Here is a 57,500-nt window from a genome sequence, read left to right as displayed (position 1 = left end):
CTGAAAGAGTTAACACATTCCTTGCCATTGACGGAGATCTCGAAACATGCTATTTTCAACAGCGTAGAACAAGCGAACGGGAGGTCGCGATGATATTATTATTTTTTCACAGAAGCACAGTGAAACCCTCCGTCATTAGCAACCATCAGGGATCAGGAGATAAATATTCTGTGGTTCTTAAAGATTAGTCAGAATGCTTAAAAAATGCTGGCAGAAGCTACAGTCTGTTTTAGAAAACCCCTGGCTGTGAATGTATTAATTATGCAATAAACAATCAAACAAATATAAAATACACACATGATCTGAACTTAATTTTATTTAACCACTTAAGCCCTATTCAAAAGGTTTTTATTGTTTTATTGTTATTCTTAATAATGACCTGTTCTGCTCATCTAATGGTCTGTCTGTCTGTCTGCATGTCTGCCCGCAGCGAAAGAATGACTGCCGAGGAGTGTCTTCGTCACCCCTGGATCAAGGTGAGAATTTTACATAACATGAAGGAGTGACGTCAATTGTCCAATGCGTGGCCCTTCGCTCACTTTAGTCAGTATGGCCCTCTGGACAAAACAAATAAAAACACTGCCCACCCCATGATCTACATCTCCATGCAAACGAGCAGTGGTGGAAAGTTACTAAGTACATTTACTCAAGTACTGTACTTAAGTACAATTTTGAGTTACTTTTACTTTAATGGAGTATTTCCAATGTTCAATATTTTTACTTCTACTCCACTACATCTCAGTTGAAAATATTGTACTTTTACTCCACTACAATTATTTGAAAACTTTAGTTACTAGTTACTTGTTTTATACCCAGGCTATTTGAAAATAGCAGATCTACAAGCTCACAACGCGTCGCGACGCGTTGTGAGCTTGTAGATCGGCTATTTTCAAACATTTTAGTACTTTTACTTTTGGTACTTTAAGTACATTTTGATACCAATACTTTTGTACTTTTACTCAAGTAAATTTTGAATTCCGGACTTTCACTTGTAACAGAGTACTTCTACGTAAAACATTTGAGTACTTTTTCCACCACTGTAAACGAGCGCAGTCCAGTACATTTTGCAGACTCTCATTTACATATTTTCCATTCCACCTACGAGGAGCTGCACAGGGCTGTGACTCAGTGAAATGCTAATGTACCAACTCCCTGGTCAAATTGTTCTCATTTTCCTCCCAGTTGTCAGTGATGGAAGAAGTACTCCGATTTTTTTCCCTTTAAAGTACCTGTAAGCACTCTGTTACGAGTAAAAGTCCTGTATTCAAAACTTTACTTGAGTAAAAGTGGAAAGGTATTGTCATCAAGATATGCTGTAATTACAATACCTAAGTAAAAGTATTCATTATGAAGAAGGGATTGTTTGAATCCTATTATTGGACTATTTAGTAACTATTTACTACTGATACATCATCATTTATCACTTAATGTACTGTATGTTTTTGTATTAATACTCAATAACTAGTAATTAAAGCTGTCAAATAATTGTAGTAGAGTAAAAAGTACAACATTTTGTCTCTGAGATGTAGCGGTGTAAAAGTATTGATAAAGTAAATACCTCAAAATTGTCCTCAAGCACAGCACTTGAGTAAATGTACTTGCCTGCACATAACTAAAATGATGCATTTTTGTATACTCAGTTGACCGGAGTCCCCCAGGGCCCTTTACTAAGCCCCCTCCTGTTTTACCTCTATACATCAAAGCTCTTCGAAAATAGCTGACCTACAAGCTCACAACACGTCGCGTTGCGACGTGTTGTGAGCTTGTAGGTCAGCTATTTTCGCCCAATGTTCAGCACTGAATGAAGCAGATTGGAGCAGTAATAATGTTCGAATACTGACACGAGGCGTTCTCTTTCAGCCAATCACGCGGCAGCAAGCGGCCAAAAGAAACCGCTCCTCCATCAACATGAAGAGCTTCAAGAAGTTCAACGCCCGACGCAAATGGAAGGCGAGTGTCAGTCGTATTCCTGCAAACAAACTAACACAGGCTTGTTATCTTGAACAAACCGATGTGATGGTGATAGAGCGACATGCAGTAAACAGTAAAGTTAGCCATCGACGTCAGTTTCGGGTCAGCTGGTCCAAAGCGACAATATGACGTCATTCAGAGATTCGAGTGGGCGGGATCAGAATTAGATGTCGGGCGTTTGTGTTTCCTCCGAAATGTCGTGATTGCCCAAACTATTTTGGCTACACTGTGATTGGTCATACGTTGGTCAGATGTATATGACTGGTCGAAGTGTCCTTGAGCAAGACTCCTAAGTAACCCCTAATTGCACCGCGTCCCTTGTGGGCAGCGATCCAGCTGGGTTGAGCTGAAAAAACGAATTTCCTCCGCAGGAGCATGTAGATCAATGTTATTATTATTATTATTATTATTACATTAACGGTAGGGTAAGTGATTTACTTTGGTTAAAATAAGTGTTAAATAGCTCTATATTCTGATAGTACTCATTGCTATAGAGTGTGTGTTCAGTAAAAGGAGTCTCCCGTGTCTCTCCAGCTCTTTATTAAACAGAAAATGCATTTTCAGTGCTCTCTCCATATTGGCTTAAATGTTGTCACCTACCTGAAAATGTATTTATATTCTGTTTACTAAAGAGCTGGAGAGACCCCTGTGACCGAACAAACGCTCTGTAGCAATGATTACTATCAGAATATAGTACTTTAACCTTTTTAAACAAAAAACAAAAAAATCACTTACCCTACATTTAATTCATATTATTAATATTAATTGATGAAAATAAAGTGCTGAGTAATGTTTAATAATGTGACAAACATGGAGAAAGTGCTGAGTAATGTTTACTAATGTGACAAACCTAGAGAAAGTGCTGAGTAATGTTTAATAATGGAACAAATCTAGAGAAAGTGCAGAGTAATGTTTAATAATGGAACAAACCTAGAGAAAGTGCTGAGTAATGCTGAAGTCAGTCACTTCAAACTACAGGGTACAGACTTCTGTTATGAAACAAACAATACTGACTCACTAGGAAAACTAACTGCTACTCTGCTGCCACCTGCTGGCCTTATGTAAGCATTACTCTTGAGTCCAGCCTTTCTGATGCACTTTAGAATTGAACTTTATTGTCACATCACATGAAATACAAGTAAAACAGTGAGTGAAAAACATTTTAGTGCAGCTTAAAAACAACACCACAGCAGCCATACATACGGCGCTAATGTACGTTCCCTCATATCAAGAATTGGGTGGGGGGGGGGGGGGTGGGATGGAATGGAATGGAACGGGCAAAAAAAGCACTACTCTCACGCTCTGCCCCCAGAGGGGGGCAGTGCGTGGGAGGAGCGAAAAAAAAGGAGCCCAGGGGGGGAGGGGGGAGGGGGGAGAGGAGCAGGGACGCGAAGGCGTGTGGTGCAGGTTATGTTACGACCGCCTTCGTGAGCAGCTGAGGGAGCTTTCATGTGGGAAGATCTATTGTTTGTATTTTACAGTGTTTACAGGTTTCTGGGGCCCCTAAACCAGTGATTCTCAACCTAATCAGGCCCCAACTCCCAAAATAATCATATTTGACCCCCCCCCCCCACCACCCTGATAAGCACTTGGAATTGTAGGACTTGAGACATTCAATTCTGTCCGACTCGGTTCCAAAGATAAATATTGTTGCCAGGCATTGTGAGCTTGTAGATCGGCTATTTATTTATTTTTTGCATCTTTCTTATATTATTTCACAATTTGGCCAATGTTTGACCATTTTTATAGTATAGTTTGTTGATTACTTTTGATGCAGTAATGGCGCTGTTTCTTAAAAAGGTCTTAAAAGTCCTTAAATTGTCACTTCACTGCCATCTGGGGACCCCCCAAAAATCATGTGGGGACCCCCCTAGGGGTCCTGGCCCACAGATTGAGAACCACTGCCCTAAACCAAGATGGTGCCTCATAGTGTCTTGCTCGAAAACTAACAGTGGTGGACAAAATACTCAACTCCAGTATTTGAGTCAAAGTATAGATATTACTCCACTACAAGTGAAAGTTGCTCTGTCAAATGTGTAGCTACTTGGGTTAAGTAGTGAAATAGTAGTAAATAGTGAAAATTACAAATCTACAAGCTCACAACACTATTTTCGATATATTACTAAAATGTTAAGTTGTCAAATATTTGCCTTTGACATGTATTGGAGTGAAAGTCATAAGTATCCAAAAATGAAAACCCCCGAAATGCATAGAAAACTATGCATTATACCTCCCGTCACCACAGGAGGGGGGGGGGGGGCATAGTTGTGGGGGGCAATGTTAAGTCAACCTGTTTATACCCCTCAAAGATGTCCGCCGCTACCAAATGACACTTGTTGACGCCCCCTTCAGGATTTTTGGCACGCACCATAACACAATACAAACACAATGATCTTACACCTGCATTAGGCTACTATTCATGACTTCTTTTATAAAAAAAAACTGCCATACCTTGCCATACCCAATTGACGCCCCTGAACAGTACTCAAGTAAATGTACTTTCGTTATTGTCCACCACTGATAATGCTGTATTTCTGTATGATTACAGATGTCTTATAACATGGTGAGGGTGTGTAATCGCCTGTGTCGTTTGAAGTTGCTGGGTAAGAGCCGTGAAGAGGCTGATGATGAGGTAAGACAGCCTCTCTCTTTGAAAAACATTCCTGTGTTTGAAATGTATAAATGAAGGCTGCAGCATACGCCAAACCAACAAGATTATTTCAAGCACTTCGGCAGTGCCTTGCCAACGTTCCGGTTCAACAGTTCTTGCAACTCCAAACGTACTCTTTTTGTTATTCAGGAAGATAAGGATGCACAAAGCAAAAAGGCAGAACAATTTTGTCAATTTGTTTTAAGCCAAGTGGTCATTAAATGTAAGTGGAGATATAGTGATGGGCTTGCTTGCTAGGTCTTTGCTTTGGAAGGAAAAAAGAAAGATTTTCTGTCACATTGACTGCAATCATTACATTTCATAGCAGTACGTTAATGTTGTTCTTGTAGGTGTTCATTTACATACATTAAAGCTATTTTTTCATTTTGGGCGGGAACCCCTATTTGTAACTATACCTTTCAAGATGGGAACCCCTTTTGGGGTTCTTGTTGCTATGTACAGTATATAGCAACATACATTTGTTGTCATTTTTGAATACATATTTGAAGTTTTTCAGGATTTAGAAGGTGTTTTTAGAATCAGCCTCAGGTCTAAATGGGTTAATATTGACAAGACAAAACACACTTTGCTGCCAATAACATGAGACATGCAATGTACAGCATTTCTGGTGTGAAGTTACTATAACATAACTGTAAAGGCCCCCCAAAATCTCCAAAAGGCCCCAACAAAAGGTGCGCGTTGCGTATGCACACAGATAATGTAGTATTTTGCTAGCTTTGAAATCACTGGGACCAGTGGTGGAAAGTAAATAAGTAACTAATTGACTTAAGTACAATTTTGAGGTATTTGTACTTTACTTGAGTATTTCCAATTTCCAATACTTTTACTTCTACTCCACTACATCTCGGAGGCAAAATATTGTACCTTTACTCCACTACAATTATTTGAAAACTTTAGTTACTAGTTAATTTGTAGAATTCGATTATTATTATTACAAAACATACATTAACCGCTTCAGCCCTATATACATTTCGGCCATTTGAAAATAGCCAATCTACAAGCTCACAATGCGTCGTGATGCAACACATTGTGAGCTTGTAGATCTGCTATTTTCAAGAGACGTTTACTATTTTGCAGTATCGATACTTTTACTTAAGTAAAAAACATGAGTACTTTTTCCACCACTGACTGGGACGCCCCCTGGAGTTGACTCATACACTGATCCCATGTTTCCTTGTGGTCTTTTTTTAAAATCAGAGACAATGTGAGAGCGACCTGGAGGACAGCGAAGCCAAGCCCGCCTCTCTCATCCGACGGAGACTCAGCAGCAGTTCATAGAAGTGAGCGGCAGGGCGGCGCTGAAGAGCTCACACGTCGGCTGTGCTGAGAGAACGGCTGTGGCCCTTTTTATTAGTGGTGGATTAGTCAGGTTGTTTACCCCCACCACCACTACCAGCCAGGGTGTTTATGAACCGGGTGAGTCGGGATCCGAAAAGCCGAAAAGCAAGAAGTTCTGTCCGAGGAAAGGTCGCAGACGATGAAGAAAAAGAGGACCGTTATATTATTTATTATATTACACCAGCTCTCAGACTTAATGGGCAGTCGTGGGCTGTCTGGCGGAAACCTTGTATGACCAAAACTGTTACTTTTCAGGAAACGGAAAAGGGAAACCGTTTTCCAATGGATCAAATGCAGTTACTATTTAGTCACAATCTCATGTTAATACTTGTCATTGGTTCAATTATAAACCAACAGACAGACGTAACTACTTTTACTTTTACTTATTATTTGTTGTATTTAAAAAAAATTGCAGATCTCTAAGCTCACAAGACGTCGCGGTGCAACGCGTTGTGCGAGCTTGTACATCGGCTAGTTTTACTACTTTTTTGAGACACTGTAGTATGGCAAAGTATGCCACTAATTTACAAAACAAAAAAGTTAAAACGCGGAGATGTGAGGTTTCTGGTCAGACTGCGATGCAAAAGTGTAGGTCCTCGTGCAAGACCTGACGGCGCCCTCTAGAGGTGGTATGAGGACACACAACAATGGCCTCCACCTGCGTTGGGCTCCACTGTAATGAAGACTGGACTCTGAGCCTAACAGTTTTGGGACTCACAAACTGTTGAAGTGGAATGGACTACAGCGTTGTGTTGACATCTAATAGTATGTCAGAGTGTCTGACTACATGCTCGGTGCACTTCTAGTAAACAGGATGGGGTGGTGGTGGTGTTATGATGAGGGATTATGGCACATTACGTAAAGGACCATACCGGTCTTTTTTTTATTAAGGGTGGGGTACGTTTTTTTCTTCCTTTGAAGTGTTAAATAGCTCTGTATTGTGATAGCAGTCATTGCTGTGTAGCGTTTGTTCAGTAACAGGGGTCTCCCCGTCTCTCCGGTCACTCAGAAAATACATGTCCAGGTCCTGATAAGAATGTCATCCAATCATACAGGATACAGAACAAACAAGTGAAATAAGAAGTGATGAAAAAAAAGGAACTGTATAAAATTGAAGCTGATGAATCGGTTCTTTCTCCTGACTAGATGAAATTTGTAACCTGCCTGAAAATGTATTTTCTGTTTATTAGACAGCTGGGGAGACCCCTGTTACTGAACACACACATAATGATTACCATCAGAATATAGAATATAAAGATAATAATAAAACAGAGATTTCCCCGTCTTAAAAAAAGAAAGAAAAAGAAGAACAAAGAGAACGTGTACATTGGTGTATGCAGTGTATAATTTAGTAGTAGATTTCAGCGCACATTTTTAAACGTCATTCACTGCCATTCATGTTGAAACGGTGTTGGGAAACACTCCATGAGGCCTACTGTATACTGTAGGTAATGCACCTTTTTGAAAACCACTACGCCGTTTATTTTTATATGAAATGACTGTATTACTCTAATACAAACTATTTTAAAGTTGCACATAGATATCAATACGCCTGGAAAAAAATAGTTCCGTGCACAAAGGTAAAGATACAATTTCGATAAAAAGACACAAATTTGAGGCTTTTAACGATACAGTGGGTTTTAATGAAAGAATTGTAAAAAAAAAATGCACCCGTTTATTGAATATGGACAACATATAAACAGGACATCTCCAAAAAAATACTCTAAAGCAACTTTGTGGGAAATTGGGAAGGTTTTATGTGTCCGGTGTTAACAGTGGACATTTTAGGGACAGTGGTATGGTCCTTTAATGCAGCTAATAGAAGAATGCAATGAAACAGTGTTGGTGTGTTCTATGGTGCTAGACGGGTTGAACAGGCGGAGGTTATTGGAGTGATCCATGTTGTTGATAGGGTTGGGATCCTTAAGGGTTTTGGTTCCTTATCGGTTCCCTCATAGCGGTCAAATTCCTGTTGCTATGTACAGTATAGAGTACAGAAGTACTGACGAGTCACTCATTCATCCCCTGGGTCGTAGAAGTAATTTCTCTATGGAGAATAATATTGGGTCGTCTTAGAATCGTCTCATATAAGAATTGTGGTCCAAAAATAAACAAACTGTCTCGCCAATATTGTCAGGGGGGTGGCTCTGTATCGTTTATGATAGTCAGTCACTCATATTTGATACAGTCTGTTTCTGGCGAAAATGTTTCTAATTCTGCGGAAGTAACATTAGCGTTTTCTCACCGTCAGTTGATGTTTCGCATCCATAAGAGTCAAACCGCCGGGATCATTTGTTTATTTTTGGAACACAGTTCTTATTTGATGCGATATTAAACACATCTATGGGAATTCAGAATGGGGGGAAAAAAACAACCTGGTAGGATGTGTAAATTACATCAGACTTCGGTGCTCTATATAGCAACATACATTTTTTGCCTTTTTTGGAAAAATATTTAAAGTTTTTCAGAAAACTTCAGGTCAGGATTTAGAAGGCGTTTTTTAGAATCGGCCTCAGGTCTAAATGGGTTAACGGTTCCTAGCTCTGAGAGTGTACAAATACGGGTCCATTTGGTTCCATTTGTACACTCTCAGAGTTATGGTGGTCCTTGAAAAGTTTGAGAACCACCAATATTGAATTGTAGAGCAGACGTGAAATCCACATACCAGCTCTGACAGTTTGATAACCCCGGTTCCGGAAACAGTTCCAAATGTGGATGGAACCCATTCCGGTTCCTCAATGCTGGTTCCGGTTCCTCCGGTTCCTCCTGTTCCGGATACCAACCCTAGTTGTTGATGATGAGAACCTGATGTGCACTACAGGTAGACCAAAGCTCAAGAGCACAACTGGAAAAAGAAGTCAAAGTCATTCACTGCCTCAGTCTTCCATCATATTCAAAAGATAGCGACAGTATATATTACAAAGGGTTAAAAAAGAAAAAGCTCAATGGCAAATTGTACAGTTTGTAAATTGTCCAGGAGATGGGTGGCAGCTTCCAGGATTCCTTTATTCAAATTGGACAAGGCAGTATAATTAACCACATGAACCCTATTAGCCTCCCTATTCTAGGGCGAACATTTGGCAAAAATAGCAGATCTACAAGCTTGTACCGAGACTAGTTTCGGCAAAGAGATATGGTGTACAGGTGAAAAAAGTATGGGGTCCTAGTATAGACCCCTGGGGGGCCCCGCTTATCTAAGTATAATTTAAGTGCTTTAAACGGTGAATCCTTAAATACTGTATGTCAAACCTGAAAACAATCAATATAAAAAAAAAACATAAAAAAAGAACACTGAAATAACTAAGTAATTTATAATACAATTGAACACCAATTAAGCCCTATACTATACTTAGTTGACCGGGGTCGACTGGGTCCTCTTGTATTTCACTCAAATCTCATAGGCGAAAATAGCAGATCTACAAGCTCCCAACGCCTAAGCACGTTGTGAGCTTGAAGATCGGCTATTTTTGCAGAATGTTTGCCCCAGAATAGGGAAGGTTTTTGTGGGTGTTGGAGCATGCGATCTTGCATCCCGCATGCATTGTGTAATCTGCTGCATGATCTATATGGCTAAATGATGCATAGAATTAATGTTTATATTATCTTGATAAACATGTTTTGTTTGTTTGTTTTTACAAAATTGCAATCCCTGCATTGTAAGCCAGGTCACAGTGGCATGATGTACACTGTATGGAATGTGACTAAGATATATATTTCTGATATGCAACGGAACGTTTCTGATGAATATGTTTCATTTTGAAAGGAGGGATATTTTCTGCTTCCCCTTTCAGTTTTATCAAATCAAATAAAACCGAGAACCAGAGAAAATAAAAATCAAAAATTCAAGCTGCAACAGGTGTCTGGAGTCTTGTGGTCTGTGGGTGTCTCATTACATGACATGTTGTGTTGTTTGTGAGGAAGACATGTGGCTGTGCCGGAGTCTAAACGTCGAGAAGAGGGTCTATTACTCCAATTACTGTCACCTCCCCTACAAGGCCACACTCTCGGATAAGCCCGAGAGGTGTAAAACAAAGTGTGGCGGACCGTCAAGTGAGGTCAGAGGTCAGAAAAGTGCCGTTTTCAGACAACAGTGGACACTGGACAGGCGCCGGCGGACACTGCCGACACTTCTGACATACGCACGCGTGCGGGGACACCTCCCCTACAACACCACACTCTCGGATAAGCCCGAGAGGTGTAAAAAAAAGGGTGGCGGACCGTCCAGTGAGGTCAGAGGTCAGAAAAGTGCCGTTTTCAGACAACAGTGGACACTGGACAGGCGCCGGCGGACACTGCCGACACTTCTGACATACGCACGCGTGCGGGGACACCTCCCCTACAACGCCACACTCTCGGATAAGCCCGAGAGGTGTAAAAAAAAGGGTGGCGGACCGTCCAGTGAGGTCAGAGGTCAGAAAAGTGCCATTTTCAGACAACAGTGGACACTGGACAGGCGCCGGCGGACACTGCCGACACTTCTGACATACGCACGCGTGCGGGGACACCTCCCCTACAACGCCACACTCTCGGATAAGCCCGAGAGGTGTAAAACAAAGTGTGGCGGACCGTCCAGTGAGGTCAGAGGTCAGAAAAGTGCCGTTTTCAGACAACAGTGGACACTGGACAGGCGCCGGCGGACACTGCCGACACTTCTGACATACGCACGCGTGCGGGGACACCTCCCCTACAACGCCACACTCTCGGATAAGCCCGAGAGGTGTAATTTGAAAAGTGGCGGGCCGTCCAATGAGGTCAGGGGTCAGAAAAGGGCAATTTTCAGTGCATAGCCTTTACTGGACACGAGACAGCTATTTGTCGTGGCACTTGTGACATACGCACAAGGTTTATCATACCTGCCATTCCATCTGTACTTTAATTTTATTTCTGTTATCTATAATTTTATTTCTACTTCATTACATCAGTATTGTTACTTGTTACTGACATATTTTGTTTGGTTGTGTTAAGCACAGTCTCTGTAGAAACAGGTCTCAACATTTCACTGCTAATTTATATGACACTGTGGTTGATGATATATTTGACTTGACTGCTGATGTTTGTGAAGGTACATCTCCCTTCAAAGACTATTTTGAACAAGGGCTACAGCCAATAATACAATTAAAACCAGCAATGACACAGGTGAAAATCAATACCATGGAGAAACTATTTTAAACAAACTGTTCTCAAACTTCCTCCCAACTATTCCAATATGGTCAGATCTACTCTCAGGTGATTTGCAGCGATTCTCTGGAGCCTATGCAGCACAAATAAACCAGAGTAAGAAAAGCACAGCTATTAGTGAGGCCATGTTCAAAAACACAAAATTGTTGCTTTTACGAAATGAGAAATACAGACTTGACGAATGTATTAAGCACATACGCTCACTATACAAGCAGTCAGCCATAGATTTCATTGACAAAGTAGGCTACAGGATACCACAGGCATCACAGCGTCCACACCCACCACCTGTAGAAACGTGGAACAAAAAAAAAACTATGCCGCCACAGCTGAGACGCTCTTATCAACATCGGCCACCAGCAAATTCAAAGATTTTCTCATAAAATGACAGCTCAGCAAGTGTGCCAGACAAAACAAAGGCACAAAACAGAGGCACAAATGAGGAAATATGCAATAGTATATGCAATAGTATATGCAGGTTTGCAATTAACGAGAGTAATTGTTGGCTAAAAGCAACCCTACAATCGATACTGCATCTGCAATCATTTGTCATGCAGGCTCAATAGAGCACCGAAGTCCTGACGTGACTCGTTCATCCCCAGGTTTGCGGAAGTAATTTCTCTATGGAGAATAACATTGGGTCATCTTAGAATCGTCTCATATAAGAATTGTGGTCCAAAAATAAACACCGCGTGTCGGCGTTATTGTCAGGGAGGGGGTTCTGTATCGTTTATGATAGTCAGTCACTTATATTTGATACAGTCTGTTTCTGGCGAAAATGTAACTAATTCGGCGGAAGTAACATTAGCGTTTTCTCACCGTCAGTTGATGCTTCATATCCATAAGAGTCAACACGCCGGGGTCATTTGTTTATTTTTGGAACACAGTTCTTATTTGACGCGATATTAAATACGTCTATGGGATTCAGAACGGGGGTGGAAAACTGCGAACCAGGTAGACAAACAAAGGATGTGTAAATGACGTCAGACTTCGGCGGTCTATGGCCAAAGCCGGACACTTCTGGGCACATTTGCTTTATGACAATGTTGTAATTAAAGCAGATTATACAATTATAAACATCCTCCAACCAGCAAATGCATTGCAAGTGGCGAAACCACGTGGGTACATTTATTTCTATGTGAAATGTAATGATGCACCACTTAATGCTGGCATCACAATAGAGGACAATTTGGAAGATATTGGCCATGATGTGGATGTGTTTTTTTGCAATGAAAGACCAAATCACAATATGTGTGAAGCCATACCATTACCAATACTAACATTTCTAAAACAGACATCTGCTTTCCAAAAATGTCACACACGGCTAGCAGCAGCAGCAGCGAAGTCCCCAGCATTGTTTAAAAAAGCGCTTGAGAAACTCAATGTTGCCAACACTCAGGTGGTGTCATTAATGTCTCTGCAATTTTCTATGACAGAAGTGTGCCACATATTAAACAGCTTTGTGGGACTCCTTTCCTTGGAAATGACCTGCTTTGCCTTAAAAGTCTTGGTCGCTATATTTGTACTCAATGTGGTGACCAGGCCGTACCATCTAGAAAGAACATGTCACAACTCATAGTGCAGCCACTTGAAGTGTCACAAAAAGGCATCTTGGACACAGTTGCAAAAATATGTTCTGCTCAACTTGACCAATGTGAAACATGTAAGCAGGACTTAAGCTTATCAACCTATCAAGTAATTCACAGCCCACAGACTTTACTTCTCCTGCTAAGATCTGGTGCAGAAATTCCCAAAACGTTCACTCTCTCCGGTCTGTACCACCAAAATGATTATGCTGTGTCCAGCATTTGTGCATTTTTTGACAAGTCACCATATGTGTCATTGTACACCTGTAAAGACCAGCAATGGCATATTATGACAAATGCATCCAATGACACAGCAGGCTATACCTTTGAGCTGATGCTAAAAATACTGACCACAGCTAGTTTCTCTGTCGTGTCATACGAGAAAACTAATAGTGTGAAACTAATCAACCTTCAGCAGGTCGAACAAAAACATAAATGCACAGACAGATGCAAACAACACAAGCAGACAAGGGATACAAAAGTGAGATCCATTCCAAAGCCAGCTGTGGAGAATAACGGGTGGCTGAGTGATAAGATGAACGATGAGTACCATGAGCTCTTGCTTTCGAGTGTTGAAAAAAATGCACATATTGTCCCAGCACTTTTGTAAGCCAACAGTTACAGAGTTTTTGATGTGCTGACATCAGTGTCCTCCCAGATGATCACGCAATTGGTGGAATTGGCACTTTTCTGACCTCTGACCTCACTGGACGGTCCGCCACACTTTTTTTTACACCTCTCGGGCTTATCCGAGAGTGTGGCGTTGTAGGGGAGGTGTCCCCGCACGCGTGCGTATGTCAGAAGTGTCGGCAGTGTCCGCCGGTGCCTGTCCAGTGTCCACTGTTGTCTGAAAACTGCACTTTTCTGACCTCTGATCTCACTGGACGGTCCGCCACACTTTTTTTTACACCTCTCGGGCTTATCCGAGAGTGTGGCGTTGTAGGGGAGGTGTCCCCTCACGCGTGGTATGTCAGAAGTGTTGGCAGTGTCCGCCGGCGCCTGTCCAGTGTCCACTGTTGTCTGAAAACGCCACTTTCTTTTCTTACCTCTGGCCGCACTGGACGGCCTGCCACTTTTTTTTTTTTTTTTCAAATTATCTCTCAATGTTCACCAACATTCTGTACTACTGGTCTATATCAATTTTTTATCAAGTTCAGGGGCGCTCAGTTATGGAACAGTTCTCACTCACACACACCCACCCACCCACCCACACCCACACCCACCCACCCCCACACACACACACACACACACACACACACTGTATTGTATTGTTATTGTTAAATATGTTATAAACCCCCCACATGTTACACCTGTACAAGCTACTATTATTATTTATAGAAAGGGGATTACCATCTTTGGCATTCCAATTTAAAACTGAAACCTGTTTACAGTCTAATCACAGTGGTTAAAGATGGGTGTATGGAAAATGTGCTAAGTGCCCATTGAATGTGGATCAAAGGCCAATTTCAATAACGACCTGTTAGGGCGTAGGCTAATTCTTATAAATACATCCATCAATGCAGTGGTGGAAAAAGTACTAAAATGTTTTACTTAAGTAAAAGTATCAATACTGCAATGTAGAAATACTCTGCAAAAGTAAAAGTCCTGAATTCTAAATGTAATTGAGTAAAAGTACTGGTATCAAAATGTAATTAAATATACAAATATTTTGCTTGTAGATCGGCTATTTTCAAATTGCCAAAGTTTAAATAGGGCTGAAGTGGTCTTGTATAAATATAAAAATCTTTTGCTTGTAGATCGGCTATTTTCAAATTTCCAAAGTTTAAATAGGGCTGAAGTGGTCTTGTAATTATAATCAAAAATATACAAAGTAACAAGTAACTAGTATAATATCTGCCTCTGAAATGTAGGGGAGTAGTACTTAGTTACTTTCCACCACTGTATACGTGTATTTTTCAAAATGCATAGTACAGTAATTGATTACATGTACTTAGTTACTTTCCACCACTGTATAAATGTCTTTTTCGAAATGCATGTATGTCTTTCATAAAACATTAAATGCGGTGCTCTTACTTTGAAGGCAACCGGAAACCTTAGAGTTGCTAGCTCAAAAAACGGATGTGTTATATTTGCTACCGGAACGGAGCTTTCACCTGTTTCCTAGGCTTTTCACTTCCTGTGTGTGTTCCACTTCCTGTCGATTTGATCCAATGAAATCCAATGAAACTGGTCAGATGACTAATGATATCCAATGAAATCCGACAGGAAGTGGAAAACACACAGCCTAGAAAACAGGTGAATAGGTGTGAGATCAGAGTAGGATGAGCCGTACCCTAGTCATCAACAATGTAGACTAAATAGTTAAATAGGAGGAGTGCAAAGAGAAGTCTGTACAGTAGTGCCTCAAAGACAATGTACCGGTAAGTGTCTGTGACACTTTATTCCTTTTAACTTCAATTGTTTCTTTAGTTTGAAGTTGATTTGTTATTTACTTTGCGTATTTTGGGATACCTTTATTTTGACACTTCCTGTTCCTGTGCATTTTGGGGTACCTTTATTTTTGACACTTCCTGTCACCAGACCAGACTTTGATTAGTCTCGCGTTACCAGACTGTTGCCTCCCACAATTTTCAAATATTTCCGGCATACAGTCTGGGACTCGGAAGCTCTGATCATGATTAGAATATAAACCGGATGTGGAGCCTCCTCTCCATTTCCGTTTCGTCTTTACAGTCGCGCAAATTTATCCTAATATCAATACAAATCATCTAAGTATACATAGCTTGCTGCTTAGCAGAAATGGAAATTAAAAAGTAAATATGTTCGTGAACGGAAGTGCCAGTTTCCTCTCTCGGATTTTGGGAGTTGTAGTTCCAGACTCTATATAGCATTCAGAGATTGTGGAATAGTTGTCTGGCTACGCGAGACTAGACTTTGATTGATTGATTGATTGAAATTTGTATTAGGCAAAAGAATGTAAAACGACACAGTTACATTTATAATACTTTTGTCTAAAAGGTCCGACCAAAAAAGTCCTTGCGGACTTGTTTCCGTTGGGGTCCTAACTTAACTGAGGCATGCTAGCTTCACAGACAGATCCATTCACTCAGTGACGGTCAGAGCAGAGAGACGCACGTTTGCACACCAACGTAGCGCGACACGGTACGGAATGTTTGTTTGTTCTGTAGCCTATTTGTTACCTGTAACCCTGTATTCTGCACTTTAAGTGCGCAGTTTGAGTAAGGTTGTTTATATATTGTTCAGTGTCTGTTGTGACTTGGTGCAACGAAATGATTCTTTGAGTTACCTGATGCCAAGGTGGTTTTGTATGCAGCCCATAGCACCCCTGGATAGCGGAGCGAGTTACAGGAGTGTTCTTTTGTTTGTTTGGTTTTCTTTCTGATTTAATTTGGATCTATTAATTGTTTGTCTGGTATTTCGATTTGGTTATGGTACATTTTCGTTTGGCTTTGCATTTGAAATGGGTTATTAATTCACTGAATTATATCAACTATAAATTAACTATTTTATTGTTGAATTGTACTTAATTGTACCGAAAGTGATGCTTTGAAATGCACTGATTTTATTGTTGAGTGAAACTATGAAATGATTTAATATGATTGTAACAGTATTTATTTCTATTTTTTATAGTTTTCACGGTGTTCGAATACAGCTTCATTCAGTGTTGAAGAAGAGAATAAATACACCCGTTGAAACCATCCACCTTCGTCATCATTCATATCCAAGGGCCGCTACAGACAATATGACACCAGGTAAATATCAAGCACTAACATCTTCTTTTGTCTACTTTCCCTATATATACACAAGTGTCTTGAGCATTTAGAACAGTAAGAGAGAGCAACAGAAACGCATTATAAAAGGATATTTGTATACAATTAAAACATGACTCCCCCAATAATTACCAACCCTTCTCAAACCTCCCATTTCTGTCAGAAATCCTGGAATCCAAGAATCCCTTGCTGTCGCAACCCAAATTACTACATACCTAGAAACAAATGACCTCTACGAACAATTTCAATCCGGCTTCTGCACCAAACACGGCACAGACTACCCTCATCACCTCCTGCTATCCTCTGACACTGGCTCACTCAACATCCTCATCGACCTCAGTGCTGCTTTTGATTGATTCCAGCGGGACTCCGGGGGCGTGGCTTGCCAAGCACTCCCGTACGCTCCCAAATCACGCGCTTTTGATACCATACTACACCATTTCAAACTCATCTCACGCCTCAAATCCACCCTTGAAATCCCTGACACTGCCCTCTCCTGGTTCAAATCATACCTCACTGGCAGACATAATTTCAACTTCATTAACAACTGCCAATCATTCAAATCTCCTGTCACCTACGTCTTCCCCCAAGGTTCAGTACTTGGTCCTCTCCTCTTCATCCTGTACATGCTCCCCCTTGGACAGATACTTCACAGACATGGCCTCCGTTTCCACTATTATGAACATGATACACAACTCTACCTCCCCTCCAGAACCATCACTGCCATCACCCACACCTCTAATGAGTGAAACTAATGAGTTAATACTAATACAATAAAATGATTAAATTAAGTTCAGAATCAATAACCTCAGTGAAAGGCTGTGACAAACAGAAAGGTCTTCCATTTCTTTTTAATTCAAAGAGCATTAATACAGATTTCTCATTTAATTAGGATTTCTTTTTTTATGCCAGCTGCTGAAATCCGTAGAGATGAAGATACCAGCATTCATGTTTGAGACATATTTTAGACAAATACTGTCTGTCCCTGCAGGTGATACCACAAGTCCTGTTACAGAGACCACAATGTGCGCAATTAATGGTGATAATTAACATAATTAATCACGATTAACAGTAGTTAATGGGTTACCTTTGACCAAATCATTAGCCACACAAACTGCAACTAAACGTTTTTTTTATTAACGTGTATGAGTCTTCATGTGCATCTTCAGATTGTGAGTACGGCTAAAGCTTTTGCTACAAACTGAACAAGCAAAAGGCTTCCTTGTATGTATCCGCAGGTGTGATTTAAGATGGTGAGATTGGCTAAAGCTTTTGCTACAAACTGAACAAGCAAATGGCTTTTCCCCGGTATGAATCCTCATGTGTATTTTCAGATTTTGAGTATTGTTAAAGCTTTTGCTACAAACTGAACAAGCAAATGGCTTTTCCCCTGTGTGAGTCCTCATGTGTGATTTCAGATGGTGAGATAGGTTATAGCTTTTGCTACAAACTGAACAAGCAAAGGGCTTGTCCCCTGCATGTGTCCTCATGTGTGTTGTCAGATGTTGAGATTGGTTAAATCTTTTGCTACAAACTGAACAAGCAAAGGGCTTGTCCCCTGTATGAATCCTCATGTGTTTTATCAGATCAGCCTTGTAACCACATACCTTTCCACACTCTTTACAACAAAAGCTTTTCTTTCCTGTTCGACTCCTCATGGATGGTGTTTGTTTTGATGATTTCATGCTCGGGGACAACTTGTTTCTCAAAGACAACCTTCTTCCTTCCACACGTGTCGTGTGTGATTTCAGTGTGTTTAAAACAGACTGACCACCACTGGTCTCCCACCCATCACCATCTTCAGTAGCAGATTCAGAACACTGTGAAGCCCAGTCAGCACTGTCCTCAGTAATGTCAGATTCAGAACACTGTGAAGCCCAGTCAGCACTGTCCTCAGTAATGTCAGATTCAGAACAGTATGAAGAGAGGTGCTGGTCATCACTAGTTGGTTGTGATGTTCCACAGTGCTCTACATAGGCTTGTGATTTCATGTGTTCAGCTGAGGTGCTGGCCAGAGGCTCTGGCTCTCTGTTTTTTTTTTCTTCATCATCTTCACTTTTAACTGCTAGTAATGTCAACAATGACCCTGCAGCCTCCTCTGGTCTTTGAAGTAACTCCTCCTCCTGTTCCTCTTTAATCTGTGGAGGTTCTAATTTCACCTGGACCAGACTGGGACTCCTCTCCTCCTGTTCCTCTTTAATCTGTGGAGGTTCTAGTTTCACCTGGACCAGACTAAGACTGCTCTCCTCCCGTTCCTCTTTAATCTGTGAAGGTTCTAGTTTCACCTGGACCAGACTAAGACTGCTCTCCTCCTGTTCCTCTTTAATCTGTGGAGGTTCTAGTTTCACCTGGACCAGACTGGGACTCCTCTCCTCCTGTTCCTCTATAATCTGTGAAGGTTCTAGTTTCACCTGGACCAGACTAAGACTGCTCTCCTCCTGTTCCTCTTTAATCTGTGGAGGTTCTAGTTTCACCTGGACCAGACTGGGACTCCTCTCCTTCTGTTCCTCTATAATCTGTGAAGGTTCTAGTTTCACCTCGACCAGACTGGGACTCCTCTCCTCCTGTTCCTCTTTAATCTGTGAAGGTTCTAGTTTCACCTGGACCAGACTGGGACTCCTCTCCTCCTGTTCCTCTTTAATCTGTGAAGGTTCTAGTTTCACCTGGACCAGACTGGGACTGCTCTCCTCCTGTTCCTCTATAATCTGTGAAGGTTCTAGTTTCACCTGGACCAGACTGGGACTCCTCTCCTTCTGTTCCTCTATAATCTGTGAAGGTTCTAGTTTCACCTGGACCAGACTGGGACTCCTCTCCTCCTGTTCCTCTTTAATCTGTGAAGGTTCTAGTTTCCCCTGGACCAGACTGGGGCTGCTCTCCTGTTGTCCAGGGGAAACCTCTTTAAACACGGGAAGGAGTGTGAGATCTATAATGAGGACAATCAGCAGAGAACAAATCAATGAGCTTGTGACTAAATAATAACTATAGTGGATCTATTGGAACACAGGTTTCCACCCCCCCCCCCCCCCCCCGTTTTGTACATATGTTATTTGTTTCTGCATTTTTGTCTTGTTTGTGCATAGTGTTATTTTTTTCTGTATTTTCTGTTGATATTTGAACTGTTTGGTTGCTACTATATATATGTCTATGAATTAAATACCAATAAAATATTCCATCAATCAATCAATCATCTGAACAGATATTCCACATTGAAATATAGATTTGAATATTAAAAATAAAACAGAGAACATTGGCAGTGGCTCAGGAGGTAGAGCGGCCACTTGGGAAACGGAAGGTTCTCAGTTCGAACCCCGGCTCTCGCAGAGTTAATGTTCCAATTGTCCTTGAGCAAGACACTAAACCCCTAAGTGCAGTGGTGTGTTCTAGATTTTTTTGGAGGGTATACTATGATTATTCCCTGCAAAAAAAATGCACACGTGTGTGGCCCACAAAAACAATAAATGTCAAAAGCGTGGGTGGCCCACACGCAATATGCTTTTATTACCATGTAAGAGCGCAAGGATTGTTATAAATAGATGCTGATTAGGCTTATCAGATATAATAGCAGTGTTAACAGCAAGCATTCATGTATCTATTACAGAATAGTATTAATTTGGCATTGAAGACAAAAAAAAGTATTGATGATTCAAGATTGTTTTTATTGTAAGTCTTGCATACAACCACATAAGAGTTAACATTCTTTTGTTTTGGTTTAGCAGCAATAATAAAGAAATACAAATAACTGAAGAAAAAAATGTGCAAAAAAAGTGGCCCATATGTACAGTAAAAAAAAATCAGTCTTTGTATCTTTTGTTTGGGCTCCTCACACATTTCAGCAGCAATAACAAGGAGTAAGAAAAATGTTTGCATTTGCAAAAAAAAAAGTGCCTTAGCATAATTATGCATACTTGTGCATAGTGTTTTAACCCACAAGCCTGATGGAATACTGTACTACAACATGCCCATAGCTTTCCAAATTTTTCTTTCTATAGGTTTCTTTGGTGTGCATGGCTTCCTTACTTGTGTGGCAGAACGATGCCTCGTCACCCATGTTTTGACAAACTTTGTTGGGTTGAAAATATTTGCAGGGACGCCATTTTCACTGATCATCATCAAATTATTTACATTGGACAACAACAATCTAGATCTCTTGTCAGTGCATATACTGTTCATAAGACTGAAAGCTCTTTCACACTCTGCAGTGCTGCAAGGGATGGTCTGCATGCATTGTATGAGTGCGGTTTTAAGCTTTCAGGCTCACTGTGTGGTTCCTCAATGAAATCTCTCATTCCATGTATTGCTTCATCTTCACAAGACTAATGAAGTACTCTAATCACTGCCTGATTAGAGTACTTCATTAGTATTCGCGTCGTTGAGTTAATGTGTGAATTCCGTCGCAGCCATTACTTATCACCTCAAGAACAATAGCTACACACATGATAAGCCATCAACTCAGAGTTAGCCCACATTCTTGCTACCCCCAGTCACTCCTGGGCCAACTGAAAAGGAAAAACAGCGACCTCTGCTGTTTATTACAGAATTTGTTCTTGAGAGATTACTCCTGGGCAGTAGCGTTTCAGACCATATCAGCGTATCAGATACGCTGTTTTGAACAGTTTTTGGATGTATATGGTGGCGACGAAAAAAATCTACAGGGTCTACTACGTATACAGCGGGACACGGTAGAACACACCACTGCCTAAGTGCTCCCAATGAGCAGGTTGGTGCCTTGCATGGTTTCCTTTGCCGTCGGTGTGTTAATGTGTGTGTGAATGGGTTAATGTAATGCACATTGTAAAGCGCCTGGATAAAGGAGCTATATACTGTAAATGCACCATTTAAGATGCAAATAATTTTAATATATATATGCCTGGGCGCCTGTAACCTTACACAGCAGCTGGATTTGCAAGATCACAGAGACAGCAGTCTAACTGCAGCTTACGTTCCTCCCTTGCAATCCAGTAGGCACACAGACTCCCCAGACACAAGAAAAACCTGACTCGGTAGAACGCTGTACTCAATGTACACAACACGTTGAATCACACGTCACTTTAATTGATTGATGGCAGACATTTTACAACCAGACTCGACCAAAGAAGCTATCTAAAAACTCTGTTTGGAATTTTACCTCACGGTAAAATGTCCTAGGTGTCACATTTCTCATGTACCTTAATTGTATATAAACAAAAACATAAAAAAAAATTAGCAGTGTGATGATATAGTATGAAAAGGGAGTATGCATCTGTCTATTCTCATTCTAAAAATATCATCGATACGGTACACACACACACACACACACACACACACACACACACACACACTCTTACCAATGATGTCTCGCTGCTGCTGGCTCATGTTGTCCTCTCGGGGTACATCAGGGTTCTCCCTGTCCTTGAGGAACTGGTCCAGGTTGTCGGCTTCACCGCCTTTTCTCCTCTTCCTCAGCTCGTCTGGGACCAGTGGCGTCAGGCATCGTGTGAACATCTAGGGACAGAAAGAGTTGTATAAAGCTTCTTTTTCTTTTCTTAAAACATTTAATTAGAAAAAAGAATCAAATATATTCCATGACCAATAATAATAAATAACAATTCATTTATTTTCCCATAGTTTTGTTTGATTGGCTCGAGTCGGCAGCAGACTTGAACTGGAAACACATGTGTGTTTCCAATTCAAACGTGCTGCTGAGCCAAACAGACTATGGGAAGCTATGGAAAAATGAACATGAAACAGGGTTTGCCACCTTCTGTAAACCTGGGACTACGGTTATGCACAGAGCCTGACTGGTTAAAAAAAATCTTCCCTGACGGCCTGGGCGTGACGGTCCAGGCACCCTAGGCCGCAATGCCAGCCTGACGGCGTGTCGCGGGTTCGACTCCCGATCCCGACGACCTTTGCCGGCGTGTCAGCCCCCCCCCCCCCCCATCTCTCTCCCCATTTCCTGTCAGCCTACTTTCCCTTTCTAAAAAATAAAAGGCATAAAAATAAAAGCCCAAAAAAAAAAAACCTTCCCTGACATTCCAGAAATCCCTTGACCTGTTGGAACCCCGCTTCCGTCCGTTTACAATGAAAAGTGTGTTGCCTTGAGCAGCCTGGCGTTCCAGAGCGGCTGTGCAGGGAGAGAGAAGAGCTTCTCCACTCCTCCCGTCTCCTTCCACATCATCAGCTTCTTGGTTGGCGGGGCCAGGTCCAGGGTGGTGACGATGTCAGAGTAGTGAGACAGCTGGGCTCTGATGGTCTTACTGTCCAGCTCCTTCACGCGGTCCACAATCAGCCTCCTCTTACGCTTCACCTTCGTCTCCTTCACTATGTGGGGAGAAAACGGAGACGAAGATGAAGTGGGCGGTGTGACAAGTAGGGGTGTGGGAAAAAATCGATTTGAATACGAATCGCGATTCTCATGTTGGACGATTCAGAATCGATTCTCTAGTATTTTTTTATAATAACATTTTTGAAAGTTTTTTAATCGTTTGTTTTGGAAAAGAACGGAAAAAAACGGAATCGTGACCCCAAGAATCGGAATCAAATCGATTTGTGAGATAGCAGAAGATTCACAGCCCTAGTGACAAGTTAAGAGCAACTGTCAGACTTTAATTGTGTGTTTTTCAAATACATATATATATTTTTTGCAGCTTTGTAAAATTCTCTACTAATAAACTACTGAAAAAAAATCAAACAAACAGGAAAAGTCCATCACTAATCTATGTATCTGAACCCCCACTATCTGTGACTACATGCACGGTGCAACCAGATAGATATTCAAGCCAAATGAAAAAGCTTCTGCATTGCTACATTGGGACGACGTTTTAACTGATGGAATACTTTCATTTAAATGTGACTCACAGACCTGTGATGACGATGGGCTCCAGTGCAAAAGCCTCCTCTTCGTTGGGAACCAGTGTGGTTCGTTCTGTTTGGTCAGCCATTACTGGTGGGGGCTCTGTTGGGCCAGAGTCTGGACTCCCACTAACACTAACACACACTAACACACACACACACACACACACACACACACACACACACACACACACACACACACACACACACACACACACACACACACACACACACACACACACACACACACACACACACACACACACACACACACACACACACACACACAAATGGTTATTCATTATTATTTAGTTATATCACAATTAAAATAAATGTAGTTGCACAGTTGACCAATTTTATCTTGGTGTCCCTATGTTGGACATGACATGATTGTATGTGAACATTTTCACAATTGAAAGTTGTTTTGTCGTTTGTAACCAGATTTTATAGATAGTTTTGCTGCTGTTAAACTTGGCCTCAATTTACTTCAATTAATCAAGTATTTTGTCATTTTTGTGTTGTTATACAAACATAAATTATCCTTGTATTCAACACATCATGGGGTAGAAATAAACAATAGAAATATAGTCATTTCTTGGGTGAACTATTCCTTTAACACAAATGCGTAGTCATAAGTTAAGCACACACATACTGTACATTAGCAACCTTATTATGCATCTGTTACTGTACTAAACACAATCAAAATGCACATAATGTGTGTTGAACCATTAATGGCCACATGCCGTCTTGTACAATGAGCAGATATACATGTTGGGTTGCAAACTGTCCCTTGAAATACGTTATCGTCCCTTATTTGGAAACTAAAAGATCCTTTGTTGTTTGTTCCTTATTTTTGGTCATCAATCAATGAGACATCTTACAAGTTCAAACAGCTCATGTAGGCTACATACTATAATACAGGTTGTTAAAGGACGACTTCACCGATTTTCAACCTATCTTCATATAATTGGTCCTCACTAATACTCATGATAAAATGGTACAATTTTTTTCTACTCGGTCTGTGTCTCAGAGGAGGGCTGTGGACAGTTCAGAGTCCCGTCTACCAGTGACATCATCAATGGGGAATCCAAGCTAATAGAAACTGCAGGCTTTCTATTCCTGGAAAGTTGCAATGCAATAAAAGAAGCCATTGTTCTCGTGTTAATAAAAATCGAAATAAAAATGTGAAATCTTGTTGGAAAAAAAAAAAATCATGCCTAACGATGATGTCACTGGTAGACGGGTTTCTGGACTGTCCACAGCCCTCCTACGAGACACAGACCAAGTAGGAAAAAATGGCACCATGAGTATTAGTGAGGACCAATTATATGAAGATAGGTTGAAAATCGGTGAAGTCGTCCTTTAACAACCCTCTAGAGTCTAGACTTGTAATATGTACTTTGACCACTTCTTCTTAGAAACAAGGGACGCCCGCTGCGTATCCTGCATTCCAGATCGTTATTAACCCTACAATGAGCGGATATAACTTAGATGCTATAAATGCTTATCTTAGCATTTATAGGCTGGCATCTAAGTAGCTTAGTTTGCGGCTAACATGACTGATTGATTGATTGAATACTTTAGCAGTTTGCAAAAAAAATGCACAGGAAAGTACAGTTCAATACGTCAATCGTCATGGTTCACAGGACGCTCGTCTGTCACAAGCGTCAAGGAACCACTTGTTCCTGGTTCTCGATTTTTTTACATTCACAACTGCTACATCTACATAAATGTTCAGATTTAAAATATAAAGTGCTGACCCCCAAGCAACAAATGTAACAAGTTGAGGCGCAAAAGGTCTAAGTACCTATATAGTCCGTATTGTTCAAAAAAAGCTTTTTAATCCGGTCGCCGGCCATTTTCTCCGATATTTTCAGCTACGCGACACTACCGGTTGGGAGGTGTATTGCACTCTGATACATCACAAAAAAATAAAATAAAATAATAGAAAATGGACGCCGATGGGATTAAAATGCTTTTTATTGAATAATACGGGAGATATGAGTACTTATCACGGTCCGGCTGAACTTGCTACATCCCTGGCTCGGGGGTAAGCACTTTATATTTGAAATCTGAACGTTTATGTACATGTGAGAGTTGTAAATATAAAAGAAATCGAAAACCAGGAAGTGGGTCCATGACTGTCATGCTATGACAGTCATGTTTCAGGGCTATAAGTTCAATACAAGCCAAGGTCTGCTAAAAGGATTTTAAACCCAAGAAAGGCAATGGCTTGTTTCCATTAGTCCTTTGTACTCAATACATCGAAACATTAATGACATATACGATACTATGTAAAACATCATAGAAACAGTTTGAAACCGGAAACTAAAATATTAAACCAGGAACAAAAATACACTTCTAAACTAAACCACTCAATATTCGGTCAGAATGTTCATCAAAACACAAACAAGACAACATAACAATGTATTCAACCATTCAAGAGCACAAATACTCATTTAGTACCTGAAAAGTCCAGATTTCACTAAAGATTGTTGAACACACCGCTTAGAGCTCCTCCCACTTCCTTCCTCTGCAGGCGTGACCAATCGACTAGTACGACTAGAAGAATCAACAAGCAGATCACAGATTCACTGATATTTATTATTATTAATATTATTATTTTGTCTTCTAAACATTTTAACCTCTTTCACAAGACTGCTACACGTTCATTTATTCTCACATACAATATTATATATTAATATTTTGTCCCTGGATCAGTTTTCACAATAACCAGAAAATATGACAAAGCATTTTTTGCGGAGCTCTGAATCTATCTTGAGAGATTAGCATGGTAGTATATTGGTATGGTAGTTTTCTGCAGTAGTTCTACCTGTAGAAACTAAAGCCTGCTCTCTATTTACTGTTGTGTTCACTTCAGTGCTCATAGCTGCTCTAGATACTGTGTGTGTTGTTTCTCCTGTGTGATTCTGCCCCCTAGTGGCTGCATTTATTCCTGCACTGATAATCAGCCATACATCAACGCTTGAGTGAAACACTTCACTGCAGGAGTTCCTTCTGTTCTCTGGACTTTGTATAGGAGTCAGGGATTTTGTCATACTTGTTTGCTTATTTGTTATATTGGTAGACATCTTCTTTTGGCATAATATAGCCTATATCTGTTATACCCACAGGGTTCGCACCAGTACTCTACTGTCTGGAGTATTTCCAGTATATACTTTTACTTCTACTCTACTACATCTCAGAGGCAAATATTGTACTTTTACTCCACTATAATTATTATATATTATTATATTATAAAACATACATGAACCACTTTAGCTTTATTTTATACCTAGGTGCCTTTTTTTTCCTCCTTTGCTCTTCCTCATGGACCTGTGGATTATACCAGTGTCAGCTGACTTTATGTGGATTATGCGGTCAACACGCACTGACATTTTGCACCTTAATCACATGTAGGCCTACAACGCACTGACCTGTCTTAGTGTGTGTTTTTTTCTAGCACTTGTACATCATGCACAGTATACATCTGCTGCTATGCTCACGCACTTTTATATCTGATCTCAGGTACCATCCATGTGTAAATATGTAGATAATTTGTTATTTGATTTTTGTTCTTGTTTGATCTCCTTTCCCTCCTTGCCCATGATACCAAATGGACCCTCTCGGGTCCAAAAGAACACTGAGGATGTTACAGTGACATGTAGGAGTGTTTAGACAGGTACAGTAGTAACAGCTACAGATACAGTTGTCTGTAACTAATGCATGTTTTTTGTTGTTGTTGCGATTTTTCATTTTACATTTAGACAGGACTACAACAGACTCAGACAGACCTACATACAAAACAGTATACATACAGAAAATCATACGCATATAAGACAAAAACAGTAAAACAAAAAGTAAAAAATAAAAAGATAGTTATCAAGTGGTAAAGCTTCAGAAATGGGGGAGGGGGGACGCAGCAAAATCCCTAGCATGTATCCCACCACCCGATGAGGGGAGGACAACAATGTGCAGCGAGGATGTTTTTTTTAACCCAAGTTATTAATCAAAATACACGCATGTACAGTATAAATAGCACTGGTAAAATGACATCAACCTGTATAGATCACATTTTCACTAATGCTGCTGACCTCTGCTCTAAGGGAGTATCAGTTCCTATTGGATACATGTAGTGATCACAACATAGTGGCCATAGCAAGAAAAGCAAAAGTACCTATCCTCATCATACAAGAGGTTCTGCCGAGAATCGTTCCGTAAAGATGTAGGCAATATATGTTGGTCTGAAATATCTAAGGAGGGGAATCCAAATGAGGCAATTACAGCTTTTGAAAATGCATTTTATGAAATTGTTAATGCATGCATGAGTGAAAAAATGTACTGTAACATTTTTTAGGGCACCATAGATTGACCAAGACTTGAAAGAGTGTATGGTTAAAAGGGGTGCAGCAAAAGGGGTGGCAAACATGACAAGTCACCAATATAAATAGGAAAAATAAAAGGATGTATTTTAAATGTAAATCAAATAGTGTAACTGTAAATATGATTGGAAAAGCTGTGGAGCTGTGGAACACTTTAAATGATATAATGGAATCATTTTTAACAGTGAGATTTTAGCCCAGTGAGATTTTAACATTTTTTCCATTAATATGGTGGATAAATTGAGAAGTGAAATGTCATCCACAAGTAACACATTATCATATTCAGAACAGATTATGAAAGGTAAGAACTGTCATTTTGAATGAAAGAAAGTCAATGTAGAAACATGCAAAAACAGCAGATGGCCTTTGGTGGAGGACAGACTTCATATCTCCCAGCTGTCTTTTGTCAGAGGCATTATTTCATCTAGGGTCCCGGCTGCCCTTTATGGCCGGCTGAAGTATAGCTCTGATCAATCTGGGAACCCATCGCCAAATAAAAAGGAAAAACAGCGCCCTCTGCTGTTTTTTACTCTCGCAGAGCAGAATCTGTTCTTGAGAGATTAAGCTCTGATGAACACACCTCCAGTCCTGCAAAACGAATTCAATACAACACACGTAACGTATAGAGCAATGAAAGAGCGGCATCGTCTTCCAGTAGAACTCATACAGGCTACAAGTAATCTGACTAGAAAATAAATTAAATAAATTTCTCATGGAATCTGCTTTTTGATTATGGCTAACTCATACTGCACAGTGCACACTGTTTTTAGAACGTCGAAGAACTGGATGAGCCCCAGTGCTTCCTTACATTATCCCTCCCAACCAAGTTGAAGTGCTCCAATTAACCGTGCTGCATTGACTCTTCCTCGTTCATGCCATGGCCGGTGAACTTCAAGAATTGAGGGACTTGGTTCAGCAGCTGCGAGCCAAAAAAGACCAGCTAATGCAGGACCGAGCGGTAGCCTCTCAGGCAGATGTGGTTGCAGACTCTAGTGATTCTGATGGCCCCCAAGACCCTGATCCTAATGATCCTCTCCCTGTTGAGCGTTTGCTTTATATCCCGAGGGAACGAAAATGTCCAAGCTTTAGGGGGACATCTGGGATTCCAGTGGGGGATTGGATTGAGGAGACGAGGGCTACTCTGAGAACAAGACACTTGAGACCTGTTGACCAAGCTTATTTCATACAGTATATGATCACCTCAAGGGGGCAGCAAAAGATGAGATTAGGTACCGGACTAGGGCAGAAAGGGAGGATCCTACGAAAATCATAACTATTCTTGAAGATTTGTATGGTGCTTCAAAATCTTATGTTTCCTTGCAAGAGTGTTTCTTTTCAAGAAAACAGCAAGAAGGGGAATCCCTTCAAGAGTTTTCACATGCTTTGCAATGTCTCATGGAACAAGTTGAATGTTGTGCCCCAAGGGAAGTGCAGGGTGGGCCAACCCTCCTTAGAGATCAGTTTGTTGAACATGTTCTTGACTCTAACCTTCGCAGGGAGTTAAAGCGAGTCGTTCGCCATCATCCTGATTATAGCCTCCTCGATGTAAGAGCAGAGGCCATTCGCTGGGAGCGAGAGGGACGACCTGAGGAGCCAAGGGGTAGGAGTTACTCAGTCCGATCCTTTAGTGCTATGCGGTATTCTGAGAGTAAGGCACTTACTAGTTCTGTTAACACCAAAATGGCTGAATTAAAATGCATGTTGCTGAACCAACAGGAGCAACTTCATAAATTGACACAGGGCCTATTTGCACTACAGGCAGCCTCCAGGCCCCCTTCTAAGCAGACATACCCAAACACCATTATATGTAATTGTTGTCAAAAACCAGGGCACTATGCTAACCAGTGCAGGAACGGACGTGTTAATTCCCATGTTCAGCCACCTAGGGCCCCATATCCTACAAGAGCAACCTTTGCTGCTCAGCGGTACCGCCCGGGACGCAGTAACCAGAATGCCTATGCCTTGTCCAGGCAGTATCCATCTCAAGGTGAAGCAATAGCTGGGCCGCGTAGCCCCGGGACTCCTGTGCCAGAGGTGGTCCAGGGGGCTGTCGTGGATGCCAGGTCGACGGTCCAACATGCCATCTCTGCGGTTCCAGAGCGATCAAATGATGACCTGAGGGCACTCCAGGACGACGACCCAGACATTAGCCAGGTCCTTCTGTTTTACCAGCAACGACGGATGCCAGGCCGGGTGGAGAAACGGGGACTCCAGCCTACAACATGGGCTGCTCCGCCAGTGGGACCGTCTGACGGTGAAAAATCGGCTCCTCTATAGGACATACCAACGGCCTGATGGTGGAGGGTATGTGTACCAGCTGGTGCTTCCAGAGGGCCTGAAGGAAGAAGTGTTCCGGCAACTGCACACCCATCACGGCCATCAAGGTATTGAGCGCACTACAGAACTCATTCGACAGCAATGTTATTGGCCAGGTATGGTAAACATGATTAAAGACTGGTGCAAAACTTGTGAGAGGTGCAGCGTCGCTAAAAATACACAGCCACAGGTTCAAGTGGCAGTGGAGAATGCCCGGGAAAGGATGAAACGGGCACCAGGACAACACTTCTATCTTCGGGACCACTCCCACAGAGGAAGGAGTAAAATCCAGGATGCCTGGGCCCCGGAAGTTTTCTAGGTGGTGAAACCTCCCAAGCAAGGAGATGCAGTGTATGCAGTTGCCCCACAATATAGGCCGACAGAGGTGCGTCACGTTCATCGCTCCAGGCTCAAACCTGTTCCGAGGGGCCATCCAATTCCTGTAACTCGGCTGAATCCAAATATGACAAGCCCTGACGCAGGGGAGCGATACACAATACAGACCCCACCTGAGGCAGACCCAGTGTGTCATCCTACAAGACCTACAACAGCTTTGCCTGAGGCCTTTACTGCCACCAGTTTCTGTTCACCCCCCCATCCCGAGGTAGTAAGAAGGTCCAACCGTGAGACGGCTGGCAGACACTCTAACCCTCACCATCTACCAGTGACGGTAAGGAATAGAAAAAATGGGACTACAAATTCAAGGATACTTGGCTTTAACAAATCCACTCCACCACTCTTCAGACCCTGGTCTTAGCAAATTGTCGGGTCGCCAATTTAAGAACCCGGGGGTAGATGTAGCCAGTCAGGAAATGTCCCTCCTAGGCTACTGTGGAGATAGACATGCCACAGCCCCTCCCACTTCCTGCTTTCCAAATTGTTTGGTTCACTATAAAAGCCACACTGAGCAGGGGCTTCTCCCTCTTCGATCCCTGTTGTAGCAGGTTGCCTCTGCTCGGTGCAATGCCCCGGGTAGGTGTATATTGTAGATAATAGGTGAAAGTACATGTATGTTTTACCTGCTTGAGGCTGACCCTTTGTTTGTCACACTTTAGGCCCTGCTCCATAGTGACTCTGCTCTCCTGTGTTGTGCCTTGCACATGGGTTGTGTTCAATAGTCAGACAGAGGTAATTGTCATTATTTTGTTTGTATATAATAGATCTGTTTTACAGTGTATTAATGTCTATCATTTGTTTCTTTTGTAGACTATGACTGCCACTGCTGTTTTGTTATGTTTGGGTATTTATTTTATTTATTTTTTTCAGTTATTTTACTATTTCCCCCAAGAACTATTTAAGCTCCTCTTATACCGTTTTATACTCAATTACTGTGAATAATAACATTTTCTTCTCTCGTTTCCGAGTGCTACAGGATTGGTGGAGCAAGTGGCCCTCTGGACGGGTTAGGTGGCTAGGCTCACAGCGGTGCCCCCCCCCCCTTACTCATTGGTATTTTGCACTCAACCTTCTTTGCATGCTTTTGCTTTAATGTATTGAATGCCTTAGCTTCTCCTCTTAGGGTATGTGTGTAGGACACCTAGTCGTGCTAGGCCATAATTCCCCTCCCTTCCTTGTGGCTACAGCCTACCATCCTGTGGTACTCCCTTTTCTTATTGCAGCTTTTAGTAGTGTATCAAGAGTATGAATCTATTCATACGACGTCTATTTTTATATGATCAAGATAAAGTACTTTTAATTATCGATTAATCGTTGAATAAAAACTATTGTAATCTTGGGGGGAAATCCTTGTCGCAGTCACATTTATTGTCACATGTGTATTAAGAATCTGTTCAGTTTTGAGTATTTAAAGTGTCTGTATAAGTTAAAACTTCTAAACCAAACCCGGCCCACGGCCCGGTTACATATATACATATATATATTACATATACATACAGTGTAGAGTAGTACATTTGAAATTGTAACTATGGTTGTTGAGGTATCATTAAGATGTTATATTTATGCAATGATTTACTACATATAATCAAGATAGTAATTTTTTTCAACATTTGGTTGTATTTTAAGTTTTTAACTGTTTTCTTATAATGTCATGTAAGGTAAGCTAAGGTAGTAGCTAATGTGGATCCAAATAAACAACAAACAGGACAGGAGATTCCAGTCTCTTTATGAGGTGTATAGTCTACTGTGTTTCCTAAAGTTATAGGGATTATCGTTTGCGGAACCATTTGAAACGGTGCAAGGATTTCCACAGGTGTCTCAAAGGAATATATAAGAAAAGGTTAGGTTACCAAATAGAAATATCTACTAGAGTCTGATATATCTTAGTTCACCAGTCTGTTGGCTATAATGGGTGAAATAGTCCTTTACTAAAATTGGACAAGGCAGGGTACAGAGTATAATTAACCACATGAATAGCCTTCTTATTCTGGGGCGAACATTTGGCAAAAGTAGCAGATCTACAAGCTTGTGGATAGACTACTTTCGGCAAATCTCTCTCTCTCTCTCTCTCTCTCTCTCTCTCTCTCTCTCTCTCTCTCTCTCTCTCTCTCTCTCTCTCTCTCTCTCTCTCTCTCTCTCTCTCTCTCTCTCTCTCTCTCTCTCTCTCTCTCTCTCTCTCTCTCTCTCTCTCTCTCTCTCTCTCTCTCTCTCTCTCTCTCTCTCTCTCCTACTCTCTCTCTCTCTCTCTCTCTCTCTCTTGCTAGGGAACCCCCTCGCACCCCAACAAGGACCCTTGGGGTCCCCGACCTCACTGTGAGAGGTCTATAGTGAGAGGGGATGGTAGAAAGCTCTACTACAGCCGTGGTTTGGGCAGTTCCTGTACACTTCAGCATATCTTTGGCAAAAGTCCAGGCTGAATTTCTCTCTGGGGATTTTGTCCTATGATGTGTGTCTCTGATTACATGGCAATGCAGGCATAGCAGACACTCTTATACAGAGCGACTTATAAGTGCGAGATCAGAGTACGATGAGCTCTACCCTAGTCAACAAACAACGTAGACTAAATAGTTACATATGTAGTGTGCAAAGAGAAGCATGTACAGTAGTGCCTCAAAGACCCTGAGTAAATATCAAGCCATCTGTCTTGAGATTTTGACCAAGCACTCAAAGCAGTAAGAGTGCAACGGAACCACATTATAAAAGGACATTTCTATGAAATTAAAGTTACGAGAAAACGACAATAAAATTATTAAATGACATATTCAATAACTTCAGTGAAAGGCTGTAGCAAACAGAAAAGTCTTTCATTTGGTTTTATTCAAATTAATACAGACAGGATTTAGGGTTAGATAGGGTTAAAGCAAGACTTTAGAAGACCATTTGACCGTTATCTTATTTTATCTAATTAGGATTAGTTTTTTTTATGTCAGCTGCTGAAAGCCGCAGATATGAAGATACCAGCATTCTTATGCATATTTGAGACAAAAACGGTCTTATTTTTTCAGATTTGAAGTTTGGCTAAAGCTTTTGCTTCAAGGACTTGTCCCCTGTATGAATCCTCATGTGTGATTTCATTTGTCCAGATTGGCTAAAGCTTTTGCTACAAACTGGACAAGCAAATGGTTTTTCCCCAGTATGTGTCCTCATGTGTTCTTTCAAATGTTGAGATTGGTTAAAGCTTTTGCTACAAACTGAACAAGCAAATGCCTTGTCCCCTGTATGTGTTCTCATGTGTGATTTCAGATTTCCAGATTGGCTAAAGCTTTTGCTACAAACTGAACAAGCAAATGCCTTGTCCCCTGTATGTGTTCTCATGTGTTCTTTCAGACTTTCAGATCGGGTAAAGCTTTTGCTACAAACTGAACAAGCAAAGGGCTTGTCCCCTGTATGTGTCCTCACGTGTCTCTTCAGATGGTGAGATTGGTTAAAGCGTTTGCTACAAATTGAACAAGCAAATGCCTTGTCCCCTGTATGTGTTCTCATGTGTGATTTCAGATTTCCAGATTGGCTAAAGCTTTTGCTACAAACTGAACAAGCAAATGACTTGTCCCCTGTATGAGTTCTCATGTGTTTTTTCAGAGTTTGAGATTGGTTAAAGCTTTTGCTACAAACTGAACAAGCAAATGGCTTTTCCCCAGTATGTGTCCTCATGTGTTCTTTCAGATGGTGAGGTTGGCTAAAGCTTTTGCTACAAACTGAACACACAAAGGGCTTTTCCCCTGTATGAGACCTCATGTGTATTTTCAGATTTCCAGATTGGTTAAAGCGTTTGCTACAAACTGAACAAGCAAATGGTTTTTCCCCAGTATGTGTCCTCATGTGTTCTTTCAAATGTTGATATTGGTTAAAGCTTTTGCTACAAACTGAACAAGCAAATGCCTTGTCCCCTGTATGTGTTCTCATGTGTGATTTCAGATTTCCAGATTGGCTAAAGCTTTTGCTACAAACTGAACAAGCAAAGGGCTTGTCCCCTGTATGTGTCCTCATGTGTTGTTTCAGATTGTGAGATTGGTTAAATCTTTTGCTACAAACTGAACAAACAAAGGACTTGTCTCCTCTATGTGTCCTCATGTGTCTTTTCAGAGATGAAGTCACATTGAAACTTTTGCTACAAACTGAACAAGTAAAGGGCTTGTCCCCTGTATGAGTCCTCATGTGTCTTTTCAGAGATGAAGTTGCAATAAAGCTTTTCATGCGAGATTGGTTAAAGCACTGTGAAGCCCAGTCATCACTGTCCTCAGTAATGTCAGATTCAGAACAGCGTGAAGAGAGGTGCTGGTCATCACTACTTGCTTGTGATGTTTCACAGTCCTCTACATCAACTTGTCTTTTCATGTGTTCAGTAGAGGTGCTGGCTAGAGGCTCTGACTCTCTGTTTTCATCATCATCTTCACATTTCACTGCTAATAATGTCAACGATGACCCTGCAGCCTCCTCTCTTCTTTGAAGTAACTCCTCCTCCTGTTCCTCTTTAATCTGTGGAGCTTCTAGTTTCACCTGGACCAGACTGGGACTCCTCTCCTCCTGTTCCTCTTTGATATGTGGAGCTTCTAGTTTCACCTGGCACAGACTGGGGCTCCTCTCCTCCTGTTCCTCTTTGATCTGTGGAGCTTCTAGTTTCACCTGGACCAGACTGGGACTGCTCTCCTGTTGTCCAGGGGAAACCTCCTCTTTAAACACAGGAAGGAGTGTGAGATCTACAATGAGAGAGGAGGTAACATCAGCAGAGAACAAATCAATGTATATTCTGATTGTATCAGATGTAGATAGATCATTTTCCTCCATAGCGCCCACACTGTGGAACAAGCTGCCACCCCATGTTAGAGTGTCTCAAACCCTGCCTGTGTTTAAATCACGTTTGAAAACTCACTTGTTCTCCTTGGCGTTTGAAAATTCAGATTGAGAAGCTGCTGCTTCCCCCAGGCATTGTGTCAAATGTTGTCTTGTTTATTGTGTGTGTTCTTGTTTATTTTAGTATTTTACTGAGTGTACAGCACTTTGGTTCAACACTGTTGTTTTTAAATGTGCTCTATAAATGAAGTGGATTGGATTGGATGTATTCTTCAACCAATTGGTTTGTTTTGTAATGATTATTGTATGGACTTTTCTTTTTTACATTTTTGTCAAGCGACACTAGTCAAAATATTTGTGTAGGACGTATGAATGAGTGTTAACTCTTAACGTATCATTGCTGTCTTGCAGACACCTTTCATCTCCACATTTCAACCTTTTTTGGTGTAAATATACTCTACAACAGTGTCTAACAAAAGTAGTGAAAATAGTAGTCTACAAGCATTGTAAGCTTGTAGATCTGATATTAGTTCTATGTCCAAAATATATTAGAAAGAGAGTGGTTAAGTGTGTGCGTGGGTTTTAATAATATTGAACAAATGAAAAGTATTAAAAGAGCTTGTGACTAAATATAATATTAATAATAAATAATAAATTAGAATATTAAAAATAAAGTAATATTTGACTTAGACAGCAGTCTAGCTGCAGCTTACACTCCTCCCTTGCAATACAGTAGGCACACAGACTCCTCAGGGCAAACACAAGAAAACTGTACTGAATAGGGTTGTCCCGATACGATTCCGTGATCGGAGCCGATTAAGTGTGTAGAGGCATTTTAACGACCAAACCTCTATTTCCATGGTGAGGGCCCGGGGTGTCTTGACTCGTTATATTTCCAACAAAAAGGATTGGAGAGGAATTGTATTTAAAAAAATGTTGGTCCACAAGAATAATCAAACTAAGAAAGTCAAAAAATAACCTCTCAATAAATAAATACGGTCAAAAACTTTATGCTTCCCCTACCTCACCAAACATTTTCCATTGTTCCCAAAAGAAAAGTCACCTTAAACAAGCTACACCACTTCCTGTCCAAGTGAGCCTTTCAAAATAAAATGCTAAAATACAACAAACTGTTCATAAGTAGCATAGAAGGGAAGCTTTTACTCTGACAGGAATAGGAAATGCATAAGGGCCAACTAAATCAACATGACAGTCCAAAATTAAATTAAATTAGTGTTATTCCAAAAGGTGTAATTAGAGGTGGAGGCATCTAAATATCAAATAATAATAACTTCATCTATTCCAAAATAATATGAGATAAAAATAATAATAATGAATGAACAAAGAAAACATAAAACTGGCTCCAACAACGTATTCTTCAAAAGATCGGAATAGGGAGTAAAATACAAATAGTTTTTGATTTATAAAATATTTGTTATGTTATTTAACGTTGCAAAACAAACATGACTACGTTCTAAAGTCAACCTGAGGCCTAAGCGACGACACTAGTGCCATGAAAGACAGTAACATTACATTAAAGTCATTTAGCAGACGCTTTTATCCAAAGGGACTTACAATAAGTGCATTCAACATAGGTAGGGAAGGAAATTACTAATCACCAGAAGTCTTAAGTGCATTCTCTTCTAAAACAAGCAACTAAGACTCAGAGTATACAGTGCTAAGGTAAAAGTGCAATATATCAGCTACCTACTTTCTTAAACAGAAGAGACAAATAGGAAAATTAAATGAGCAAGAGCTAAAACAAATAAGTGTATCGAATAAACAAGATCCAATAAAACAATAAAACAAGAGTTAGTAACATCGCTTCACCAGGCTTTCCAGCAGTGGTGGAAGATGTACTCACATGTTTTACTTAAGTAAAAGTATCAATACTGCACTGTAAAAATACTCTGTTACAAGTAAGGGTGTCACGATACTCGATACGTACCGAAAATGACGTTCGATACAGTGTATCGAAATCAAAAGCCGCATCACGATTCAAGGGTTAATTTAAAAAAAATACTCCCGCGCATGCGCACATCCGATTGCACGTCCGGGTGAAGCCATGCTCGAGCCGCTGTTATTGTTTTTCCATGCATCGTGCATGCATGCTTACGACGGGGGAGGAAAAAAAGACGACAGGACAAACCCACACACACCACAGACAGAGGAGTTTGGAGGAGACAGAGAGAGAGACAGCTGTAGCGTTGCGTCTGTACTTTACATTTCACCATGGCCACTGCTGAAGCCAGCGATGGTAATGATGATAATACACAAACGGAAGAATTGGAAAACCCTCCCGCTTCCTTTAAGTCAAAAGGCAATATTTTGGCTTCCCAGTGAATTATGAGGGCACCCGAAGCGTTGTTGACAAAACGGCTACCGTTTGTCGATTATGCTCAACACGCGTATGGCTTAGCTCAGGGGACTTCAACGTTTTCAGCCTAAGGACCCTAGGGCCTAGTTGAGAGAGAGAGATGAAGCAGGGACCCCCTCTATATTGTATAAAATTGTGTTTCAGATGAAACTTTTTTTGTTTACTTGGTCTTCTCTTTTTCCCCTCTACACCTATACCTCTTTGCCAAAAATGTAAATCTACAAAGTAGTAACTAAAGTTTTAAAATAATTGTAGTGGAGTAAAAGTACAATATTTGCCTCTGAGATGTAGTGGAGTAGAAGTATAGAAAAATGGATATACACCAGTAAAGTAAGAAATCCTCAAAATTGTACTCACGTACAGTACTTGAGTAAATATACTTGGTTACTTTACACCACTGCTTCCCAGACAGTCATGCGTTGGAGTCACTTTCATTGACAGAATTTGCTGTTGCAGGCTACAGATAAAAACAGCCTATAAACACCCCTTTATTTAAGCCAGTTCCAAAGAAAAATTACCCCCGTCTCTCATTGCATTATGTTGTTGAAAAGAGAGTTAAACTTGGGCACAGACGGGTGTGTGTGTGTGTGTGTGTGTGTGTGTGTGTGTGTACACTTCTCCCATACAGCTACTCATCCACCACAGTCTGTGAGTCGCTGCATTAATACATGTGCATACAGAGTCGACGTCTTGTCTCTCTCCAGCTGCATTCCGTTAACGATCGTTAAGCCTCGCCCGAAAGTTTAACAAAGTACACTGAGCAACAGAGAGTAAGAGTAACAACAAGTCCAGAGGTTAAAACAAACCAAAACAACTGAAGCAGTGACATAAGTTATTATTTTTGCCTTTGAAATAAGTGAAAGGCAACAGACTAGACTAGAGTGACAAGGTAAATTTCTCACTTTGAAAACAATGCAATGCAGACGTACTGCTATGTGGTAAACCCTTATTTATCTATTTTAGCTTTCAGTCAAAATAAGTAAATCATTTTGTATTAAGATTTTGTTTGTTAAAAAAAGATTGCCGTTTTTTAATATAATCATTTAATAATAACCTCTTCTAAGTACAGTTATTTTGTTACTGCACTATTCTGCACTTAATTATGAACATTAGTTATGTTGTGGTGCACCACTGATAAGCATTAAGATTTATATTTTTAATTATATGTTTTGATCCAATGCTGCACTAACTTGTGATAAGTGGGGGGGAAAGCTATATCCATGTTGGATACTGTCATTTAATTAAAAACGAACCTTAAAGGACGACTTCACCCATTGTCAACCTATCTTCAAATAATAGATCATCACTAATGCTCCTGATTTTTTTTTGTAATTTTCACTTCAGAAACCCGTCTACCAGTGACATCATCGTTAGGAAGGTATTTTTTCTTCTTCGATATTTAAAATGCGTTTTATTTAATAAATTATTAACGCGAGAACAATGGCTTCCATTATAGCATGCTAACTTTCCAGGAATAGAAAGCCTGTAGTTTCTATTAGCTTGGATTCCCCATCGATGATGTCACTGGTAGACGGGTTTCTGAACTGTCCACAGCCCTCTGAGACACAGAGTGAGTAGACAAAAATGGTGCCATGTTATAATGAGCAATTAGTGAGGACCAATCATATGAAGACAGGTTGAAAATAAAGTCGTCCTTTAAGGGACAACATGAATATGTTTTTCTTTTCTTAATGCATTGCCAAAATATCGGATCAGGTAAATCGGGATCGGCAGACACTCAAAATCAGATGATCGGAATCGGATCAGGAGCAAAAAAACATGATCGGGACAACCCTAGAATTGAATGTACACAACACGTCGAATAACACTTCAGTCACTTTAATTGATTCATTTGATAATAATGGCAGACATTTAACAACCAGACTCAACCAAAGAAGCCATCTAAAAACTTCAGAACTAGAATTTTACCTCACTGTAAAACGTCCTTGGTGTCACATTTCTCGTGTACCTTAATTTTATTTAAACAGAAATGTTACAAAACTAGAAGTTCTAGTTTAATTCTAGTACCCCCCCCCCCTAACGCCCCCCCCCTAACCTCCCCAAAGAAAATGTCGTTTGGGGGTACAAAATCATGGGATAAAAAAATAAATAAAGAAAAACTGTACTGTACTGTACTGTACGGTCTGTACTGTACTGTACTGTACGGTCTGTACTGTACTGTACGTACTGTACTGTACTGTACTGTACTGTCTGTACTGTACGGTCTGTACTGTACTGTACGGTCTGTACTGTACTGTACTGTACTGTACGGTCTGTACTGTACGGTACTGTACTGTACTGTACTGTACTGTACGGTCTGTACTGTACTGTACTGTACTGTACGGTCTGTACTGTACTGTACTGTACGGTCTGTACTGTACTGTACTGTGCTGTACAGTCTGTACTGTACTGTACTGTCTGTACTGTACGGTCTGTACTGTACTGTACTGTGCTGTACGGTCTGTACTGTACTGTACGGTACGGTACTGTACTGTACTGTACTGTACTGTCTGTACTGCACTGTACTGTACGTACTGTACGGTCTGTACTGTACTGTGAGACGTGCGTGGTGTGACTGTCTCCCCGTTTTTTTTGGCAATACAAAGCCGTGACTATAGCACAACAGATCTGTGTGTGTGTGTGTGTGTGTGTGTGTGTGTGTGTGTGTGTGTGTGTGTGTGTGTGTGTGTGTGTGTGTGTGTGTGTGTGTGTGTGTGTGTGTGTGTGTGGGGCAACATACCACCTCCGTGACTAATGTGATGCAACGGGACTTTTGAGATAGCCATGCCCAAAATAGGGTGCCTTATTCGGATACATGCGTGTGACGGCCCGCCCCTGCCGGTTCTCTGAATTTGTATTTTTAAATAGGCTCTGTCATGATTAAGTGAGCACACATATGAAGTGAAACAACTAAATTCTATCCAAACGATATCTTATAAGTAAATTCCGTGCCTCAAAGAAGAAGTTATAGAGCTTTGTGAAGTTGAAAAGTGCGGAGAAAGCTGGCTACAGAAACAATGGACCGAAACAATGGCTGCCGTTCGTGTTTGAGCGACGACGCTGATAGGCTGGGAGAGTGAGGTTGGTTGGGTTGCCATGTCATGTCGAGGTGTTGTAAGCGTGAAGTGGGTGTAAATTGGTTAGAGAAAGTGCGTCGACGCATGCGCAGTGCGCAGCTGTGTGTTTTTTCATGAAGCTGGTTGCTTGTTGCTCGCGCACGATCTGGCAACAGCGGTGCATACGCATGCGCAGCTGCGCAGTTTTTGACAAACACATGAACAAACAAACAAACACATGTTCAGCGACTTTGCGGATTGTAGGTTAGATTGTAGGCTATAATGAGTCTGACTGAATAGATGGGTTTATAATTTCCCGTTTAATGTCAAGGTAAAGATTGTTCCATCACGGCACGGCGCTCGGAGCAGTTAATGTCCATTACACAGACACCTTAATTTATTTTTACACATTTTATGGTATCCTTGACTTGAGTCCAGTCCTCCATTGGATGTACTCTGTTCTTCTTGATAATGTCTGCAGTAAACCTTAAGGGGCCTGAGAAAGAAAGTGTGCGCAAGTGTGTGTGTTACTCACAGCCTGTCTCAGTGCCATTGTTATCCTCAAGGGTGAAGATGGGAGTGATGTAGGCAGCAGTCCTCCAGGGGGCAGCAGAGCTCAGGTCTTGACTCAGCTGCTGTGTCATGACTGGATAGTTGGTCATCTGCTTCTCTCACACACACACACACACACACACACACACACACACACACACACACACACACACACACACACACACACACACACACACACACACACACACACACACACACACACACACACACACACACACACACACACACACACACACACACACACACACCCCATAATTAAAATAAAGGTAGTTGCACAGTTGAACACTCAAGAGGAACAAATATATTTGCAAACCACTTTTAACTTGGTGTCCCTATTTCGGACAAATTGAAATTATTTTGTCGTTTATAACCACATTTTTTATATAGTTATAGTTATATAGTAGCGTTAAACTTGACCTCAATTTACTTCAATTAATCAAGTATTTTCTTTGTATTTTGGATTCTTCATTCACCATAAAGGAATGTTATACAAACCTAAATTATCCTTGTATTCAACACATCATGGGGTAGAAATAAACTATAAAAATAGTAATTTCTTGGGTGAACTATTCCTTTAACACAAATGTGTAGTCATAAGTTAAGCGCATACATTAGCAACCTTATATGCATCTGTTACTGTACTAAACACAATCGAAATGCACATAATGTGCAGTTGAACCAATAATGGCCACATGCCGTCTTGTACAATGAGCAGATATAATGTTGGGTTGCCAACTGTCCCATGAAATACGTTATCATCCCTTATTTGGAAACGACTCTTTGTTGTTTGTTCCTTATTTTTGGGGATCAATCAATGGCACATCTTACACGTTCAAACAGCTTACACGTTCAAATATGAGCTGTTTGAACGTGTAGCCTAGTAGGCTACATACTATAATACAGGTTGTTTACAACCCTCTAGTCTAAAGCTGGCCTTACACTACAGGATTTCTTTCAATCTTATGATTTTTAAATTTGGTAGCATCACACTACAGGATAATCTTGTTTTATCAGATAATCGTAAGGGCATCACACACTACAAGATTCTATTCGGATTCTTGGGCTTGCCCGAACACAGCAATAATAAACTAGAAAATATTGTTCCTTGAAGAAACAATGTCGGCTCGCTTTAAAGTCAAAAAATAGTAGTTATAAAAAGTACAAATTCAGTTGGACTTGGTATATCTGTCTTTGTGTTGTGTGTGGGCGTAGACTTGCCTACGGTTGATCAGATCGGGAGCACCCATTCTCATTCTCCTAATTGTCATCAGTTACACACCTGCTTGCATAGCCGATGGTAGCAAGGGGGTGGAGGGGTATAGGGGCGTGAGTGATGGGTGCGGGGTGCTCTGCGATTTCAGCTCACAAGCTCACAACGTGTCGTGAGCTTGTAGATCTGCTATTTTCTCCGCTCCAACAACACCAACCTTCTTGTTGTCCCTGACACCAACCTCCGCACCATGGGCGACCAGGCCTTCTGTCACACAGCCCCATGTGTCTGTGGAATGCCCTCCCAGACCACCAGAGAGCACCACAGTCCACAGATGCTTTTAAAAATGGACTTTTATAAAAAGCATTTTTCTAATTTTCATGGACTTTGTTTTTTTTTTCGTACTGAGATTTAATTTCTACATTTTGGCCCTTTAGTTTTAGCCTGGGACCAGACGAATCTGCGAGTGCAAAAAAAAAATTGCACTCTGCGATTTGGGTCTGGCACCGCTCCATAGAGAATCCATTTCCTGCTCCAGAAGACGTGTGTGACCAATCAGGGCCCAGTCTTCGAATATGGGAGACTGTAATTGGTAGTTGGTTGTAGGTTTAACCAATTGCGTCGCGGGCCATTGTTTTGATCCCGCCCCTTGGGAAAAAAAACTTCCTCATGGAAGCACCAGACTCATAATTATCCACGCAGTGATATAGTCTGTCTGCGCCAGGCTACTTTAGTTTAGCCTAGTTGGGTCTATTGTAATTGTTTTGTTGCCTATGCCGTTTTTATGCCTTGCTTTTAATTGTAGCACTCTGAGATTCGTGAGAATGTAAAGTGCGTTATAAATAAAATGTATTATTATTATTATTATTATTATTATTATCAAACATTTGAGTACTTTTACTTTTGGTACTTTAACTATATTTTGATGCCAATACATTTGTACTTTTACTCAATTCAATTTAGAATTCCGGATTTTACTTGTAACAGAGTATTTCTGCATTGCAGTATTGCTACGTTTACTTTAAAAAAAAATGTACTTCTTCCACCACTGCTGACACTGTCAATAACATGGTCACATGGAGAGAACATTTTGTACACAGAACCCCCAAATGACACCATCACCATGCAGTGTCTGCACTGTGTCTGTCCATAGTTTCATAAAACATCATTTATCTACTCGTCGATCATGCAGGGGTGTCACTAAAAAGAACATATTGCTACAGTATCCATATATTGGATACAGTATCCATCCTACATAAACAACCAACATGACGGTATGAAAAGTGTGTGTGTGTGAGAGAGAGAGAGAGAGAGAGAGAGAGAGAGAGAGAGAGAGAGAGAGAGAGAACAGCGACAGAAAAGAACATGGCGGCCGCGTCCATTGAGTTCAATGGAGAAGTGGAGGCCTGTTTATATTCAAATCGGTTCCTCAAGAGTTCTATATATAAAACTGTATATACTGTGAGATTGTATATGTATCTTTCCCCCTTATTCTTCTTAGAAACAAGGGACGCCCGGCTGGGTATCCTGCATTCCAGATCGTTATAATATCAACCCTACAATGGGCGGACACAACTTAGATGCTATCTTAGCATTTATAGGCTAGCGTCTACGTAGCTTAGCTTGCGGCTAACGTGGACACTTCTAACCCATTCGGTCAGAATGTTCATCAAAACACAAACAAGACAACATAACAATGCATTCAACCATTTAAGAGCATAAATACTCATTTAGTACCTGAAAAAGTCCAGATTTCACTAAAGATTGTTGAACACACCGCTTAGCTTCAAAATCCTTCCTCTGCAGACGTGACCAATCGACTCAAAAACATGCAGATCTTCTTCTTCTTTTGGCTTTCCGGCAGTCTAGACGCCCGTCGGCGTATTGCTGCCTCACACTGTTTGTGTTAGGTACTGCACGTGGCCTTACACCTTATGGCAGTGGTTCTCAAACTTGTTCATGTCAAGGACCCCCAAAATTGACACTTATTAGCCCGCGGACCCCCATTTCAAAAGATATGCCAGGGACCCCCATAAGAGATGATTTTGTACGGCTCTAGCAGTGATTCTCAACCATTTTAATTTCAAGGACCCCCAGTTCGACATGCATTAGGGCTACAGACCCCCATTTAATGGCATTTCTATCACTTGGACCGCAATTTATATTGTAAAAGCTATGTCAATTTAACTCTGAGAGTGTACATTTGTACACTCTCAGAGTTACAGATCCATAAGGGTCCATTTGGTGCCTAATCTATCATTTAGCTGGGGACCCCCTGGAACTCCCTCAAGGACCCCTGGGGGTCCCCGGAACCCACTTTGAGAACCAATGCCTTATGGTGTAAGGCCTGTGTCCACAAGAAACTCCATAACAGCTTTCACCTAGGTTGACAGGTGGGTGAAATGATCTCTTTATTTGACTAATTGCAGTCAAAGTACTCTAGCAATATATGTGTTTTATAGGCTTTGTGTTGCATTGTGGTTCTACAAGCAAGTGGTTTGAGAGAGAACCAGTAAATGGTTCTGTAAATTAATTGTGGAAAAAGAAAAACTGTAGAAGATTGTCTAATTATGAAAAAGAAAATGTCCTTCTGAAGTTTTTAAGTAGGCGAGTAAAACAATTCATGACTGAGCAACTTCCACTTGTAAGTGGAGTTATATTTTTTTTACATTGGTTACATTATTTGCCCTGGAGCATATATACTAGGTTTGTTTAGGCTCCTTATTCCAGTGGTTCTCAAAGTGGGGTCTGGTGACCTCCAGGGGTGGTCTTCAGCAAAATGAGTTAAGTACAACATCAAAATCTGTTTAACCAGTTTAACCCTTCCATTTAAATAGGTCAAAAGTACCCTTTACATTTCTTTATTGGAACAAGGCTTCATGAGACAACTATTTTAACGCAACAAAATTAATTACCACCATTTTAGTTAATTCTGATGGTCTTTAAAAAAAGTGACACCTGTGGTGTTAACGGGTAAAATTTTGACCCGGCAGAAAGGTGTGGCTCAATGCCCCCCAAATTGTCAATATTCAATGTTTACTGTACGTGTTTGAGAGTGAGAGAAACTTTCATAAACTCAAAGTTTGAGTTTATGAAAAATAAATGACTTTTTTACCTTCTATGGTATACGGGTCAATTTTGACCCGCTAACACCACAGGTGTCACTATTTTTTATAATATTAACATATTAACACAAGTTAAAAAACGAAAACAAGTATTTATTGATTTATTTAAATTTGGAAGTGTGCTCTAATGTTAGTCTATTATAGCTAGATAACATCATTATCCATCGTCTTCATTATAGGAAATGTAATGAGTGAATTTTAACATTTTTTACAATTGAAAACGACATATTGAAATATGAAACCCTAACCCAACATAATATTATAAAAAGTGTTTACATGGATATGAATGCATTACAAGTCAGCTATGAGGTGGGAGAAAAAAAATGAACATAATTATTTTTGGAGTATTTTGGGCTGAGTTAAGTGGATGCAGGTTTCTAATACAATGCAAGGGTTAACCCTATATACTACATTGGCCATTTTCTAAAAAGTCTTGATTTAAAAAAGAAAACTTAATTTAGAATATTTGTGAAAAATTTTAACAACACATATCTTGTATCACTCCACTCAAGTGTTACTTTAACTCCAAGAGTACAAATGATACCAAATGGACCCTCTCCTGTCCACAGAATACAGGTACAGTAGTAAAGGTACAGATACAGGACAGGAGATTCCAGTCTCTTTATGAGGTGTAGTCTACTGTGTTTACTAAAGTTATAGGCTACTTTTACTGTGGATTATCGTTTGTGATTCGGTTCGGGTACCAAATATCTACTCTAGTATGACTATTAATAGGCTGTCTTAGTTCACCAGTCTGTTGGCTATAATGGGTGAAGTTGTCCTTTAATAAAATTGCACAAGGCAGGGTACAGAGTATATTTAACCACATGAACCCTAGCCTACCTATTATGGGGGGGGAATTTGGCAAAAATAGCAGATCTACAAGCTTGTAGATAGAAATATTTTCTTCTGGTGTAGAGAAAGGTATTGGGCCTTGTACAGAGCCCTAGCTGGGGGACCCCGGTCATCTAAGACTCAGGTCCACTTGACATAAGCCCTATACAGTATACTTAGATTCTAAGTATATAGGGCTGGTGTCAAGTGCTGAAAACAGTGACTCCTTAAATAGCCTACTGTGTGTCAAACCATACAACAATCAATATCATAAAACATAATAAAAAAAACATACATCACAATCATAAAACATCATAAAACGTATTGATACAATAATTTAATATCTCAAACCCTATTGACCGGGTTCCCCAGGGCTCTATACTATATCCTCCAGTCTAGTATGTCACTTAACACCAAATCTCAAAGACGACGCATTGTGAGCTTTAAGATCGGCTATTACGAGAAAATGTTCGCCCCCAGAAAAGAGATGGTTTTTTAGGGTGTTTGTTGGAGCATGCTGTCTCTGTAGCATTGTGTAATCTACTGCATGATCTATATGGCTAAATGATGCATAGAATTTATGTTTATATTATCTTGATAAACATATTGTTCGTTTGTTTTTTACAAAATTGCAATACCTGCATTGTAAGCCAAGTCACAGTGGCATGATGTACACTACACTGTAAGTAAGGAACGTGACTAATACATATGTTTTCTGATATGCAACCGGACATGTCTGATAAATAAGTTTTATTTTGAAAGGAGGGATATCTTCTGCTTCCTCCTTTGGTCGTTATATCAATTCAAATAAAACCGAGAACCAGAGAAAATAAAAATAAATTCAAGTTGCACCAGGTGTCTGGAGTCGTGTGGTCTGTGGGCGTCTCATGACATAAGTGCAGGTTGTGTTGTTTGTGAGTGTCATGCTGACTGCATGAACTAATTATGAAGGCTCTCCCTATTTAAGGGCCACTGTTGGAGAGTGAGGCAGTTTTGCCCTAGCCACAGAAAGGCACAGATCTACAAGGACAGAAGAGGAAGGACCTGGACTCACACGGAACCAACTGGAGTTTATTACATTAAGAGTATATGAAAACCATTCAAAATGTTTATATTATTGGAATCTTACACACCTGCTCCCAAATAATAATAATTAAGTAGGTCAAATCAATCAGCTGTCAGCAGCTGCAGTGCAAGTCAGAGCCGGTCTGAACTGAGCTGTCCTGTCCTTAAAAGTTTAAACCATAATTAACATGACATATAGACTGGATCTTCAGACAAACATTTGTGAGTGCAAAGGTAGGCCTCTCTCTCTCTCTCTCTCTCATCTCTCTCTCTCTCTCTCTCTCTCTCCTCTCTCTCATCTCTCTCTCTCTCTCTCTCTCTCTCTCTCTCTCTCTCTCTCTCTCTCTCTCTCTCTCTCTCGTCTCTCTCTCTCTCTCGTCGTCTCTCTCTCTCGTCTCATCTCTCTCGTCCTCTCTCTCTCTCTCTCTCTCTCTCTCTCTCTCTCTCTCTCTCTCTCTCTCTGAGAGACGGGGAGAGAGAGAAACAGTGAATGTAGGTTTTCATAGACCTAGTCACTGGTTTCACTCACATAATCTGGCAACCTCGAAAGCAGCGTTGATCAAACCTTTTTTACCCCTATCTCTCCCCCCTATTTTCTATCCGACGGTTCTAACAGTCGGCACAATAACTGAACATGTCGGGTTGCCCCGAGTCGGCTGAAAAGGCGCAGACGGACCACTTAATGGACCCCTAACCGATGGGACGACGATATCCAACGCTTACCAAGGACGAGTCAGGCCAGAGACCACAAGATACTGTGTGTGTACAATTAATGGCAATTAAAAAAAACGTATTCATGATTAACAGCAGTGGATCAAATAGGTTACATTTGTCTAAATCTTTAGTCACATAAACTGCAACTATAAGATGTTTTATTATCATGTATGAGTCTTCATGTGCATCTTCAGATAACATTTTCGTTTTTCACAATCTGGATAAGGGCTTATCCCCTGTATGAGTCCTCATGTGTTTTTTCAGATTTTCAGATTGGTTAAAGCTTTTGCTACAAACTGAACAAGTAATTGGCTTATCCCCTGTATGAGTCCTCATGTGTTTTTTCAGATTTTCAGATTGGTTAAAGCTTTTGCTACAAACTGAACAAGTAGATGGCTTTTCCCCTGTATGAGTCCTCGTGTGTTTTTTCAGATTTTCAGATCTGCTAAAGCTTTTGCTACAAACTGAGCACACAAAGGGCTTTTCCCCTGTATGAGTCCTCATGTGTTTTTTCAGATTTTCAGATTGGTTAAAGCTTTTGCTACAAACTGAACAAGCAAATGGCTTTTCCCCGGTATGAATCCTCATGTGTATTTTCAGATTTTGAGTATTGTTGAAGCTTTTGCTACAAACTGAACAAGCAAATGGCTTTTCCCCTGTATGAGTCCTCATGTGTTTTTTCAGATATGCAGATTTTTTAAAGCTTTTGCTACAAACAGAACAAACATAGCGCTTGTCCCCTGCATGCGTCTTAATGTGTCTTGTCAGATGTTGAGATAGGTTAAAGCTTTTGCTACAAACCGAACAACTAAAGGGCTTGAATATGTCCCCTGAATGTGTTCTTGACCTCATGTGTTCTTTCAGAGATGAAGATTGTCTAAAGCTTATGCTACAAACGGAACAACTAAAGGGCTTTTCCCCTGTATGAATCGTCATGTGTTCTTTCAGAGATGAAGATTGTCTAAAGCTTATGCTACAAACGGAACAACTAAAGGGCTTTTCCCCTGTATGAATCGTCATGTGTTCTTTCAGATGGCATGATTGTTTAAAGCTTTTGCTACAAACTGAACAAGCAAAAGGCTTTTCCCCCGTATGGGTCCTCATGCGAGATTGGTTAAAGCACTGTGAAGCCCAATCATCCCTGTCCTCAGTAATGTCAGATTCAGAACAGCGTGAAGAGAGGTGCTGGTCATCACTACTTCTTTGTGATGTTTCACAGTCCTCTACATCAGCTTGTTTTTTCATGTGTTCAGTTGAGGTGCTGGCTAGAGGCTCTGACGCTCTGTTTTCATCATTATCTTCACATTTCACTGCTAATAATGTCAACGATGACCCTGCAGCCGCCTCTCCTCTTTCAAGTAACTCCTCCTCCTGTTCCTCTTTAATCTGTGTAGGCTCTGGTTTCACCTGGACCAGACTGGGACTCTTCTCCTGTTGTTCCTCTTTAATCTGGGGAGGCTCTGGTTTCACCTGGACCAGACTGGGACTCCTCTCCTGTTGTCCAGGGGAAACCTCCTCTTTAAACACAGGAAGGAGTGTGAGATCTTCAATGAGGAGAGAGAAGGTAACATCAGCAGAGAACAAATCAATGTATATTCTGATTAGATTTATTCTTCTACCAATTGGTTTGTTTTGTAATAATTATTGTATGGTAATTTCTTTAAAGTTTTGTCAAGCGACACTAATCAAAATGTTTGAGTACAAAGTATGAATTAGTGTTAACACATTGCCTGCCAATGATGGATATATGAGTCCTTTTTAAAAAAATCTAGTTTTCTGTGATTACGCTAGAGGGCGCTCTTGGGCAACCTATGAGAGAATGATAGAAGCAGATATAAGAAAAATAAATAAATAATGAACTCCATTGACTCCCATGTTATGAGATTTAGAACAACACAAAAAAAACAAGCCATATTTAACTGCCGATAACAGAATGGACGACTACGGTAAAAATGTTTTTGTTCCGGTGGATAGACGAGACCGTCCCACTCCCCACAGACAGCTTTGTTTACATCCGTGTTCACATCATGGCTTTCCATGGGTGTCTGTGGATCTTAAAGAAAAAGGTAAAAACGCTGGCAAGGATTATGAATTCATTAATTAATTCCTGGCAGTCAATGTCAGTCAACTGTTAACATATCATTGCGGTCTTGCAGAAACCTTGCATCTCCACATTTCAACTGTTTTTGTGTGCAAATTAATGCCTGTGTCCTACAACAGTGTCTAACAAAAGTAGCTCTACAAGCGTATAGATTTGTGCAATGTCTAAAATAAATTTGAGAGAGAAAGTGAAAGTGGTTAAGTGTGTGCCTGGGTTTTAATAATATCGAACAAAAGAAAAGTATTAAAATAGCTTGTGACTAAACAATAACTATAGTGGATCCATTGGAACACAGGTTTCCACAACAAAGATAATAATATCTCTGCTGTCGGGCAGAAACCAGCTTACTCCAAAATGTTCATTTATCAGGAAATGAAAAAAACAAAACAAAAAGTGGAGTTAGGAGGTTTTGTTCATCATTGATAAGAACAGCTGAATGGATCTCCAAGCTCACATTGAGGTTGGCGGTCAAAAGGGGGTGGAGCCTGGAGTCAGCAAAACCAGCTAACTCCACCCCCCTTTGGTGGAGTTAGCTGGTTTAGCACAAAGTTTGTGGATCCAATGGAGTTACCTGGTTTTGTCAGAAGCGCTTTTTAATACTTTTCATTGGTTCAATATTGTTTTAATCAACACACAGACGTAAAGGGTGTTCAATAGTACTGATTTATGGGGGAAAAAAATGCAAAAGCGGGAAAATGGAGTTGGTTTCTGCCCGACAGCAACGATATGCAACTGTACCGACTAGAGCTGTCCACAGATATTCCAAATTCAAAAATAGATTTGAATATTAAAAATGAAGGAACATTTGACTAACAATTAAGATTGTCGACGGCAGTGGCTCAGGCGGTAGAGCGGCCACTTGGGAAACGGAAGGTTCTCAGTTCGAACCCGGGCTCCCGCAGAGTTAATGTTGAGTCCTTGAGCAAAACACTGAACCCCTAACTGCTCCCAATGAGCAGGTTGGTGCCTTGCATGGTTTCCTTTGACGTCAGTGTGTGAATGTGTGTGTGAATGGGTGAATGTATAGCACCTTGGATAAAGGAGCTATACAAATGCACCATTAACCATTATGCAAATAATTAAGATATATGTATGCCTGGGCGCCTGTAACCTTACACAGCAGCTGAATTTGCGAGATCACAGAGACAGCAGTCTAACTGCAGCTTACGCTCCTCCAGTAGGCACACAGACTCCTCAGGGCAGACACAAGAAAAAACAGACTCGGTAGAACGCTGAACTGAATAGGGTTGTCCCGATCGTATCACCTGATCGGAGATCTGAGCCGATCAAAATGTCGTTAGAGGAAAATACATATTTTTTTATATCATTTTTTATAAAATATTTGTTTAATGTTATTTATGTGCAAACCGAACATGACCACGTTCACGTTTTACAGTCAACCTGAGGCCTACGTTTTGGTTTTAAGTTACACAACATTAATTCATTGTTGCACAGAGCGACGTTGCTAGTGCCATTAAAGGCAGTAACATTGCGTCACCAGGCTTTCCAGCAGTGGTGGAATAAGTACTCACATGTTCTACTTAGGTAAAAGTATCAATACTACACTGTAAAAATACTCTGTTACAACTAAAAACCTGGAATAAAAAATGTACTTGAGTAAAAGTACAAAAGTATTGGTATCAAAATGTACTTAAAAGTACCAAAAGTACTCATTATGCAGAATGTCCCATTTCACAAGTTATCAAATGTCTAAAATGTAAAATAAATCCTTTGAAAATAGCAATCTACAAGCTCACAACGTGTCTTGTGAGCTTGTAGAGCGGCTATTTTCAAATAGCCAACATTTAAAATAGGGCTGACGTGGTTAAATGAGTAGACATTTTGTCTCTCTCCAGCTGCAGCCCGTTAAAGATCGTTAAGCCTCATCCTAAAGTTTAAAAGAATCCCTGGCTAATAAGCCAAATATGCCTTAATACATTATAATTGTCCTCTATAACTAAAATGGAAAATTGAAAGCACCTTAAATATTTGATATATTTTAGAAATAGCTCATTATTCACTCAATACGGGCAATGCCTGTCGCAAATTGACAATGTCATTTGTCCATGTGTGGTCCAGCCCTATGGAATTTATGGAATGCATGTGAAAATAAAAAACAACTTACTTCCTACGGTTAATAATTTATGAGCATCAAATCAATATTTTAAAAGTTTTTTTTTGCACATTCCATGGGGCTTGACCACACATGGATAAATTATATCAAATTGCGATGGGCATTGCCCCTCTTCAGTAAAAGATAAACAGTTTCTAAAATAAATACAATATTTAAAGGGGTTTTAAATTTTGTATTTTAGTTATAGAGGGCAATTATAATGTATTAAGGCATATTTGGCTTATTAGCCAGGGATCCTTTAAACAAAGTACACTGAGCAACAGAGAGTAAGAGTAACATTTTAAGTCCAGAGGTTAAAACGAACCAAAACAACTGAAGCAGTGACATAAGGTAGTATTTTGCCTAGGGCAGTTAACACATTGAGTGTACGTTGTCTCAAATCCAACCGCTGGGTGCCATAAATGTAGATCTAAGTCTTTTACAATTTTTATTTTTTAATTCCACAAGAGGGCGCTATAACGCAACTTAGGAATGATTCCTCGACTGTGCTAGAAGGAATCAATGGATGTGACGTCATCCCAAAAAATGACACTTCCGTCCGCTCCAATGATAGGATTTGGTGAAAAACTATTCCAGCTCAGATTCTTTTTTTTTGTTTGTTGTAAAAACCAGACATTTTCAACGGGTGATCACTCCAATTGGCCGACTGCGGTAAAATAAATGTTGTTCCAGTGGACACTTTTTGTTTACATCCGGGTGCACGTTGTGGCTTCTGCGGCTGTCCAGAGATCGCCAAAACACGGTAAAAAAGGCTGGCAATCTGAGGATGATTTGGATGCATAGTACCTGGCAATCAATGTGTTAATGTCCATTACACATTACACGGACACCTTTATTTATTTTTTACACATTTTATGGTGTCCTTGACTTGAGTCCAGACCTCCCTTGGATGTACTCTGTTCTTGACATCTTGATAATGTCTGTATTAAACATTACAAGGCCTGAGAAAGCGTGTGTGTTTGTGTCACTCACAGCCTGTCTCAGTGTCAGTGCAGTTGTTATCCTCAAGGGTGAAGATGGGAGTCATGTAGGCAGCAGTCATCCAGGGGGCAGCAGAGCTCAGGTCTTGACTCAGGGCTGCTGAGTCATGACTGGATAGATGGTCATCACTGGTAGACATCTGCTTTATACCACACACACACACACACACACACACACACACACACACACACACACACACACACACACACACACACACACACACACACACACACACACACACACACACACACACACACACACACACACACACACACACACACACACACACACACACACACACACACACACACACACACACACACACACACACACACACACACACAAAAAGACTAGTGATTACCATGATGGGAGGGTTCACTGTGCTTCCGTGAAAGAAAAAAGAAATAGCATTGCAACCCACCGTTCGCTTGTTATAGGTCCTATAATTGCATAATGTTATCCACTCGACACTATCACGCAACGAAAAATGAAAATAAAATAAGGTTGCCATGGCACAGACTCAGAGTCTTCCCTTGCAACATTTGGCAAAATCAATGGATTCAAGAACTAGGAATGGAGCACATTGTGTGACCAACATGAAAAAAGTACAGCATAATGATCAGCATGGATCATAACATCGCAGCAGCAGCTACAATGAAGATAACAGCAAGCCAAGCTGTCATCTTCCATACTGTGTAGGCTACTCATATCGCAGCTCAAAAGTTGTACAACAAAAAAAGTACAGCATTCACAATTCATTGCAAAACAAAGTGATGGAAGAACACAGGCCCCCAAATGACACCATGCTGTCTGCACTGTTCCTGTGTCTGTCCAGTTTCATAAAACATCATATATCTACTCGTCGATCATGCAGGGGTGTCACTAAAAAGAACATACGTACAGTGTCCATCCTACATAAACAACCAACCTGAAGGTATGAAAAGTGTGTGTGTGCGTGTGCACGCACGTGCGCCAGATTAGCGGGTTGTCGCACCTCAAAACAATCAAATAGGCCTGAATAGGCTACATTTCAGAGAGAGAGAGAGAGCATTTCTGCTGTATTATTATTTGTATCTTTATTACTGCACTTGACGCACAAGAGAGATAGAGATAGAGATAGAGATATGAGATATCCGCTGTAGGCTACCCAATGGGGGAAATTATGTTCTCCTCTGATTGAATGTAGAAATAGTGCTCATATCGCAGGGCTCTGCTCTAAGCGATTAGTCCAGTGAAACATCTGGCAATGTGTTATCCCCTGTCGCCGATCAATCGGATAGTGTGAAAACCACAACGATATATACCACAGCGATTTCAACAAAGAGACTTGTGCAGTGTGAAGTGCTTAACGATCTGATGACTCCCTGACCGCTTCAAATATCTGGCTGTGTGTAAGGGGCTTAAGACAACTGGACCTGAGTTTAGGGTTGCCAACAGTCCCATATTAGCCGGGACGCCCCGCATTTTGACCAAAAGAGGCGCATACGGGACTTCACTTGTCCCGGTAAAGGGAAGATGCAAATATGTGTGCTGTATCCAAAGGGCGCCTGGACCCTGGGGGTGCCGCTCTGTTGACAGGGCAGGCTCAGTGTGCGCTCTCCGGTGTGCTTGTGTGAGACTTTCCTCATTGTGTTTGTGGAAAAATGTGCGCTGGAGAGGAGATAGAGAGGCAGATGCCCCGGCCCTCCTAAATAGTGGGAAGAAAAACTGTGTTAAGCCTGTGAGTGGAGACGTGTCAGAGCCTTCTGCAACTTGTGTCGTACGGACACAAGGACTCCGTCTGACTCTGCAGCACCATGTTAGAACTCCCTCTACCAGAGCTACTGTATGTCAGAGGGAGGTTTAATAACATGCCGGCACAGACATGCTCAAGCGGGCGAAACAAAATAAAAGGTGCATCTAACATTGCTTTACTGAAAATAAGTTGCTGCATGTGAGGTTATGACGTTAGTATATCATACTAGCTTACAGTTAGTTGACTCAGACTGCGTTACAACAGCATAACAGCCAATGTGCTTGGCCCCAAAACTGTGTGGATATTCTGAAAGAACGAGCTGTCTCCTCTCCTCCTCCCCCCGCGGCTGCTGCAGCAGGTGAGCAGAGCCTCACCCTATAAGTCGCCTTTGTTTTTAAATGGGACTCATTTGCATTCGGCCGAATTGTTAAAGAAAACCAGTTAAAAACCAGTTTCAGTTGAAAACCAGTTTCGCCGTCAAACCGGTTCTCCATTGCGCAGAGACGTGCACCTCTTTCCATTCAGAAATGTAATAGAAGAAGAACCGTCGTCGTCCCAAAACACCCTGCCCCGGGTCTAAACCGGCGGCCTTGGTCCGCGAAAAAAATGGGGCAGTGTGTTTTGGGACGAGCGTTCCGTTTTCCACCCGGAATGGCTCGGTAATTCTCAATAGACTTATCAGCCGTTGTTGCGCGAACCCTGGCCCGGTCAAAGTTAGAATTCACCATACGCCAGTGGTTATCAACCCTACAATGAGCGGATACAACTTAGATGCTATAGGCTCTATGCACAGCAGCCACTTCCTTCACAGGTGTTACCAATGATACTAATGAAGGCTCTGTTCCATTTAGTGTAGCACAGGTTCCACGACCCCCATAACTCTGAGCGTGTACACTCTCAGAGTTACACACCCGTAAGGGGCCATTTGGAAGACCATGAGGGTCCCTGGGCCCCAACTTTAGACCCACTGGTGCAGCAGCTTGTTTCCAGTGAGCCAACATGCACAATATCAGCACCCTGACTCTACTCTGTTTGACCAAGAATGGAACAGAGCCTTTAGTATCATTGGTAACACCTGTGAATGTCTTCACACTATAGCTGCTGTGCATAAAGCCTATTAGATGCTATAAATGCCATCTTAGCATTTGCCGTCTAAGTAGCTTAGCTTGCGCCTAACATGACACATCACACTTCTAAGTTCTAAACCACTCAATATTCGGTCAGAATGTTCATCAAAACACAAACAAGACAACATAACAATGTACCATAACAGAGCATCATTTAGTACCTGAAAGGTGCAGATTTCACTGAAGAATGTTGAACGCACAGTGATATAACTCTATGCACACAGCTTAGCTTCAACCTCCTTCCTCTGCAGGCGTGACCTGACCTATCGAAACGACTATCGACAAGAAGACTCACAAGCATCTATGTCAACAAGCAGATCTTCTTCTTCTTCTTCTTTGGTTTTATGGTGGTTCGCAACCGTTTGCTTTTAGGTGCATACCGCCACTTACTGTACCGGAGTATGTAGTCTGCTACACTTCTCTATTCCATTCATCCGTTAATCTAAGTTATAGTGTGACTATCTTTTTAGTGATAGCACTGCACCCTGCCTAGACCCTGTGAAACACCCCTATCTCCTTCAAAAATCCCACTACTGCTTTTTGTGTGTCCTTCACCCCGTCTCCTGTTGTTCCCAGTGTACCTAATAGGCTCCACTGTCATTCACTTGGTCATCCACTTGCATTAAAATATGTTCTGCGTTTTCTGTCTCATGGCACTCTGCGCATTCATCCTCAACAAGCAGATCACAGATTCACTGAGATATATATTATTATTATTATTTTGTCTTCTAAACGTTTTAACCTCTTTCACAGGACTTCTACACATTAATTTATCCTCACATACAATATTTCATATTATATTTTGTCCCTGGTTCAGTTTTCACAATAACCTGAACATATGATAAAGTATATAAAATGTGAAAAGGTTTAAAGGTATATAATTTTTTTGTTGTTGCGGAGCTCTGAATATGTCTTGAGAGATTAGCTTGGTAGTAATGGTGGTTTTCCGCAGTAGTTCTACCTGTAGAAACTAAAGCCTGGTTTCTATTTAGTGTGGTTGCCCTAACAGGGAAACCAGACTATAGTAATCCTTACACTTTATTAGTGTGGTTGCCCTAACAGGGCTTGATGAACTTTATTTTCAGAGTCTTTCTAGATAAACAATACTTCTGGCGAATACAAGAAGACTCACTCCAAAACCAACTCACCCCAACTCAAAAAGGAAAACTCACCCCGGAGCTAGGAACACTCACCCCGGGGGGTGGGTAAACTCACCCCAGGACCTGAGAAAACTCACTCCGGAACACTCACCCCGGGGG

The 57,500-nt window shown here is 40.9% G+C and overlaps 3 protein-coding genes across 6 annotated transcripts in view; 1 reads left to right on the top strand and 2 right to left on the bottom strand.

The window, feature by feature from the left end:
• LOC308095378 (death-associated protein kinase 2-like) overlaps nucleotides 1–9,707 on the top strand; it is a 40,377-nt gene extending 30,670 nt beyond the window's left edge. Inside the window, exons 9-13 of one of the 2 annotated variants that reach the window (XR_013934064.1) lie at nucleotides 431–476; nucleotides 1,861–1,950; nucleotides 4,520–4,603; nucleotides 5,840–7,989; nucleotides 8,036–9,707. Coding sequence is in view for 1 of the 2 variants with exons in the window: in XM_080442433.1 (XP_080298559.1) it covers nucleotides 431–476; nucleotides 1,861–1,950; nucleotides 4,520–4,603; nucleotides 5,840–5,920 (301 nt within the window). In the remaining variant the exon portion in view is untranslated. Of the gene's footprint in view, nucleotides 1–430; nucleotides 477–1,860; nucleotides 1,951–4,519; nucleotides 4,604–5,839 lie in introns of both variants that reach the window. The other variant, XM_080442433.1, reaches the window with a different exon arrangement.
• Nucleotides 9,708–17,347: 7,640 nt separating this feature from the next.
• LOC308094980 (uncharacterized protein) lies at nucleotides 17,348–25,846 on the bottom strand. 3 transcript variants are annotated; one of them, XM_080441815.1, is made up of 5 exons: nucleotides 25,791–25,846; nucleotides 23,335–23,469; nucleotides 22,570–22,793; nucleotides 21,818–21,974; nucleotides 17,348–19,416 (listed from the first exon to the last, which is right to left on the bottom strand). In XM_080441815.1, the coding sequence occupies exons 2-5, from the start codon at nucleotides 23,411–23,413 to the stop codon at nucleotides 17,630–17,632; spliced, it is 2,247 nt and encodes a 748-aa protein (XP_080297941.1). In that variant the 5' UTR covers nucleotides 23,414–23,469; nucleotides 25,791–25,846; the 3' UTR covers nucleotides 17,348–17,629. The 3 variants fall into 3 exon arrangements, with proteins under 3 accessions (XP_080297941.1, XP_080297942.1, XP_080297940.1); XM_080441816.1 differs by having other exon boundaries at nucleotides 23,335–23,427; nucleotides 25,791–25,832; XM_080441814.1 differs by having other exon boundaries at nucleotides 23,335–23,453; nucleotides 25,791–25,830.
• A 22,078-nt stretch (nucleotides 25,847–47,924) lies between these two features.
• Nucleotides 47,925–56,519, bottom strand: LOC308095885 (uncharacterized protein). Its single transcript, XM_080443023.1, has 3 exons — nucleotides 56,403–56,519; nucleotides 53,371–53,518; nucleotides 47,925–49,707 (listed from the first exon to the last, which is right to left on the bottom strand). Exons 2-3 carry the CDS (start codon nucleotides 53,516–53,518, stop codon nucleotides 48,374–48,376), a joined length of 1,482 nt encoding a protein of 493 aa, XP_080299149.1. The 5' UTR covers nucleotides 56,403–56,519; the 3' UTR covers nucleotides 47,925–48,373.
• Between the last annotated feature and the right edge of the window lie 981 nt (nucleotides 56,520–57,500).

This window comes from Gymnoscopelus braueri, assembly GCF_963280865.1.
Source record: "Gymnoscopelus braueri genome assembly, chromosome: 11".
Classification (NCBI taxonomy): Eukaryota; Metazoa; Chordata; class Actinopteri; order Myctophiformes; family Myctophidae; genus Gymnoscopelus; species Gymnoscopelus braueri.
The sequence above is the reverse complement of the archived record's forward strand: the minus strand, read 5'-3'. Positions and strand labels throughout refer to the sequence as shown.

Coding starts and splice junctions, on each gene's coding strand:
- LOC308094980 (XM_080441815.1), bottom strand. CDS start 23,413: ATGGCTGACCAAACAGAACGAACCACACTGGTTCCCAACGAAGAGGAG. Junction 22,794..23,334: donor GGAGCCCATCGTCATCACAG/GTCTGTGAGTCA, acceptor CTCCCCACATAG/TGAAGGAGACGAAGGTGAAG. Junction 21,975..22,569: donor GGAACGCCAGGCTGCTCAAG/GCAACACACTTT, acceptor TTCTGTCCCTAG/ATGTTCACACGATGCCTGAC.
- LOC308095885 (XM_080443023.1), bottom strand. CDS start 53,518: ATGTCTACCAGTGATGACCATCTATCCAGTCATGACTCAGCAGCCCTG. Junction 49,708..53,370: donor CACTGACACTGAGACAGGCT/GTGAGTGACACA, acceptor TCCTCATTGAAG/ATCTCACACTCCTTCCTGTG.